This window comes from Sarcophilus harrisii, chromosome 5, assembly GCF_902635505.1.
Source record: "Sarcophilus harrisii chromosome 5, mSarHar1.11, whole genome shotgun sequence".
NCBI lineage: Eukaryota > Metazoa > Chordata > Mammalia > Dasyuromorphia > Dasyuridae > Sarcophilus > Sarcophilus harrisii.
In genome coordinates this window covers 96,475,223-96,547,311 of record NC_045430.1, presented here as the reverse complement: position 1 = coordinate 96,547,311, position 72,089 = coordinate 96,475,223, and the positions used below count along the sequence as shown (strand labels likewise).

The following is a 72,089-nucleotide window of genomic DNA, read 5'->3' as shown; positions in this document are numbered from 1 at the left end:
TTTTTTTCAGTTAGTAATTTGTCTAGACAGGGATTAATTTCAATATAAGGTATATGTTTAATGACTTTGGCATTGATTAATGGGTCTCATAAGAATACTATGCAAGTGTTTAGTCCATCACTCCAGGATCATGTCTTTATCACTAATCAATGTGGTTCCATCAGCACTGAGTAGTTGGGATGCACCATGGTTCTTTGGCCCATAAGTAACATTCACGGCATCATAAAAGTGCTTTGATTGTAACTGCCAGCATAAAACTGAATTTTATCTGCCTTCTTAACTGAGTCAAGAATCCTACATTTCTCTAAGCTTCACTTATGGTCATCACTTTTGTTGAATGTAAATGTTTGGCTTAGAGAGGATAATTGATTATCTCTGCATCACAGATTGCCTTCATCACTCTCATATCCTATGTCTTTTCCTTATAATTACACAGCCAATTAAATGACTACCATGTTTCCTGTGAGGGTGCATATATAGAGTTTTATCTCATTTAGGTAAATTGAAGACAGGGTTGGTGATGAGGAGATTAGATATGCATGTGTTCAGTAGTAAATAGCCATTGCTGTTGCTGTTTCTGACTTCATTCCTCTCGGGATTCACTACCATGTCTTAGACTCTGACATTAAAGTCTTCCAGAATTATAAACTTGTCCTCTTTTGGCATAATGATGATGAAGTTCTCCAGATACTCATAACATTTTTCTTTGATACCATCAGGGTTTATCAAGGTGGAAACATATGCACTAAGCATGGTGGTGTGGGACTTTCCTAAGGTAATAACATTGTCATGAGTCTGTCAATCACTCCTTTTGGAAAGCATATAAGCTTGTTGCCTAGATTTGTTTTGTTTGCAAAAAACTTTGCAAGTTTCATAATGCTTCTCATCACTGCAGCTATTCCAGAAAAAAACATCTATGCAACTCTGATTTTGATAAGCTAGCCTTCATTTGCCAGCCTTGTTTCATTTAGGGCTGTTATCTGGATGTGATACCTCCTGAGTGCTCTTGCAACGATAGCTGTTCTTCTTTCAGGTTTACTGGATTCTACGTTATGCCTATGTGTCCATATATTCCATCTATCAATGGTAAGTGAAATCATCTTTACCAAAGTTTTTGTAAAAAAAAAAAAATTGTGTTTTGACCATGTGGTAGGATTCCTGCCTGTCATAGCAAGCAGGCCAGGGTTAAATAAAACAATTTTTAGATGATGTTTTCTAGCCTCTTTCTCAGGTCAGAAGATGAGTAGTGTGGTCCCTAAAAAAGATTGCTCAAACACTCAGGGAGCTGTCAAATCCTACTGCCACTTCAGTTCAAAGTGAAGATGACCTTATGGTTGAAGCAGGATTGTGACTACAACTCCCACTATTTCCTCATCTGCTGTTTCATCACTTGCCTGTCACACTATAGGACCTTCAGGTATGTAAAAATGATAAAATAGTATAGATGATGCCTTTTGTCTCATGCAAACATTGTATTTAGTGAAGCAGAGTTGTGCAAAGTTATTGGTCTCTCTTTTCCAGAGTCACAACAGTCCAGTAACAAAACAAAAGTCAAGACAGTTGTTAGTAACTCAGACTGCAGTGGATAAAATTCCTCAAGATGAGACAATATTCAAAATAATTGTTATTTAAACTATGAGATAATTATTTGAAATAAGCATAGAATATATAAAATACCTGGGAATATGCCTTACAAGACAAACCCAAAATTATTTGAACATAATTATAAAATATTTTTAAACAAAAAATTCCAATTTAAATAGAGAAATATTAATTCTTCATAGTAGGGCAGAACCAATACAATAAAATAACAATTCTACCTAATCTACTTATTCAACACTATCCCAATTAAATTGTCAAAAAAAGAGAGTATTTTATTGAGCTAGAAAAATAATAATAAATTAATTTGGAAGGAAAAATCAAAACTATAAAAAGAATAAATAAAAAATGTAAAGGAAGGTGATTTAGTAATAGATCTTAAACTATATTTTAATTATCAAATTATCAAAACTATATGGTGCTGGTTAAAAAATAGAAAGAGCAATGATTCAACATATGGTAGTAAATGATTAAAGCAAACTTGTGTTTGATAACTGCAAAGATTTAAGCTTTTTGTTTTAAAAAAAATTGTTGGGAAAATTAAAAAGCAGATAGGCAGAAATTGGTTATAGAGCAATATCTTACATGATTACATAAAGTTGTAATGAATATATGACCTAGATATAATGAAAAATATCATAAGTAAATTAGAAGAACATGAAACATATTGCTTATCAGACTTGAGGATGGGAGAAGAATTTGTGAATAGATAAGAGAGAAAAACATTATGAGATGTAAAATGCATAATTTTTATTACAATAAATAATATAGCCAATGTAGTCAAGATTAGAAGGAAAATAGAAAATTGAGAAGGGAGTGAATTTTATAGATGGTTTCTCAGGCAAAGTTTCATATCTCAAATATATAGAGAACTTTGTCAAATTTATAAGAATACAAGTTAATTATTTGACCATGATAAATGGTCAAAGGATACAAATAGGCAATATGAAAAAATGCTCTAACAATAAAAATGATGTGGTATTTTCATGATTCTGTAAAATTAGGAATGAAGCAAAATTTTGACTTCTTGAGGCTAAAGAGAATAAAAATAAGGTACTTAAAAAAGAAAAAATTCTAAATCATTATTGATTATAGAAATGCAAATTAAAACAACTTGGAGATATCACTTCACACCTCTCAGGATGATAAAAGAGAAAAATGACAAATGTTGGAGGGAATGTGGGGGAAAAGGGACACTAATATACTGCTTTTTTAAAAATAACTTTTTATTGCCAGAACCCATGCCAGGGTAATTTTTTTACAACATTATCCCTTGCACTCACTTCTGTTACGATTTTTCCCCTCCCTCCTTTCACCCCCTCCCCCAGATGGCAAGCAGTCCTATACATTTTAAAGAGGTTACAGTATATCTTAAATACAATATATGTGTGCAGAACCGAACAGTTCTCTTGTTGCTCAGGGAGAATTGGATTCAGGAGGTATAAATAACCCGGGAGGAAAAACAAAAATGCAAGCAGTTTACATTCATTTCCTAGTGTTCTTTCTTTGGGTGTAGCTGCATCTCTCCATCCTTGATCAATTGAAACTGAGTTAGATCTTCTCTTTGTTGAAGAAATCCACTTCCCTCAGAATACATCCTCATACAGTATCGTTGTTTAAGTATGTAATGATCCCCTGGTTCTGCTCATTTCACTCAGCATCAGTTGATGTAAGTCTCACCAATCCTCTCTGTATTCATCCTGCTGGTCATTTCTTACAGAACAATAATATTCCATAACATTCATATACCACAGTTTACTCAACCATTCTCCAATTGATGGGCATCCATTCATTTTCCAGCTTCTAGACACTACAAACAGGGCTGCCACAAACATTTTGGCACATACCGGTCCCTTTCCCTTCTTTAGTATCTTTTTGGGGTATAAACCCAGTAGTAACACTGCTGGATCAAAGGGTATGCACAGTTTGATAACTTTTTGGGCATAGTTCCAAATTGTTCTCCAGAATGGCTGGATGTGTTCACAATTCCACCAACAATGTATCAGGCATTAATATACTGTTGATGGAACTGTCAACTGATCTAACTGTTTTAGAGACTAATCTGGAAATATGCTCTATAAAACTGTGCACAATTTTTGTTCCAGAAATGCCACTATTAGGTTGATTTCCCAAGGTGATCAGAGCAACAGGAAATGAACCTAAATGTTCTAAAATATTTATAGCAGCTCTATTTGTGGCAGCAAAGAACTGGAAATTGAAGAGATCCCTCATCAATTAGGAAATGGCTACACAAGTTATGCTACATGAGTCTGATGGAATACTACTGTACTATAAAAATGGTTAGCAGGTGGAAATTAGAAAAACATAAAAAGACTTGCATGAAATAATGGAGTGAAATGAGCAAAACCAAGAGAACATTTTATATAGCAATATTGTTCAAAGAATAACTGTTAATGACTATTATTCTGAGTGTTATAAATAGTCAAATCAACTACAAAGGACCTATGAAGGAAGATGCTATCCACCTCCAGAGGTGGGGGACTAATAAACAGAAGTATGCATAGTATGGTTTTACATATATGTGTGTGTATCTATGGCAATGGTGGCTTTCTCTAGTGCGGGCTGGGGAGAGAAGGAGGAAGACAGTTTGGAATTTTAAATTTGACTAATAAAATTAAATAGAATAGAAAGAACAACTACATGTCAAAAAATTCAAAGTAAATGTAACAAAATTGTAAAGATTAAGCAGGACTTAAATGAAAAGATATGACAGGACATTTCCAACTCATCATTTTGAGGAGGTAAGAGGTCCATAGATATCACACATTCCAGTGTCACTGGAGTTTTTCAATGTATCAATCAGTGCTGTTTTTATATGATATGGCTCTCTGAGAGGGAAAGGGGAAGAAATACTTGGGATATCTATGATGATGTAAACAGAAGATATTATTAAAACACTAAAAAAAAAAAGAAGAAAGAAAATTTACAGAAGCAAAAATTAATGGGAAAAGAACAGAGAATAAAGGCTCAGAATATCTTCACAAAAATAGATTTTGCCTGTTTTACAGTATTCCTTAGAAGGAAGAAGAAAAGTAGAATTAGGAAAAGAAAGATGTGACTAACAAAGAGAGATGAAAGAAAGAAGTAGAATAAAAGAGAGCAAAGAAAATAAAAATGGAAAAATTAGTGGCAGAAATATGAAAAGAAGCAAATTATTTTTAAAGGTATATTTAGTGGATTTGAATCCTGTAGGAATTCTGCTTTTGAACAAATTATTAAAGAAAGAAAGAAAATGACCTTTAGTTACTATGTTAATAGTAAAAGCCCTATAATTTACTAAAAATACGTGATACAGAGATTTCTTGAATATTTCCACTAGAATTTATATTTATTCCACTTAGCACTGTCTAATATTCTAGTGTTTCTGAAAACTAAAGGGAACTTTCAGTTTTCATTGGGCCTTCCATAGTCTCTAAAACTGAACTTGGCATAAAATCAGAGACAAAAGACCTAAAGTGAGTAATATAAGAAAAGTAAGTTCAGAAAGCATAAATATAGCAAGATTAATTAGAGGATACAGGTTTCCTCTTCAATTTCAGTTGAAGTCTGGTTCATGTAAAGATCTGAAATAGGCCACCAATATACTTTAAAAATGAGGGAACAGAAATTCTTTTTTATTTTTTACTCAGAGTACAAATCCCTTACACTCAACAGTATAAAGCATTGACTATAGAAAGTACTTCCAAGTTATCAATGACATATGTGGTGATGACACAGAAATATACATATTTCTTTTTTTCCCCAGCTATACAAGTTGTCAGTATACAACTGACAGTTGTATGGAGGAGGAGAAACTAAGATATCTGACACTTATTACATGAATTAGGTACTTTAAAATTTTCTGAAGATTAGATGAAAGGAAGGGAAAATGGATTCTTTCATATACCATAACTACCTTGTCTTTAGTTTGAAAGTATTACCCCCATTTTAAAATATTCTATCTCAATTTTCTTTTGCAGAAAAAAAACAAATCTATAAATAGCATGACATATAGCTTTATCCCCAACACTCCAAATAAACCTAATATATATTTCTCATAAAGAATCAAGAAATTCTGGAATAAGGTCAATTTTTGTTAGCTCCTAGCTTTGTTATTTTAATAGAATGTGTGCAAACGATCCATTTTTCAACAACAGCAACTACAGATAATTCTCCATTTGGAAGTGTTATTTCTCCATTGGAACATTTCCTGCATTTTTTGTCTGGCTGATGAAAACCTATAATTTAAAATGTGAAATCAAATCAAAGGGTTGTAAATGTGCTGCCTACTTCTGAAAAGCTTTCAGTTAAGTCATCAGAGTGTTGGATATCTATTCTGTTAAAACCATCACTGCAGATCTAATAAGATTCTCATCACATTTCCTCAGAAATGTAAACTTTCAGAAGGGTATGCCTTATTCCTGGCTCTAATTAATTCAACTTTGATTTAAAGACAATTTCTTCTTATTCTGTCCTTTGGGTTACTGGAGTAAAATAAAAAAGAGAACATCATATAAACCACCATCCACTGTGCTGTAGCTTTTTGTTTACTAGAAAATAGATTAAATGACTCCCTAGTCTACAAGTATAGGTGAGTAAGTATGTGTCTATTATTCAGACAATAAAGGTAACTCTTAAATTCCTTCAGTCTTTGATTTATGCACCAAGAGTATATTACCATTAAAAGGCAGATCAGATTAACATAAAGAATTATATTTGTTAAAATTTGGTCTTCCACTTTACTACCTAATAAATTTGGATACAGATACTCTAAGTCTCCATGTCCAATGCTTACCTCTAGTTGTACTAGACAGCTTTAAGTCCATTATACTACTAAATCTATGATCTTATGAAACCAAAGTAGAGATAATACAGACTATAACACTAGCAGGAAAGCATTTTAAGAGTTCCACTAGAGGAGAAAAATACCTTCTTTTATGAGGGATAGTCTAACATTTTCTGTTTTATATCATTTAATATGTCTTCAATGCAATTTCATAAGTTACTACCAGATTTTACTAAGATAAAAGGATGTTAACACATTTATTATTCTAAGAGGAAGAAGTGAAGAAAGTTGTTTTGCCACAAGGCAGTCAAATTTATATCATTGGTATAATTTTTCTCTTTTATGCCTTTTATCAAATCTTCAAAAGGATCAATAATAACTAGGGCTGGGGTTTTGTTTTGCTTTGCTTCACTGAGTATCATTTTCCACTTTTAAGTTTTATTTATTATCTTAAAATAATTTGAGATCATTTCCTTGTACATCACTCTAATGTATCATTAATTTCTTTCCTTTTCATAAGCATCTTCCTTCCAAAATTTCATAACTGTGCTTAAATTTAAGGGTTAGATATTAATAAACCTTAATAAACAGGAGAAAATCCTGTTGGGTGATTTAAAAACCTGATTTCCTACAGTTATGAGATGTCATGTAGGTAATCTCCCATTCACAGGATTTTTTTTTAACCACAGCTCTGATAAATAATCATGTAATTTGTCCCATTAGTAATGAAAGGCGTTATGTTTACAGGTGTGCTACAAACAACTCAGATAGACCATAAAAAGCTGGATTTTTGATGTGAGTATTTATACCTCAAAAATCAGCAAATGCTATAATTCAAGGTTTGATTTATTATTATGTTGATTGACTAGGATTTAAAGTGATGGAGAACTGCTAATAATGTTGATTATTACAGATTAAAGTTAATATTATTATGCAGATAAAGTTAATATTATTAAAGTTAATAATTATTATTTATAATATACAATATTTCTATTAATATTATATTGTATATTAATCAATTAATTACATAATCAATTAATAATATACGGTTAATATTATTATGCAGATAAAAGTTAACATTTTGTCATTGGTGCATTTTCTTTTGAGAGAGGCTTAGCATTATATTATTTGGACAAAGTCAAATAAACTCTTAAAATATCAGAGCCTTAAGATACATGAGAGATTATTTGGCATAACTTATTTTAAAGATGAGAAAACTATTACCACTATCTCTTTCATTGAATTGATTTAAATTGAATGTCATTAGGGAAAAAAGTATGCATAGGCAGGGTAGTTGATGTGTGGGGCAGAAATACTGTAACTGATGCCAATAACTCTTAATGAGGGTACCAGTCTTCCTTCCACTCTGTGGCTTCCTGTAGGCATTAGATAAAAGCAGGGAAAGCCCAGGTTTCTGGGCTAGTTTAAGCTGGTCCATTATGCTGTGGTGATTAAGTAGTTGTGTGTGTTTTGGAAGAAGAAACTGCTAAATAGCCAGGTAAGTCCTTTTTGTGGCATAGCAATACAGCTCTGGGGAGTCTGGTTGTCTAGGAGCCTTTTCCTGTGTGTCTCTGTTGGTGTTCTCCTATGTTACATATGTCCCTTGGGAAAGTCTGCCCTGGACTGTGCTATAAATTGCTTATAGTTTAAAATAGACTATACCAAAAAGCTAGAAGGCAAAGACTTGGAGTCTGCAGAAGAGTGACAGCTATACCCTTGAAAATGCCTTCTGAACCCTTCACTAGTCTCTTGGATGTGCCTAAATCAAGATTTGTTTATCCCTGGTAGTCAGTAGTTGTGGGACCCTGACACTGATGTTCAAAGGGGGAAATGACTTGTCCAAGTCACACAACTCTGGCAAAACCAAGATTCTTTTGATTTTCAGTATTCTCTTTCTACTACATTATATCTTCTTACCTATTAGCTAACTGATATATCAATATAGAACACATAACATGGAATTCTTTTTAATTATCACATTCCCTTTATTTCACTATCTGCATACATCTTTAATGCACTACTAAATTTCAAGTACCTTGAAAGCATTGAGAGTGCTAACTGGTTCCAAAATACTAGCATAGTGCCTTACACATAAAGTTGATGTTTGATATGCATTGTGTTGGATGGTTGGGTTGAAATGAATTGCATGTGGAGATTGTAAATATCTAGATGGGAGGGGAATCCTCAGGAAACTCAGAAAACAAAATTAAATGAAGAAAGACACAAAAGAAAAACTATCAGAATCATTCAGAATGAAAGGGTTACCTCAGAAGTAGATGACATTTTTCCTTGCAATATTTTCTAGAAGAGAAGTGTCAAACTTGCCACCAAAAATCATAAGCCTCCCAACTATAGCCTGACCTATATTAAGATATAATTGGGAAATGTTCAACAAAATAAACAAAAATATAAATAAAACAGATATATTTGTGGTCAATATGCTGCCAAAACTTCCATTTCTTTTGGTATTTGATATCACTTTTCCAGAACATAAAAGAAAAGTATTCAGCAACTGGTCCCAAGGTCATAAGATCATAGGATGATGTACTTAAAGCTGGAAGAGATCTCAAAGATCCTCTCATCCAATCCCTTCTTTTTACAGATGAGAAAACTGAGACTTAGAGTGGGTAAAGTGACTTATCCAAAGTCACACAGTTCACCTGGAAAACAGTAATCCTTTGTAATACTATGAACATTGTACTAACTAGAAGCAATATGGAGTAATACAGATGATTTCAAAGACAGGAAGATCTGGGTTCAATTCTTAATACCTCTAATTATCCTAGTTAATACAATTTCTCAGAGTCCCAGATAAGTTTCTAAAAGCTAAAATTTGAATTGGTAAAGGAAGGTTCCTCACTGGAAATTCCCGATTCTGATGAAATCATGGAGACAAATGACTCAAAATTTCCTTCTTGGTAGATTTTTAGTGGGAATATAAACTACCCATTTGCCCTGTCATCATTTATAATACTTAAAACAAGCACCTGGCTCAGAACCAGATGGAGAACAATGTTGGATAAGGAGATTAAGTTATGGAAAATAGCACCAACTGATTGGCTCTTTATAGTGGAAGTAGATATCCGTGGGAGCAAATTTTTTCCAGCTGTAACTTTCTTGTTACACAATTTCCCAAATAAGAGTACCCCAGTGCAGTGCTACAATTTTCAAAGGGGACTTCTGATTCACAGGAAACCTGATCCAGTATGTTGCCAATTTCATTTTTGGAGTAATATTTAAGGTTATTATGAGGTCACCTCTTGTTTTAACTTTCCTGAGTTTAGCAAAATTTTGCAGCCTTCACAATCACATAAAAATGTACTGTTTACTGATAAATTGTGTTCTGCCTAAAGATTTGTCTTGGGAAAAATTCTGCCCAGAGAGGCTAGCCATCTCTGAATATCATGTTCATTTTAGAAGAAGTGAGGAAAACCTGTAATTTTCCTAAAAGCCACTTATCTCTTGATTACACATGTTCCTAGGTGTGACTATGAAGAAGAACTAGGAAAAAAAAACATCGAGAAACAATTTGAAAAACTGTGAGGCTGTAATTTTTAGAGGTCCAAGAACTGGTAAATCAGAAAGGGATCAATTCTGCATGTTAAAATTAAATCTCAGGCTAAAAATTAGAGTTATTTTAGTGGATAGCACAAACTAGAATAATCCTAGACTATATCTCAGAAATATACCTTACAATTTCACTATTGCTATGCAAGGAGTCAAAAAGTAAACAACCCCATCCCATCCCTACTCCAATGGATACTCCTGGAATCAATATTGACAAATGTTGACAAAATCTCATTGTTTGTCCCTATCTTCTTTAGTCATGGTATACATTGAGGAATAATCTCTTAGGTTAAAAAGACAGCAGAGAAAACTCAAAATTCAGACATTTATCCCATAGTTTTCTTTTTATAATTAATTTTTTCCCAATTAATAAGCATCACACACAACCTTCTCTTTCCCCAAGGGAAAAAAAAGAAAAAAAATAATTTGTCACTTTTTTCTCTTTTAAAAATTTTTAAGAATGGGAAAAGAAAATATGCCAATTTACCTTACTTATCAGATCACACATTTTAGTGCTGGAAGAAACTTCAGATCATGTAGTCTAATTTTCTCATTTTTCTAAAAGAGGAAACTGAGATTCAGACAAATAAGATGGCTTACACAAGGTAGAATAATTAGGGGAAAGAGAGGGAATCATCAAAAGAACAAAGAGGAGGCTGTTGTGCTCCTTGGCAGAATAAATAATGTGAAGCAATTAAACAGATCTATTCTTATACATGTGCTTGTTTTATTATATAACATTTTATTTCTTCTTGTTTATTGACCATACTTTTTAAATTATGAAGCAAAAATATTAAATATATAAAGCTACCTGGCATCAGTTGAGCAAAGATTTAGAACAAAAACTCAGAACATTATACCATTTAGCCTAGACAATTTTTCAGCAGAGATCAAAATCTGAAACAACAAGAAAGGAAAATTTGCTCTCTTTGCAAAGTGCTTTATCAACTATACAATTTGATGTCTATTGTGCCACAGTTCTCTTCTAATTGTCCTGCCTCCATTTCCCTTAATTGTTCTGCCTCAATCCCCCTGATTGCAACACCATCCCTCCCTCCTAATCATTAGAACTGATATAATTTAGAGCTGGCTATGCTAAGATTATAAATTGTAAATGTTTAATCCAGATAAGAAGAAAGACCTTCTATCTTAGACATCATGACCCCAGACCTTCCCTACTTATTAGAATGTCCGGTGCCTCCCCCCACCCTATGAGAACTAGATTGATAGCCCGTTCCCGCTCTCAATGCTCTGACTCCACCCCTGCCTCGGTCTACCCCGGTAGCTTGGAGCCACAGTGTATACATACTTCATGGGAAACACACATTAGCTGTTGGATATTTTGAGACATCAGCCCTGGGGGCAACATGCCCCCAGCACAATCTCTTCCTCTCAAATAAAATATTAAAAACTCCCTCATCTCTATCTTGCCTCAGTTTCTCTGGCATTACATTCATGGGAGGATTTTTTTCCTAATTCTGACACTTTGATTCTATACTTAGACAAAATACACTTAGACAAAATATACATTATCTCCAGAAATGAGCTGAACACACCTCTAACATACAAGTAACATACAAGAGTAAAGCAAAAGAATGAGGATCAAAAAAGGTTCCTACAATAAGATGTTTTCTGGAGCCAGGGTTGTGCCAGACACACATCCAGAAGAAAAGAATAAGTCCACAAATCTACAAACATAGCCCCAAAGAAAAACATAGCATTTAGACAAAGTAAGCTAGATTCCTGGAAGAAATGAAGCAAAATTTGCAAATAATGTTATAAATAAAATTAAAGTTCTATAGAGAAGAACTGGAAAAAATTTAAAACTCTGGGAAATTGTCTTGGAAGAAGAATTAATAGATCGCTTTTCACAAGAATGAAAATAAGAATGTCTCTGAAAATTAGAATAAACCAAGTAGAAATCAATGATTCCCTGAGATGAGAGAAAAAAAATGTTTTAAGTCAAAACATGGAAAAAATAGAAGAAAATGTAAGATCCTTTATATCAAAAAGAACTATTCTAGAAAATAAGGAATGAAGGGGGAAAAAATCTAAGAAACACTGTAATTCCTAAAAGTTAAAAAATCTCAAGTTTCAAAAAAATCATAAATGAAAATTACCCAGACTTGTTAGAGCTAGAAAGCAAAGTGAAAATTGAAATAATATGCTGGTCATCTCATGAAAGGAAATCCAAAATAAAAACTGTCAGTAATCACAGGCAAAATCCAAAGCTTCCAGGTTAAAGGGGAAAAAATATTGTAGGCATTAAGAAAGGGAGCATTCAAGTAACAAAGAATTACAGTCAAAACCACAAGATTTGGCAGCTACTACTCCAAAGTAGCAGAGAGTTTATAATGTTATTCAAGAGTCAAAAGACATAGTAAACCCATATATTATGTGTTACAAAGATAGTTAAATTCTAATAGTATGGAAAGTACCCCATTCAAACCCAGAAAAACAGTGTGATTCTATAAAGAAGGAGGGGGAAAAAAACAGACTTTTAATAAAATAAAAGACTTCCACCCACTCTTGGTAAAAGGACCAGAGCTGAATAGACACTTTGAATTGCAACTCTATTTGGCAAGAGAAACATAAAAGGTAAATTGTGTAAGCAATTGGAATTTAGGACAGAGGGTCTGGGAATTGTTTAGTTAGATTTTGATGTTGATTTTTTTTTTTTTTTTTGCAATGGGGGTTAAAGGATTTGCCTATGGTCACACAACTGGTGTTGTCAAGAGACTGAGGTCAGATTTGAATTCCTCCTGACTCCAGGGTTGGTGCTATATCCACTGCATATCCAGGCACCTAGTTGCTCTGTTTTGATGACATTGAAAGAAAAAAGGAAAGGAGAGTGCAGGAACAGACATTGCTTTAACCTTATTTTGATCTTAGTCAAAGCTAAGTTAAACACTCATTTTGGTTTAGAAATACATTTAACTTAAGGAAACAGGTGAAAATGGGAAAATGCAATAACAGGAAGAATAGATTCAGGGAATGGTTAGTCTTAAGCAAAACAAACTCTAACCTTTGGGAGTTGATGAAAAGGAGTTTTGTTTTTTTTTTATTACAGCTTTTTAATTTTCAAAAGATATGCATGGATAATTCTTCAGCATTAACCCTTGAAAAACCTCGTGTTTCAGTTTTCTCCCTTTCCCCCACCTCCTCCTGTAGATAGCAAGTAATCCAATATATGTTAAACATGGTAAAAATATATGTTAAATCCAATATATGCATACATATTTATACAATTATCTTGCTGCACAAGAAAAATCAAATCAAAAAGAAAAAAATGAGAAAATAAAATGCAAGCAAACAACAACAAAAAGTTAAAATGTTATGTTGTGATCCACACTCACTTCCCACAGTCCTCTCTCTGGGTGTAGATGGCTCTCTTAATCACAAGATCATTGGAGCTGGTATGGATCATCTCATTATTGAAAAAAGCTATGTCCACCAGAATTGATGATCATATTATCTTGTTGTTGCTGTGTACAATAATATCCTGGTTTTGCTCATTCACCATCAGTTCATATAAGACTCTCTAGGCTTTTCTGAAATCATCCTACTGATTGTTTCTTATAGAACAATAATATTCCATAACATTCATATACACATAACTTATTCAGCCATTCTCCAATTTATAGGCATCCATTCAGCTTCCAGTTTCTTATCATTACAAAAAGGACTGCCACAAAAATTTTTGCACATGTGGGTCCTTTTCTCTTCTTTAAGATATCGTTGAGATATAACCCCAGTAGAAAAAAAGCTGCAGGATCAGAGTATTTGATAGCCCTTTGGACATAGTTCCAAATTGCTCTCCAGAATGGTTGGATCACATCACAACTCCACCAATAATGTATTAGTGTCCCAATTTTCCCACATCTCCTCTAATATTCATCATTATCTTCTCCCATTATCTTAGCCAATTTGTACCTCAGATTTGTCTTAATTTGCATTTCTCTGATCAATAGTGATTTAGAGCACCTTTCCACATGACTAGAAATGGTTTTAATTTCTTCATCTGAAAATTGTCTGTTCATATCCAGTCAAGGTTTTTCTGGAGGCAGCCTTAGTCTCAGTTAAAATAAATAATTACTCCAAAATTGCAGCCAGCTGGTAAAAATGCAAACGTTTATTTCTCCTTCCAAAGTAGCCCGGTTAGTTGAGGCCTAACTCTCTGCTTGGCTCCAAGAGATCTTGGAGCTTTGTCCTTGGCTTCTGCCTCTGCTTTCTTCAGCCTCCAGCTCAACTTCGACGCGTGGCTTCTCAATCTCCAACTGAGGCAAGTAGGCTTCTGTATCTCCCAGAGAGTTCTGTCTCCAACCCCAGTTGAAGTTCCCCAGAACTCCCTTGAGTCACTCACTGGAACTGTATTTATGCTACTTCTCTGAGAGTGGGATTGTGGGATATCTCCCAGCATGCTCTCTGAAATCTCCCAAACATGTGAACTCCATTGAGTTCTTAGATACTTATGAGCTCTCTAAAAGTGTGAACACAAGCATTGTTTCCATCAGTTGTACTTAGTATCTAGTTCAAGTTCTGGCCCAAAATAATTCTTTCTAAGATCAAATCAACTCCAATGGCTTAACACTTTGTAAAGATTCCAACAATATCCTTTGACCATTTATCAATTGGAGAATGGCTTAAATTCTCATAAATTTGAGTCAATCCTCTATATATTTTAGAAATGAAGCCTTTTCATGAAGAGGAGTTTAAAAGAAAAGGAGGTAGACAGAAAGAAACAATTCAAATATCGAGGAGTCACAATCAGGATTACCCAGGACGTAGCAGCTTCCACCTTAAAGGACTGAAGGACCTGGAATCTGATATTCCAAAGAGCAAAGGAATTTGGATTACAGCCAAGAATCAGCTATCTAGCTAAATTGAGCATTATTTTTCAGGGAAGAAGATGGACATTCAATGATACAGGTGAATTTCATTTATTTCTGATGAAAAGAACAATTGAACAAAAAAAAAAAATTGATCTCCAAATACAGAACTCAAGAGAAGCATTAAAAGGTAAAAAGGAAAGAACTTTTGAGAACTATATATCTGTTATGGGTATACTTGGAGAGTGTGGGCATAATATGATTTTATTGTGATAATATGAAAAAGAAACTAGAGCTAGAAAGGAGTTTGTACTGGAAAAAGAGGAAAATGGAAGGAAATTACATCTCACGAAGAGGCAAAGACCTATTATAATTGAGGAAAAGAAGGAAGGGAGATGGACATTGTATGAATTTTACTCTTATCAGATTCAGCTCAAAGAGAGAATATCAGACATATTTGGTTTCACAAAGAAACTTATGGAGGGGAAAGGAAAAAGGAAAAGGGGAGGCTAATAGAAGGGAAAACAGAAGTAGTAGGGGAAAGGTATAAGAAAGGGAAGGGCTGTAAAGGGGGAGGGCTGTTTGAGGGAAGTGGTGGTCAGAAGCAAAATAATGGGGAGGAGAAAAAGGGGGAAAAGAAAGAGAAAAGCATAACTTGGAGTAAATAAGATGACAGGAAATACATAATTAGTCATTTTTAACTGTGAATGTGAATGCTATGAACTCTCCCATAAAATGGAAGCAGATAGCAGACTGGATTAAAAGACAAAATCCTACAATTTGTTGTTTACAAGAAACTCATTTAAAGCAGATTGAGACATTAAAGGTAAAAGGCTGGAGCAGAATCTATTATGCTTCAGTTGAGGTAAAAAAAAAAAAAAAAAAAAGAAAAAAGAAAAAAGAAAAAAGAAAAAAAAACAGGGAGAGCAATCCTGATCTCAGATCAAGCAAAGTAAAAATAGATCTAATGAAAAGAGATAAGGAAGGAAACTACATCCTACTTAGATATGAATGAAATAATTATATATATAATGAAATAATATCAATACTAACCATATATGTACCAAATGGAATAGCATCCAAATTCCTAGAGGAGAAGACAGCTGCAAGAAGAAATAGACAGTAAAACTATGCTGGTGAGTACCTTGCTCTCTCAGAACTAGATAAATTGAATCACAAAATAAATAAGAAAAAAGTTAAGAAGGTAAATAGAATTTTAGAAAAATTTGGTATGATAGATCTTTGGAGAAAAATGAATGGAAACAGAAAGGAGTATATTTTTCCTCAGAGGTTAATGTAACTTATACAAAAATTGACCATGCATTAGGGCATAAAACTCTCAAAATCAAATATAGAAAGGTAGAAATAGTAAATGAATTTTTTCAGATCATGATGTAATAAAAATTACATGCAATAAAAAATCAGGGGAAAATAGATCAAAATTAATTGGAAACTAAATAATCTCATCCTAAAGAAAGAATGAGTGGAAACTAAATAATCTCATCCTAAAGAATAAATGAGTGAAACAACAAATCATAGACATAATCAATAATTTCATCCAAGAGAATGATAATAATGACATAATGTACCAAAATTTTTGAGATGTAACCAAAGCAGTTATTAGGGGAAATTTTATATCTCTAGATGCTAACTTGCATAAAAAAGAGAAAGAGAAGATCAATGAATTGGATATAGAACTAAAAAAGCTAGAAAAAGAACAAATTTTAAACTCCCAATTAATACCAAGTTTGAAATTCTGAAAATATAAAGGGAAGATTAATAAAATTGAAAGTAAGAAAACTAAGAATTGGTTTTATGAAAAAAACCGACAAAATAGATAAACTTTTAGTTAATTTGATTGGAAAAAGGAAAGAAGAAAATCAAATTATTTTCAAAAATGAAAAGGGAGAACTTTCTACCAATGAAGAGGAAATTAGAGCGATAATTAGGAGTTACTTTGCCCAACTTTATGTCAATAAATTTGATAATCTAAATAAAATGGAGTAATACCTACAAAAATATAGATTGCCCAGATTTACAGAAGAGGAAATAAGTTACTTAAATAGTCTCATTTTAGAAAAAGCAATAAAATAAACTATAATCAACTCCCTAAGAAAAAAAATCTCCAAGGCCAGATTGATTTACATGTGAATTCTATCAAACATTTAAAGAACAATTAATTTCAGTACTATGCAAACTATTTGAAAAAATAAGGAAAGAAGGAGATATGGGAGAAGGAAAAGAGGAAAAATGACAGAGGAACGGAAGCATATTATATCAAGCATAGACTACTGATCACAAGCCACTCTTCACTATAATCTTCTTTGGAAAGAAGGGACAAAGAACAAAGAAAGAAAGAAGTATAAGATAATAGAATAGAATGCATAATGCATAATTAAAGATGATAATTTTGAGTGAAATGGATTCACCCATAAAATGAAAGAAGATATTCGAATGATTAGAAAAAATTATCTCAAAATATAAATATTTGAATAGAATTAAAATCTATTACATGTCAGCTAATATCAACAGAATAGATAGAAATCATTTTATTAGAAGAAATAAAATAGGAAGACTATAATGCTGAAATGTATAATAGAAAATGAATTAATATCATTTGTTAACATGGATGCATTGAATGAAATACTGTCTAAATATTTCAGAGAAATAAACAGTAAAACTACAATAGTTAGAGATTAAGAATGTAACTTTTTCAGACCTAGACAAATCTAACACACATACACCCACACACATAATAAACATAATAGAATAAATTCAAATAAAATTAATAATAAACTTAATAAACATAAATAAATAAACTTAAAAGAAGTTAAAGAGCTGGGTAGAATTCTAGGATAGTTAGAAAGGATACATCTCACCCTCATCATCTCATTTGTAGCTAGACTATTGCAATGACTTGATGATTGATCTCTTTGCTTTAAATGTCTCTCCACTGTAGGCCACCACCCATTCATTTGTCAAATTGATATTCCTAAAGTTCAGATTATATCATCTCTCCCCTCCCCCATTCAGCAAAATACAATTGTTTCCTAACAATTCAAGGATAAAATATAAAATCCTCTGTTTGACTTTCAAAGCCTTCTACCTACTACGACCTTTCAGATATTCTTATACTTTACTGCCCTCCACTCCCCCGCTTCCTCTGCAATCCAATTGAAACTAGTCTCCTTGTTCCTCATGCACAACACTCCATCTCCCAACTTTGATTATTTTCCTTCACTGTTCCCCATGCCTGGAATGTTCTGCTTTCTCATCTATACTTCTTGAATTTCCTAGATTCCTTCAAGTGTCAGTTAAAGTTTCACCTTTCACAAGAAGTATTTCTTAGTCTTTCTGAATCTTAGTATTTTCTATTGATTATTGCCAATTAATACTGTGTATGTCTAATTTGCAAACAACTGTCTACATGTTTTCTCCCTTTTGGACTGTGGGCTTCTTGGAAGAAGCATCTCTCCCCTCTCCCTTTTTTATTGTATTCCAGAGCTTAGCACAGAATCTGGCATGTTATTACATGCTTAATAAATTTGTGTTGTCTCAACCACATGCCTCTCTTGATTGTTGAATAGGAATATAGAGAATATATATTTCTCACCACTGTATGACATCTTTATAAAAAAATTGACCATGCATAATAACATGAAATTCTTATAAAATAATGCAGTAAAGCAAAAGTATCAAACATCCTTTCCTGAACACAATACAATCAAAAAAATTCAATAAAGGACCACTAAGGAAAGGATTAAAAAATAAAATGGAACCTAAATAACAATTTTTAAAAATTGGTGAGTCAAGAAAAATCATAGAAATAATAATTTCCTCTAATAGTTGTAAGAATGAGGAAATATACCAAAATTTAGGTGATGTTGTCAAAGCAGTCTTTGTCAGGGGAGGAGGAAAAATTTCTCACTTAACAGTTTCATCAAAAAAAAAAAAAGTAAGAAATATTAGATCAATGAATTAGGCATGTATCTAAAAAATAAACATCTTACATAGCCAAAAAATTCTAAAATGTCAATTCAACAAGAAAATGTGCATTTTTAAAATCAAAGAAGAGATTAACAAAAAGGAAAGCAAATATATTACATATACATCTCTATATTAGTACCAAGAACAAAAAATTATTTTATGTGAATAGATGCAGAAGTAGATTTTGATAAAACATGATATACATTTGTGTAAGAAAAAATGAAAATAAACATACCTTTCCTCAGCATATCAAGAGTATCTATCTAAACCAAGAGACATTATATGTATTGGGAATAAAATAGAGGCCTTCATATAATATTAAAAGTAAAGCAAGAATGTCCATTATCACCACTGTTATTTGATATCATACTAGAACTGCTAACTATAACAATAGACAAGAAAAAATTGTTAGAATATGCATAGGAATGTGAGCCCAAAATTCTCACTTTTGTCCATGTTTATTAGTAAACCCTAGAACGCCAATTGAAATATTTATTTAAAATTTAATAACTGCAGAAAAGTTTCAGGATACAAAATAAATTCACAACTAGTCATTAGCATGTCTTCATAATACCAACAAACTCAAGCAGGAAAAGATAGGAATATAAATTTTATTCCAAATAATTACAGAATATTTAGCATATACATTCAATTAGGTGGCACAATGGATAGAGCAACAGGCCTGGAGTTAAGAAACCCGAGTTCAGATCCAGCCTCAGACACTTAACAGCTGTGTGACACTGGGCAAGTCACAGCCTCTATTTGTTTCAGTCTCAACTAAGCAATGGGGGCAATAACAGCATCTTCCTTGCAGAATTGATATAAAGATCAAATATGATAATAATTATGAAGCACTTAGCACAGTGTCTTGAACATAGTAAGTGCTATATAAATATGTGGTGGGGGTGGAGGTGGGGTGGTGGTAGTGGTGGTAGTGGTGGTGATGGTGGTGTTAGCAACAGTGGGAATAGAAGTAGGAGTAGGAGAGTAATAGGCTTGAGAGTTGACTTACCATGACACACAAAGAATCTATATGAATACTCCTACAATACACTTATTATAGAACAGAACTGAACTGAATAAAAATGTAGAAGGTGGAAAGGAAATAAGCATTTATTACAATACCTATTACAACCCAAGCATTAGGGTAAATGCTTTATAAATATTGTTCCAGTTTATCTTTGCATCCTTAGGATCTTCCTCACAGTTTTACAAACAGAGGTTAAATGACTTGCCCAAAATTATAGTTAATAAATATCTGAGTCCAAATTTGAATTCAGGTATTCCTAAATCCAGACCCAACAAGGAATAAATTACCTTTAAGATGTATGGATAGAGAAATAATCTATGACTGTTATGGGCCAGAACTCTGAACCTGAAACCTGAAATAAGGATGCTTACAAGGTATTAATTGGAATTGATGATACAATGGTTGTCTAGTTTAGCATGGTGTTTAATAGTTCTCTAAGTTCAGTATGATTGATTAAATCTTACAACAAATAATGGTTTCCTAGTGATAAAATGATTGGTTTATACTCAGTGTAGAGCATATAAGGTAGGAGCCTCAACCAGGTGGATGGAGATTCAGATGCAGAGAAGACAAAGGACTGGGAGCAGGAGCTCAAGCTCTCAGAACCAAGGAGAGAGATTCATTTGATCTTTGGTCAGGCTCCTGGTAGGAGGCTTTCCTTCTGCATTTCTCCACTGAGACCAAGGGCTCTCCAGAAAGCTGCCCAGCCTCAGGAAGGAGATAATAAAGGATTTGGACTTTAATACCTGGCACTGAAATGAAGGTTGCCTCCAGAGACCCCCAGGGAAACAAAGAACACTATACATAACCAAATTGTGTGTGTGTGTGTATATACATATATATATATATATATATATATATATATAGAGAGAGAGAGAGAGAGAGAGAGAGAGAGAGAGAGAGAGAGGATCACAAAAGCTAAAAGTTTTGATTATATAACATTAAGAAAAGTTTTATACAAACAAATCCAATGTAACTGACATTAGCAGGGAAAAGGTTAACTAGGAGAAATATCTTCTGTAAATCTCTCTGATGAAGGTCTAATTTCTAAGATATACAAGGAACTGATTTAAATATATAAGAATAAGAGCCATTCTCCAACTGATAACTATTCTTGGGCAGTTCTTTAGGCCAGAAATAGGAGCCAATTATACCTATATAAAAATGCTCTAATAATTAGAAAAATGCAAACTAATCAACTTTTGAATTCTACCTCTCACCCATCAGACTGGCAAAGTAAAAAGTGAAATGTTGGAGGGCCTACAGAAAAAACAAGCACATTAAAGAACTGTGGAGCTATAAATCAGTACTGCCATTCTGGTGGGCAGTTTGGGACTATGCCAAAAATAATTTACTAAACTACACATACCTTTTGATTGCAAGCTATCTTTCCAGATTTATTTCACATTACTCACTACATTCACAGAAAGACAGAGACAGAGACAAAGAGAAACACGGAGACACAGAGACAAAAACAGAGAGACAGACAGAGAGACAGAGGCAAAGACTTAGACACAGAGACAGAGAGAGGGGGAAAGAGAAAGAGACACAGAGAGGGAAAGAGACAGAAACAGAGAGAGAAAAAGAGACAGAAACAGAGAGAGTCCATATTCTAGTCAATCCAGACTATTTGCTATCCCTCACTGTTGATATTCCTTCTCCCACCATCATGCTTTTGCACAGATTTTCTTCTACTCTTTGAATGTTCTCCTTCCTCAGTTATTCCTCTTAGAATATTTAATTGACTTTGTATATACTTTGTGTGTGTGTGTGTGTGTGTGTGTGTGTGCTGTATCTTTCTATATAGAATGTATATTTCTTGAAAGCAGGGAATGACATCCCAAAGAGATTGAAGAAAAGGGGAAAGAACCTATTTGCACAAAATATTTATAGCTGTTCTTTTTGTGGTGGGGAAAATTGGAAATTGAGGGAATCATCCATTCATCAACTGATGAAGGGTTGAACAAGTTGTGGAAGATGATATGATGCAATATTACTGGGCAAGGAAAAAAATGACAAGTAGGATGGTTTCCCAAAAACCTGGGAAAATTTATATGAATTGAAGTAGAGTGAAATGAGCAGAACCAGGAGAACTTTGTACATAGAAATGATGATCATCTGTGAAAATTTTAGCTACTTTGATCCAGACAATGATCCAAGATAATTTCAAAGGACCCATAATGAAAACTGCTATACACCTACAGAAAGCAAACTGTTAAACTCTGAGTATAAATTGAAGCATACTTTTAAATTTTCTTCTTGTTTGTGTGTGTTTTTTCTTTTGCAACATGACTAATATGGAATTATGTTTTTATGACTTGATATGTAATTGATATATTCCTTGCCTTCTCAATAGGTAGGGGCAGAGAAGGAGGAAAAAGAGAATAAGGGACTAAACATTTTTTAAAATTACTTTAAAATTTTTACATGTAATTGGAAAATAATTAAATAAAAATATTTTTAAAACTCTTAAAAGAAAGCAGAAACTGTTTCACTTTTCTCTTTGTATCTTCATAACTCAGTAGAAAGTACTACCCACTTTTCATGTGGACAGTCTATTTCCCTAGTGCTTAGCACAGTTCTGGCACAGAGCAAGTGCTTAATAAGTGCTTGTTGAAAGTTCTGAGGACCTGAGAAAAAACAGCTTTTCAGATAAATGTACTTAAAGGACCTGTTTGAAAGCATTCAGGTAGGAAAAGCACTGGTTTTCCTTCAGCTAATGTGAACATTAATATTTTCAGGAATTTTGAATTTATTTCTGGGACACTCTCCATCAAAGAACTATTTAGGGACTATGGGACTATTGAATAACATGTTATATCTGATAGAAAGAAAGTTGGGCTTTCTCATCATAAGGTAGAAGTGAATCATTTCATACCAGGAGACAATGTTTTGAAGAATAGTCAGAAAAAAACAAACAAGAAGAGAACAGAGGCCATAGACAGAAAAAACACAGAAGTTAGGTTAAGTAGAGTCAGAGAAAGAGAAGGTGATATGAAATTAAAACTGGGGGGAAAAAAAAGCTTAGAGCCTTCTTACTTACACCCTGACACCAAGCTGAGAAAAGAGAAAACAAACTTTGTTGCTGGGAACCATTTGGAGGAAAGACAATTCATCCTCTGCTGTAGTTGAAGAGCTGGCTGAGATCATCTGCTTGTTCTTTAGCACCATCTACAGCTAAAGTGAGGAGAAACCTAATAGAGTCTTGATTTCATTGCTCCCTACTGTTCATTTGGTCTGGAGGGGAAGAAACCCCTACAATGCAGACCTGAATAATTCTAAAGAATTAATCTTCAAGAGATTAGGCTTATCACTGAACAAGTTGTTAAACACTGTTTAACTTTAGAAAGCTTAATGCTACCTTAAAGTTGCAGAGAAGTCGGTTGATTCATGGCAGTGGAGAGGATCAGAAGAATAGTTCTGTCCAGGAGGTGACATAATACAAATTGTTCCCTAAAAAGATCAAAGAAATCAAGTCTTGTATTCCAGAGCTATGAGATACCTACTCATATGCTTTACTAATAGGTTTCCATACGCTTGTGCTCACTTCCACCACTACAAACATTGGACACTATATATATTGGCAGGACAGTGTGACTCAGTTATGTGTGCAGACCTTTTTAATTCTGCTTTTGTCTTCTATTTTGTAAGTGCTACATTATTATAATTCGTGTTTCTGATTCTTGTTTAACAAATATTGCATGTTTAAAAATTAATGGTATCATTATGGCTGATTGGTTATAAATGAAAAGTACACTAGTGTGAACTCAGGAACTATTTTTGTGAGTTTAAATATTTAATTTCTCCACACAAAGTTTACTCCTAGAACTCTTAAGAGTGAGTTGTAGCTATGTGGCCACCAACTCTGACCTTCTAATATGAATGCATTTTGGGAATAATTGAGGTAATCTTAATGCAGGAACACAGAAAGTCAGTCTAAGAGAATAGAGAGTCAGTGCCACACCATTAAAACCCTCTATACCAATATAATGCTTTGCACATAACAGGTAGTTAATAAAATTTTATTAAATTAAAATGAATCAGCACACACAACCTTGTTGTACTCTTTTTTACCAATCTTAAACCAATCATATTTCATTTTGGTTCTAATTATTCTTCTTGGCCTGCATTCAGGAGCCTCAAGAGACAAGTAAGATGATCTAGTACTCCCATCTCTTTGAGAACTTGCCAATTTTGTTGTGATCCACACAGTCAAAGACTTTACTGTAGTCAATGAAACAAAAATAGATGTTTCTCTGGAATTTCCGTACTTGCTTCATAATTCAACAAATATTGGCAATTTGGTCTTTAGTTCCTTTGCCTCTTTGAAAAGTGAATCAGATGAATCAGAGATTTTCCTGGAAGAGATGATATTTTGTTTTAAAGCATGAGTGGATTTAACAAACAAAGAAGGAGGTAGGGCATGACAACATAGAGTATAGAGTTCCTCTACGTTTGGCTGAAAAGTATATAATTAATTTTATTTCTATATTGACTGTCTAAAGTCCAACTTTTTGGGTTGTTGAAAAAAAAAATGTTTGCTAAGACCAGAGAGAAAAACTGTTATTAGTTTCTGCCCTGTTTTATTTTGCATACAAGGTCAAACTTAACTCTTATTCCAATTATCTTTTGACTTCTTTCTTAAAGGCTAGGATGCTAGTTTTAAAAAATGAGGAATAGTAAGTTTTTTGCACTTAAGTGTTAGATTGCAACAGTCTCACAAACCCAAAGAACCTATTTTTTCCCTAAAAGTAGCAACCCAACCAGTTTACCAAATGTTAAGCTTCATTGTTTGATTTCATCATCAAGGGTGTCCCATTAATGGCATTTAAATTTTTTTATTTAAAAAATAAAAATTACAATTGACTATTTCAAATTCCATGTTTTGAGTTTCTTTTTGCTGTAATCTTTATAAGGAGTCGTTTTCATTACTAGATTCTTTACTATTCATCTGGGGAAAATGACAATATAATATAATAATGTAATATAAAATGAGTGTTTGTTTTCCTCCATTGTACATCATGTCACTCAAGATGTTATTTCTGATTTAAAATATCCAAAAGAACAAGTGCTTGGTTCAATACCTGGAACATAGAAATACCTTAATATATGCTTGTTCACTATTCCTGACAGGACCTCTTACTGTGGTGGGAAAAGAACTAACCACTCTTAGTCTGGGAATCAGGAAACTGAGATATGAGTTCTAACTTCATTACTAATTAGTTATATACCCTTGTCATTTAACTTGATTAATCAGCAAGTATTTAACAAGTGATTACTGTGCTTTAAAGGACAATACTAAGTGATAGAGGAACCAAGAAAAAATAAGCAGTTTTTTCCTCAAGCTCATATCAGGGCAGATAATACATCTACATACAAGTTTGTAAAGATAGATGATAGAAAGATAGATAGATAGACAGATAGACAGATAAGGTAATTTGAAGGGAAGGACTAACAACTGGAAGCATCAAAGAAGTCTTCATGTAGAAGGTAAAGCTGAGCTGAACTTTAAAGCAAAAAAAGATGAGAGAGTCTGTTCCAAGCATAAGAGACAATCTATACAAAGATTTTTTAAAAAAAAAAGAAAATGGAATATTGTGCATTAGGCAGAGCAAAAAGTTCAGTTTAACAGACTGTAGTAATTTTCTATGACAGAAAGGGACTGAGCAAGGTGAAATCCCCTTCCCCAATCTAAAAATCATTAAGTATATGCAAAACAAATTAATCTATTATTGGAAATTCAGGATTCAACACATGGAATTATGAAGTATAATTCTCTTCTTTACTTGACTTTTGGCCACCCCATTTTTCATAATTGTAAAGGTTAAAAAGCCTCTAGGAGCAAGGAATGCAGCTCAAGGCATGTGGGAGGACCTGAGGAATGAGGGGTACTGAGGTGCAGGTAAGTTCTACATGGAGGTAGGGGCATGACCCCATGAGGCAGTGTCTGACCCCAGGTGCCACATCTCCCTCCTTAGTGCTCTCAAAGCTTAGCATGTCTCCTTCCCTCTTCTTGGGCCAATACTGCTATGCCAGGTTCCGAGAGGACCTCCCCTTCTCCCAGATCCTCAGGAGGGTATAAATATATGCTACCTAAGAATAAAGTTCTCTTTCACTTCACCTCTATCTCCTGATCAGTTTGTCTCTGTGGGATCTGGGTTGGTGCCCACAGAAGGATAAGTGTAGCCTATCCATGCCATTGATGGATGGGCAGTTAAGAGTAGCTCTAAGGGGAGCTACAAAGTTAGAGTAGCATTGGGATGCTACAAGTGGCGCCCAACAGGGACAGTTTTGGCTAGGACCTCACCATGTAGCAGGCCTACAGGTGGAAAGAGAGACAGAAGGAAACGGGACAAATTATTGTGAGGATCTCAGACCAGTAGGTGCTGGGGAAAGAAACTTATAGAATAGTATTGGAAATTTATTTTTAAAAGTGGAAAGTAGTAGGTAGTCAGATGCTTTCCTATGATAAGGAAACTCTGGGAGGAATCCCAGAATGGCATCATCTCATTTATCAAGTGATTGGGGGAACTTAAAGAGGTGCAAGCCACAATCCATTAAAAGTAAATAATGAAGTGCAAACGGAGGGTCATAAAACAAATAAGGGTCATAAACCAGCAATCACTGGGACCAGCGTGCCCATAAAATGGAGCCAGCAGTAGTTAGCTGTGGGAAAGAATCAGGAAGTAAACAAGAAGATGAAGGAGGTGGATGTGATGTCACAGGAAGAGATGGTGAGGAACAAGCAGGAATGGATATGATGGAACAAGAAGAGACAGGAATAAGATGAGTAATGAGAAAGTAAACAGAGAGACATATGACCTTGAGGAAAAGAATGGTGATAAGATTAGGGAAGATAAAGTGAACAGAGAAAAGGTCGCCTCCATCTCCAAGGCATGGCCTTCTCCCTTATCCCCCCCACCCTTTCCCTGAGGAGATATCTCTCATATGCTCCCTCTGCACCCCCTTGTGGAGGCTTTGGAGATTCCCAGACAAATTTAGGACAAATAATACAAAAAGCTGGAAGGTATGAAAGAAATGAGGATCAAATGCAATATAGTGGAGCAGTATATGCAGCTGTGTCCCAATGTGCCCAAAGAGCATTTAGCAAAATTCAAGCTTCTGGAAAGCAGAGGCCCTCCATGACTAAAATTAAACAGGCCCCAGATGAACCTTTTCCTGATTTTGTGGCCCTCCTACAGGCGGCTGAGAGGTCAGTGGGCAGAGGAGAAGCCACCGGCCTCCTTATACAGAAATTGGCAGAGAAGAATGCTAATACTAACTGCCAGAAGGTCATGCTCACTTTAGATGGGGAGGCTGGCCTGGGAGAGATGATAAAGAGATGTGAGAATGTCAGCTCCAGTGCCTTTCAAATGGATGCCCTCGCAGCTGCTATATCTAAAGAGGTTACAGCAGAAACCTGCCCTGGCAGTTTGCAGACAAACAGGGGATATTCCGACCCCTGGTGGTCCCAGGTCTCAGGTACAATCTATGGGGCAGGGACATTTTGAAGGCTTGTGGGGCCTCAGTTCATATACCATCTCCACAGCATTTTTAATGGAGCCATTGGGTGTTGGGGCACCACCTTTCATCTCACAGCCACACCATTAACATGGAAATCTAACACCTCAGTTTGGGTGCTCCAATGGCCTTTCTCAGCTTATAAAGCCCAAGCCTTACGTGAAATTGTGCAACAACCGTTGAAGACCGGGCATATAGAACCAATGTCCAGCCCATGGAATAGCCCTATATTTATTATAAAGAAAAAAAATCTGGAAAATTCAGAATGTTAGTGGACCTTAGGGCTGTTAATGCTACTATTGAACTTATGGGAGCCCTACAGCCTCCATACCATCTCCTAACCTAGTACCCACCGGCTGGCCAGTTACAGTAACAGACATACAAGATTGTTTCTTCTCCATCCCTCTGTCCCCAGGGGATAAGAAAAGATTTGCTTTTACCATCCTCTCTATAAACAATACAGGGCCTGATCTGTGCTACCGATGCAAAGTTCTCCCCAAGGGATGTGTTGTAGCCCCACCTTGTGTCAGGCCTACTTAGCACAAGTGTGAGAGCCAATTAGGAAGGCGTGGCTTCATGCCAGGATACTGCATTAGATGGATGATATACTGTTATCAGTGAGCAGTGGAAGAGATCTCTCTGTCCTGCTTAAAGAGACCAAAAGTGTTCTCGCTCCAACATAACTATCTCATCATTTACCTGGGGCTCCGCATGGGGACTTCTACAGGGACTAATCAGATACCTAACTTACAGTTAGACAAGGTGAATACTCTGAACCGATTTCAGAAACTAGTTGGACAAATTCAATGGTTAAGAGCTCATGTCCCTATTCCTATTTCTTTAATGCAGCCTTTATATGATATCTTGAAAGGAGAGTCTGATTTAAACTCCCCTGGTAAATGGACCTCCTCGGTGAAGGACACAATTTATGAGATCATTTATCTTGCTTCTAAATCTGAAACAGCAAGGTGGGACTCCACATGTTCCATAGAGATCTCTTCAGTACACCAAAAAGTCCTTTTGTGGCACTACATCAAGGTAATAAAATTTTGGAATATGTATACATGACAAGGGCACAGAAGATATTACCAAACCATATTGAAATGCTGAGAGAACTTGCCCTTGAGGCAGTAAAAAGAGTTTTTTATCTAACAGGGAAAAGACTCTTATTGTATTTAACCTTTGAACCGGGAGCTAGAGAAGTCATGATGCAAACTTATTGGCCATGGGCATATTGTGCCCAATGACCTCACTGAGCCCCCATTCAAAATGCTTATTCCTTCCTTTGCTGTCCCATATTCTGGTATAGCCCCCTTGCAAGACAACTGTTGATGAGCCTGTGCAAGGCACAAATGTCTTTACTGACACCACTAAGAACCACAAGGCCTCAATTTATCATGAGTACTCAAAAGAGATTCTGGTATTAGAGACTCCTTATGAATCCACCCAGAAAAATGAGCTTTTCACTGTCCTCCAGGTCTGTAAAAGATACCCTAAGCTCATTAACATCTATCCTATCAGACAGCTTATATCAGGGGTCCTCAAACTTTTTAAATAGGGGGCCAGTTCACTGTCCCTCAGACTGTTGGAGGGCCGGGCTATAGTAAAAACAAAACTTTTGTTTTGTGGGCCTTTAAAAAAAGAAACTTCATAGCCCTGGGTGAGGGGGATAAACGTCCTCAGCTGCTGCATCTGGTTCTCGGGCTGTAGTTTGAGGACCCCTGAGATTGCTGTCCAAGTGCTCAGAGGCATTGAGGATGCTGTCCTACAGCCTCAGAACTCTTCAATTGCTAACCTTCTTGCTAAATTGCAGCTGATTTTACAGGCTAGGAAACATTTCATTTATGTACTGCATGTATATTCTCACCAATGTTGTGCAGGAGGCATATTTGTGGGCAATGAGGTAGCGGACTGTGCTTTATAATGCTCCCTTCTCACGGTCGCCACATCCCTTGAATGTGCCCATGATTTTCTCCACTTACCCGCTAATTCTCTACATTGCCTTTATGGCCTTACCTGGGAATAAGCCCAACAGATAGTGAGCAATGTGTTCTGTGTGTTCAGTTTCTCCCTCCTCCACCTAGTAAAGGAGTTAACCCCCAGGGTTTATTCCCCAGTGATTTGTGGCAAATAGATATGACACATGTGGGCCATGTGGCCATGCAGGTTTGTATTGACATTTTTCCTAAATTCCTTTGGGCCACAGTGACCTCCTGTGAGAACACTCTTTCAGTCATTAAACATTTGTATAGTTGCTTCTCCTCTCACAGAGTTCCTAATACCATAAAGACCAACAATGGTCCCACTTATACCTCCTAAGCAGAAGGCCACCTTCCTTGCCACATTCACCATTAAACATGTTACAGGGATTTCCCATAATCCACAGGGTCAGGCTCTAGTGGAATGGGCCCATCATACTCTGAAGGCCCTTCATTATTAAATAGAAAGGGGGAGGAAATAGACAGAACCCCTGAGGGTCCACACAGGTGGATGTGGGTAAGGCCTTATATACTTACAATTTTTTGTGCTTTGATAGGGATACTGGCCTCTCTCCAGCAATGATACGTTTGGCACAATCTTATAGACAGGACAGAAAAGTAGGCCCCATGAAAACAGTACTTCAAGTGCTGAAGAATATTCAAAAGGTTTTGGAAGGACAGGGAAGGACATTGGCAAGGTCCATATTTAGTACTTTGGAGAGCACCGGGATATTTATGTCTTGCAGGTCCTGATGGGGAAGGCCGCTGGAGTCCAGAAAGAACAAGGTGAGTTTCCCCTATTAAAACAGGGGTCAAAGAAGAAGAGGAAACAATCCAAGAAACTCCAGAAACAGTGCCATAGTAAAAAAGATGACTACCCTTGCTGGACCAGCTTAGTGATCGGATCCAACATACTTCCTTTCCCATCCTCTTCTATTATATCCCATGGGCTTTATGTAGCTATTTTTGTATTGTTGCTTCTTTTGCTTTTGCCTACTTTGCTAGGATGCTTTATATGTATTCTTTTTTTTAAATATGTATTCTTAAAAATTCTTTAGAGGTGCTTAAGGAAGAGCTTCTCATTCATCAACATGAGAACTCTCGGTCTTATTAATAAAAGAGGGGGGAGATGTGATAATGAATCACTACTCTCTCTTTGAGATGTGTCATGAAGCCTATATCCAAGTTAGCTTGTAGGGTGGGCCCAGGAAGTAAAAAAGGGCTTGGCCTCTGAGGCAGGAGGTTGTGTCTAGCAGGAGTTAAAAGAACTGCTGTAGGTTTCTTGAGATGGCAAGAGGCATGTCCTCTTGCTAGATCTCCTCCTGGAATGCAGCACTAACTCCAGAAGCCTCCCTTCTGAGGGCTCTGCCTACACATTTCTGAGTGGACTGGGCATGGGCAATCCTGGAAAGGAGGCAAGGCAGCATAGACAGCCCTGAGCAGAACTCACTCTTTTTCTTGCTACTCCGCTGCCCCCACTGAGAGGATGACTGAATAAAGACAGAATGTTTGCACCTACTTGGTGGTCTGTCTGTGTGTAATCGGGGTGGAGCCCGAAAACTGGTAAGTTGGCCTAGCCATGCTGCTAATGGTGAGCAGCTAGAGTAGCCTTAAAGGATGCTACAAAAGCCCACTGAAGAAACTAATTCCTTAAAAATTAGAAATGAGCAAATATAAACTAATGACTTCATGAGACATCAAGCAACAATAAAATAAATCAAAAATGGAAAAATAGAAGAAAATATGAACTGTCTCACTGAAAAAAATTACCGACCTGGACAATAAATGCAAAAGAGATCATTTGAGAATTACTGGACTAAGTAAAAAAAGAGCCTAGACATCATTTTTTCTAGAAATTATCAAGGAAAACTACACTGATATTCCAAATGAAGAAAAAATTAAAACAATTATTAAGAGCTATTTTACCCAATTATATGCCAATAAATTTGACAATATAGTTGGATGAATATTCACAAAAATATAAATTGCACAAATTAAGAAAAGAATACATACAATACTTAAGCAACCCAATCTTAGAGAATGAAATTGAACAAGTCCTCAATGTACTTCCCCAAAAAATACCCAGGGCAAGATGGTTTCACAAATGAATTCTACCAAATGTTAGAACAATTAACCCCAATATTATATCAATTATTTGGGAAAATTGGCAAAGAAGAAATCCTACCAAATTATTTTATGACACAAATATGGAGCTGATACCTATATCAGGAAGAGCCAAAACACAGAAAGAAAATTATAGACCAATTTCCCTAATGATTATTGAAGCAAAAAATTTTGGATGAAATACTAGCAAGAAGATTACAGCAATATATCATGAGAATCATACATTGTGACCAGGTGGAATTTATATTCAGGTTTAGTCCAGTATTAGGAAAAATATCAATATAATTGACTAAAGCAATAACCAAGCATATCCTTTGATCCAGTGGTGTCTCTACTGGGCCTGTTATCCCCAAAAAATCATTAAAAAAGGGAAAAGGACCTACGTGTGCAAAAATGATTGTAGCGTCCCTTTTTGTAATGGCAAAAAACTAGAAGCTGAGTGGATGCCTATCAAGTGGAGAATGGCTAAATAAGTTATGGTATATGAATGCTATGGAATGTTATTGTTCTAAAAGAAATGAAAGCAGGATGATTTCACAGAAGTCTGGAGAGACGTACATGAACTAATGCTAAGTAAAGTGTGTAGAAGCATTGTACACAGCAGCAGAAAGATTATATATAATAATCAATTCTGATAGACATAGTTCCTTTCAACAGCAAGGTTCAACAGGTCAATTCCAAGGGTTTTGTAATGAAGAGAACCTTCTGTACCCAAAGAGAAAACTGTAGGGACTGAGTGGGAGGAAGAAAGGGGAAAAATTTCAAAATTATTGTTCTTTCCAGATTTTTTGATATTATACTCAAGAGATCCCTAGAAAACAAAATTTTAAAATAGTGGAAATAACTAACAACTTTAGTAAAGTTTTAAGATACAAAATAAATTCACATAAATTATCAGTACTTCTACATATTAATCACAAAGCCCAGCAGCAAGAGATAGAAAGAGAAATTCCATTTAAAAAATCCATAAACAATAAAAATTACCTGGGAGTTTGCCTGCCAAGACAAACCCAGGAACTATTTGGAAACAATTACAAAATACTATTCACACAAATAAAGTCAGATCAAAACAATTGGGAAAATACTAATTCCCCATGGGCAGATTAAGCCAATGCAATAAAAACAATAATTCTACCAATTAATCAATTTGTGCAATGCCATACCAATCAAACTACCAAAGAAGTATTTTATAGAGCTAGAAAAATTAATAATAAAATTCATCTGGAAGAACAAAAGGTGAAGTATATCAAGGGAACTGTCTGGGGGAAGAAGGGAAGAAATATGAAGGAAGGTCATCTAGTCATGTCAGATCTCAAACTATGTTGTAAAGTTTACTATCTGAGGTTAGATTTGAACTCAGGAAGAAGAGTCTTCCTGACTTTTTTAACCCTCTATCCACTCACCACCTAGATACTTCTTTTTAAACCTAGCCAAATCTACTAGGAACCAGAAGAAGTTATGGAATTGAATAGAATTTGGGGAGAAATAGATATATCAGGCTTTTGATAATTAATGAATGAAAATTTTTAAAAATAACATGTATTTTGTAGTTTTCATGGTACCTTATAAAAGCTGATCATATCAAAGGATATGAAGACAATTTTCAGATGAAGAAACTGAAACCATTTCTAGTCATATGAAAAGGTGCTCTAAATAATTATTGATCAGAGAAATACAAATTAAGAAACTATGAGATACCACTACACACCCCTTAGATTGGCTAAAATGACAGGAAAAAATAATGATGAATGTTGGAGGAGATGGGGGAAAACTGGGACACTAATACATTATTGGTGGAATTGTGAACAGATCCAGCCATTCTGGAAAGCAATTTGGAACTATGCCCAAAGGATTATCAAACTGCGCATATCCTTTGATCCAGCAGTATTTCTACTGGGCTTGTACCCCAAAGACATTTTAAAGGAGAAAAAGAGACCTATATGTGCAAAAATGTTTGTGGCAGCCTTTTTGTAGTGGCAAGAAACTGGAAACTGAGTGGATGCCATTAGTTAGAGAATGACTGAATAAATTATGATATATCAATGTTACAGAATATTACTGTTCTATAAGAAACAATCAGCAGGACGATTTCAGAGAGGCCTGGAGAGACTTACATGAACTGATGATAAGTGAAGTGAGCAGAATCAGGAAATCATTTTACATGGCAACAAGATTATGTGTTGATCAATTCTGATGGACATGGCTCTTTTCAACAGTGAGATAATTCAGGCCAGTTTTAATGATCTTGTGATAATGAGAACCAGCTACACCCAGAGAGAGGACTAGGGGAACTAAGGGTAGATCACAACATAACATTTTCACTCTTTTTGTTGTGGTTTGCTTAAATTCAATTTCTTATTTTTTTAACTCTTTGATCTGATTTGACTGCCAAGATGAAATTGGATTTATCTTTCTAGATTGTCAGGACCCATTTCAAACAAAGTCCTCTCTTAGATGAAATTCATAAACAGAGCTTAATTACTTCAAAACTAATTCCCAAAGCAATATACTACATAGCTACTACCAACAAAACAGAAAACAAAACTTTTAAAAATGTATACAAATACAAAATATCAAAATTAATAGAAAAAATAAGAGATTTAAATAGTTCAAACCAAAAAAACCTAAATAGTGATAACTGAACTCCCAAAAGAAAAAAACAAACCTGGGAACAAATGAAAGAAAATGTTATCAAACATCCAAGGAAAAAGTAACTAATATTCTATATGAATAGCTTGCAAAAAACAGGGTTATAAAAGTATCTTATCAAATCTTTAATTAGAGAAAAGTAGTTTAGATAACCAAACTAAGGACAGACTAAGTAGAAAGAAAACTATAAATCAACATCATTAATGAATACCAATACAAAAATAGCAGGGAAAAATCATACCAAAGTTCCTCTTCCTAGCTTCTCTCTTTTAGCAACATCTCCCCCTTGTTCATTCAAAATTTGTCCCCTAATCTGGTTCCCACTTATAGTTATTTGCCAATCTTCCAGTCATTACTTTCCTTTCCCAAGTTCAGAATTTATATTAGTCTTCATTTTTAATTCATAAGCTATCATGAAGCCATCATCAGCTTCAATTGTACATCTTGATGTTCCCTCAAATATCCTGGGTTCTCATTTGATCAATTTCTTGAACAGTCATGACTTTCACTCTACTTCAGCCTTACAAAGAAGTGGACAGTATGTTCTACTTTCATGATCAAGAAGATTTTTGAGATTTCTCTATCTATAACATCCTATCAATCCATTTCTCCCAAATCTCTTTCTCTTTCCTTCTAACCTTATCTTCTTAATGACCTCCAGTCCTTCTATTCATCAGTGTTCTCTGGCTTTGCTTTCTTTCTTTTCTGAAGTGATCCTATAGTTAACAAGATCAACTTTGCACTATCTTCTGTTCTCAAAACCCTTGCTCTCCAGAGTCATCATTCATTCCTTGCCAAACTTCAACTTTGCATTAGGAAAATGAATAAGCATTTATATGGCACCTACTATGTACAAAATACTGTACCTTAGTACAGTAATTAGTACAGTAATTTAGTATTAGTACTTTACAAATATTATCTTACTTAATGATGAGGAATTTTCTCACCATCTATCTTCACTGTTCCTGCTCACATGATACTGACTGATATTGGCAGAAGATATACAACTCTGCTCCCCATAATGTAGAGTACAGGCTAGCTCCCTGGAGGACCTTGAGGTCAGCCAGAGTCAGAATAAATTAAAGTCCTTGGTCTTTAGGAGGAGAAGTGAAAGAGGCAGGCAAGCAGAACCCTGGATTTGGGAGTCTGGAGTCCCAAACTTCTCTCCTCCTCATCCTGTGTCCAAGTGACTCTGCCTATCCCCCTCCTCCTCCAATCCTTGCCTCTGATTATCTTAACACCAAACATTCAGTAAGCATCAACAGTGAGAAGAGCCATTTATCCAAATATATGCTAATAGAGCCATTGTCTCACATCGAATAGGTAATTAGTCTTAAGTGCTCTGTTGTCTGATTCAAGCATATCTTTTTGGAGTTTCAGCCCACTACACTATAAATTTATCTAAACTTAACAGTACCGTCACTGATACAAGGCAATCCTTTTGCTCATCTCTGATTTACGATCCAAGATTCAGGAACCTACTGAATCCTCTATTGAGGGAGAACAATCTTCTAACATTTGAAGGAGCTATGGGATAGGGTTTACCTGTCTGATTGAAAGGTTAGTACTCCAAATATGCCTCAACAACTACCCATGCCCTGATCACTAGGAAAAAACAAAGCTGCTACAGAATGAGTACTACCTCCTCTCCATGTCTTTTTCAGGGCCTGACAATCAAATCAACATTGCTACAATGAAGAGTAAAACAATTTATTGCCTACTGGCTCTAAGTACATAGGATTGTAAGTCTTAGGCTGTCTGACTCAAGTTCCCCAATCTGACCATCACTCATACTCATCCATGTGTAAATTTATGCTCTGAAACTACTATTTCATATGTACCATTATCTTTGCCTCCTAACTCATTCCTTCCTAACTTCTCTATTTTTGTTAAGGGTACCACCATCCTTCAAGACATTCAAGTTTGCAGCCTCAGAGTCATCCTTAACTTTCCCCTCTCCTTTGTATCCCCTTCATTTTTTTATAGATTTGTCACAATGAATTCAAGTTTTCCTGTTCTGTTAATATTTGTGTATGTGCACAAATTCTGCCTTCTAACTTCTCTTGAGATTCTAATTTATTTCCTGAACCATTCAGGAGCAATCTACTATTCCATGCATGCAATCTCTTGAAAATCCATAGGATTCTGTGTTTCATCAAGTGTTTGTTCAATTTCCTTTGCCTTGCAATATTTATTTTGAAACATTTGCAATCATTTTGATGTTTTGGTATTCATATTCCCATATAATTTTAGTATTTTCCCTGTTGATTTAATATGTATGTGCTCTAAGTTTTTTAATGAACTTTCTTGCTCTGCAGATCTTCAATGGTATTTTTTTTTCCTTCTATTCCTCTGCCATTTACTCTGGGGTTCCATGTTATCCTAGTCTCTAACCACATGTGGGAATTTTCTTTTAACCAGCTTTAATTCCTGCTCTAAGTGGTTTCCAGGAGAAGTTTAGTTTTAACTAGATTACAATTCCTTTTCCTTTTTATCTGGTGAAGCCTCACATGTTGGCCTTCTTCTTCATTTCCCTCTGTCCTTTAATCTCTAGCGATTAATCAGTGTTTGCTGTTTTGGATTTTTTAACAGGTTTGAAAGAAGGAATGAGTGTTCAAAGTTGGAGTTCCCTAATGTAAGGGAAGTGTGGTCACTCCTTTTCATTTCTTCTCTCCTATGCATTGTTTAGGCAGAATTGATGTCTGCTGCTTGTTGCAACTAGATGCTGGGAGGAAGAGGGGTAAAACTGGAGTAGTATGTGCCAGCAGAGCCTGAAGCAGGAGGAAAATCCATGGGATTCATTTTATGTATCCTGCCAGAGCAAGGGAGGGGTACTTAGTGAACAAGTTAAGTTTTAGCATATCCCAATTTTGTGCATAAGGCTGTTACCTTGTTGGGATTCTTCCTCTCTTATCCTGTGGAAACATCTGTAATTATTCTACTTCTGGCACATAATTCCTCTTTGATAGGGTGGAGATTGAAAATGGAAAATGGAGAAAATTTCCTAGACCTCCATCTTGTTGGTTAAATCTCTCCCTCATATACACGCAGATTCCAAGCCTTTTCAAGTGACCTTCACGTAGACTTTTTATATTTGTCTTCTTCCCATCAAAAAGCCACCACCCTAGCCCAGGCTTTTATCATCTCTAGCCTGGAATATTATAGTAGCTTTCTAGTTGATCATGTTGCTTTCGGGCTCTCATCTCTCTATTTCATTTTCTATACAGGTGCCAAAATGATTTTCCTAAATTACAAGTCTAACCCTGTCATTCCTTTGCTCAAGACTCTCCCTATAGCCTCTAGGATAAAATGCAAACTTACCTGCTTTGTTTTCAAAGCTCTTTACAATCTTGCTGTAACCTTCCTTTCTGGGCTTATTTAAGAACATAAGAGTTATGGGGCAGCTCAAATCTGAACTCAGACATTTTTAACATTTCCTAGGTGTGTGATTCTGGGTAATTCCTCAGAAAAAAAAAAAAAAAAAAAAAAAGAATATAGAGTTAAGGCCTTCTGCTTCAACATAGAACATTTAAGCATGTTCATAGAACATCTTTATAGAAAAATATTCTTCTTTTAAGGGGATGCTCTAGACATGTCATGCCTAAGTTTATTTGAAGTTTTCCTTGGAATTCCTGAAGTATATTAAGCACAAGATTAAGAGAAAAGCCAAATACTTCTTGATTTAAGGTCAGACTTCCTCAGGACACAAATCCAAATTACATAATCTCAGAATTGAAGCATTTTAGTAGAAGAGAGTGCCCCTGAGCCATGGGATTGTTACAGTTACTCTATTACTGGTATACTTGATCATAATTTTCAGAGAATCTTTATTCAATCAGAGAAAAGCAAAAAAGTAAATTTTCCACAAGTATTCCACACTATTTTACCTAATAGACCAGAAATCTCTAGGCCATTTTTCCATTATCAAGCTATACTTGTTCTTCCATTATTTAAAAATTTTTGCCCAATCTTTAATCAGAAACACAGTCAAATCCTATGTAAATTTAAATTTCAGGCCTAGCATTTCAACTGAGATACCCAAAAGATATTAGTCCAATACTGTATTTTCTCCTATACCAAGGTAAGTTCCAAACAATTCCACAAAATATATAGCAAATTCCCACTCTATTAATTTGGTGATTTGAATATTTTGAAACTGACAAGAGATAGTATCCATGTTTCTACAGTTGGCAAATTGATCAATATTTTAATTACATATTTATTAAGTGCTGTACCAGACATTGGACTATAAGTTTGGAGTACAAATACAAAAGCAAAGACAGTCCCTGCTCTTAGGAGCTTATACAAGAAAAATAACATATATGAGGGAATTGTAACCAAAGAAGGATGTCACAACTAGAGCCATAGGAAAATAGGGATTGGTATTTTCCCAAAGCTAAAGGTAGAAAGTGGGAGGGGGGAGGAATGAAAGCAGACGCTGGTGATAGCTTGGCATGAAGATGGCAGAAGAGCAGCAAAGAAGGGTAACAAAATTGTTGATACCTGTTGTGTAACCCTAATGCCATCACCCTCAATGTTCATGTTTAATGTGGCAATGAAATGAGACACTCATAGGTCACTGAGCATTTAACCCAAGGAGGATTATTTTAGCATGACACAATAAGAGTATAAAAACATGATACAATGCTATTTAGCTTCCCTGGACCTGGCCTTCCTCGTGCCCATAGAGAGATATATTTGATTAGCAAATCTGGGTAAGATGACTTAAGTGGGTTTAGAGATACACCAAGTCTAAGAAGCATTCTTCCTCAAGTCTAGGTTTAGGTTTTTTAGGGTCACTAAGTGGAATAGTGAATAGAATAAAGAGCCTGGAATCCAGAAAATAATTCTTCCTGACTGCAAATCTTGCCATAGAACTTAATTGGCCAACTCAATAAAACTATGTTTGCCTCAGTTTCTTCATCTGTAAAATGAATTGGAGAAAGAAATGGAAAAAAATCACTCCATTATTTTTGCCATGAAAATCCAAAATGGGATCACAAAGAGTTGAACTTAACTGAACAACAATGGGACTTTTATGCCCTTAAGTCTTAGATGACTCAAACTGACTCAAAGAAGCTAAGGTCAATCAAGTTCCAGGGACAGCTTTGTCCTAAGCTTATGACATGTTAACTAGAGGGTGGGGGAGAGAGGAAGTTGTATCAGAGAAGTTAGAGCCAATCAAGTTGGCCAATCAGGTGCTAGAGACAGCTTTGTCTTCTTTTAGGTAAAGCTTCCCCATTTTGAGGGTGAGAAGAAAGAAGCTGTGAAATAGTGGTCCTATAAGAGAATGTCATTTCTCCTTGCTATTTTTTATTTAACATTTTAGAATAGAAATCATGCCTTCTCTTTTGACTAACCATACAATAAGTTTGTCCAGAAACTTAACAGATTCAGGTCAGCTCCCAAAGTAAATCAGATAACAGTCCTAGGGGAATTAGATTAGCTCAAAAGAAATAAACTTCTCTCATTTTGCTTCTATTTCATTTTTAAGTTTTCATTTACATCAATATTTGAACATCATATTTGGAGTCATTCCAAACTTTCTCCTTCTTCTTCAAGCCAGCTTCTAACTTTCCCTCTTAGCAGATGCTTCCACTTTATGAAGAAAATTAAGTTTATATGCCAGAAATTTTGCTATCTTCTTTATTCCTCACCTCACAATCTTTTACACCCATCCTGTTCTCTCCTATAATCTGTGAGGAAAAAGTTCTGAACAAGGTCAGAACAAAGTTCCCTCTTTCTATTTCCTCAATCCTATCCCTTTGTCTAGGACTTAAAGCTTTCATGATATGTCTACCCCTCTTCATGAATTCTACATTTGAGGCACACTTCACCACCATATGGTCCTCTTACTTACCTGAGCTTTTTCTGAGGTAACAGGCACAGTCTGTTGCTAAGTCCATATTTGAAGTCTTTCCAAGTTGGTAATGCCCGCCAGAGATAGAATCTATTGACCTAGCCTTCAAGAATTCACATTCATCTCCATACAAAGACATTCTGTGGATGGGCAAGAATTAATTTGTATAAAGCATTTTATGGTTGATAACAATATTCTCCTTATTATAAATAAGGAAGGGAGGGAAGGAGAGAGGGATATAGAAAGGAAAGGAAGGAAGGAAGGAAAGAAGAAAAGAAGGAAGGAAAGAAGGAAGGAAGAAAGGAAAAAAGGAAGGAAGGAAAGGAGAGAGGGAGGGAGAAGGGGAGAAGAGAAAGGGGAGATATTTAGGACTGTTTCCATAACTCTACCCTTTTCCCCATCCCACTCCAGGAGGAGAGATATATGGGTCCTATCTATCTCTTCTTTTCTCAAAGCATTTTATTTTCATGAGATTTAATTTCACAAGAGATACATAGATCAACCATGTTTCAAGTACAAAACAAAGGATATTTTACTTTCAATTTCTTTATATTCCACATCTAGAACTTTTATTCTTCAAGTCTTCTCTCCTTTTCTCCTGTGGTAAAAGGGCTTTTAAATTCTCAGGTCTGGCAAAGGAGACTTAGATTCAGGCACATTCCCAAAGCTGTCAACACGGCCCCCCATAATAGCCAGGGAAGCCACATTGTCTCTCCACACACCCCTTCGATTTGTTGCCAAAAGTACTATCTCCACAGTCTTCCCACATCAAGGGGTAGAGCTTGGATCTTGCCTATTTTTTGTTACTTTTGAACTGTCAGAAAAAATTATATTTTTCCTGTTAGAGAAGGAGAGAAAATAAAGAGAGAGACAAGAGAGAGAAGGAGGAGAGGAGGGAAGAGAAAAGAAAAGAAAGGAAGAAGAGAAGAAGGTAGAAAGGAAGGAAGAAAGGAAAGAAGAAAGGAAGAGAGAGAGAAAAGAGTGAGGGATGGAGGGAGGAGAAAGGAAAAAGTGGTAACCATTAAAACAATCTGGGACTGAGTAAAAAAATAGAATGGTGGATCGATGAAATAGATTAGGTACATAATACACTGTAGTAAATGACCATAGGAATTGAGTGTTTGATAAACTCAAAAATCAAAGCTTTGGGTTTTACAAAAATTGCTAGGAGAACTCGAAAACAGTTGAAAGAAAGGAAGAAAGGGAGAAAAGAAAGGAAAGAAGGAAAAAAGAAACAGAGAGGGAGAAAGGGAGCAATGGAAAAAGGGAGAGAGAAAGTGATGGAGGAAGAAGGAAGAAGAAAAGAAGGAAGGAAGGAAAGGAAGGGAGAAAGAAAGGAATGAAGAAAGGAAGATAATTTTATTTAAAAGTTGGCAGTAAAGTATAAGATACTCTGAGGTTTATCAATTAGAAAATGTCTGATTCATCCTTTAGCCACTGGGATAAAACGATTCAGTCTTGCTTGATAGTTTCTATATTCTGATGTCTGAATTGTTTAGAGATTTCCTCTCATTCTAATACTGGTAACCTCAAAGTGGTTTCTAAATTTGCCAAATAAATAGCTTTCTAAGAGTAATACACCATATTTGTTCATGTTTTCAGTTTAGGGAAAGCAGACTTCAATAGTCCATACAGCTCTATAATCTTCTTATCCTATGAAAATTTTGAAGTTGGTTCTAATAGAGGCTAGTAACAGAACTAATTCTGAGTTTACTTTCCAACTTAAAATGGGAAAAAAATTAACTAAGTAAAATATTCCCAAAATATTAAAACATTCAAAGGAGGTATATATGTATGTGTATACTTATTGACTTTTAAATGGGCTTTATTTCATTTACCATTCAGTCATGGTTTTGTGTTTGTTTTATTTTTATTTATGAACTTTTATTGAAGCATAAGAGTCAAAATGAACTGGACACCAGCTATGCATCCAACTGATTTTAAAAAGGAGAATGCATACTTAATTTTAGATCCTAATCAAATGCAATTTACACAAAGTTGAATGATTTCTTTTTTTTTTTTTTTTTTAATGAGAGGATAATCACCTGAAGAAAATCTGGATGTCTGACAAAATTGTGTTGGGTATGACCTTGGATGTTGAACCTTAAGTGATATTTCCACCCATTACTCACTATTATCAGTTTCACTCAACACTTCATATACTCAACAATCCTACACAAAAGGGCTGTGTGTCTTGAGGACATTACTAACTCTGAAAATGCTGAAAGACAACAAATTGTATCTGGTCAGACATGGCAGTTTCCCATGCGCATCTTGCTTCACTGTGAAAAAATGCCAGAAATAGCATTCCTACAGGATTTCCAATTCAGAAACCACAAGAATGCTCTTTCTCATGGTATGGCAACTGTACAACAAGATGGTGTCATCTGGAAAATTACTGTTTTGGAGACAAATATTTTTTCTCTTCTCCAATGATTTAAAATAGAAAGGGTGTTGCCCAAAAATTATGCTTTCCACCCTCCAAGGTAGAAGACTCTTCTTAGAAAATCTCCCTTGAAAGCAACAATTTTCATTATTGGAGCCATTTTTAAAAATCTTTGCATCTTTATTCAAAGATTTGGAAAATGTTCAAAGAATTTAAATGTTCAAAAGCATTTCAGAATTTGCTACAACAGTTTCCCCTCTAGTATTAAGATGACACTAAGTTTGAACTTTAAATTAATTTTTCAAAAACATTTTAATTTAACATTACAATTATATGATAATAGCTTTATTATTATGAATAGTATTCTTGATAGCTTTTATTAAATTCCCATTGAGTTGTTCCAAACAACTTCTTAAATTTTGCCAACATTTCAATCACTTGTCTCATTTTGTATAGGTACCTTATCATCTGAACTCCCTCAGTTGACAGTAATTCTCTTCAAAGTATTGATGAAGATAGAATATTGATTCTCAACTAGATAGCATTGTGCACTAGAATGATTGTTGGATTTATAGTCAGAGAACCTGGATTTGAATCTTAGCTCTGCCACTTACTGACCAAGTAAGTAAGTAACTTCTATAGGCCTCCAAATTCTCATGTGTAACTGAAGGAATTGGATTACTTGATCTTAAAGGGCCCTTATTTCCAAATCTATGATGGTATGACCTATTACTCACAATACACAAAGTTCCCAGTATCAGTGACTGAGACATACTTTTAATTCATGATTCTTTCCTGACAGTCAAATCTCTTCTCTGGGAGGAAGTATGCTTTATCTCTTCCTGAAGCTCTTCATTGGTTTTCAACTACTTACAATTCAAATTATTTATTTATTTATATTGCTATATATTATATATAGCTATTGCTAAAAATTATTACCATTATTATCTCAATAGGTCAGCTGAAACTAAAATTTTAGCTTCCCCAGCATCTGTAGATTTAGTCAGAGGTCAAATTGGATGAAATATATTTATAACACATGGGAGTCTCAATCACAATATTTGGAATAGACAGGCAACTATCCCATAAGTGAATATAATCCTACTTACTCAAATAGATTTACATGTGAGAATCTTTATATTCAATTGTACCTTAGTAAATATGTAGCAAGTAAATATCCAAAAAGAAAAAAAAAGTTTAATCTGCATTATTAACATATTCTCCTTTAAACAATCAACAAAACAATTATTCAAGCTTTGATGTAGAACTTGCTGATTTGTCACACTAAATTTTAACAATTACCTCTCAGTAATCAGTTTAAACTGGTTCCAATATACATCTCTTCACAAGACTAAATAAGCACATGAGAATCAAAGGAAATTATAGCTGCATTTGCATAGGAGACTTTTTTATGACTGATTTTATGACTGCTTTAACAAAATTCCCAGTTAAAGTTTCAATTTTGCCTTCATTGATTTTATTTCTGCAAAAGCTTTTGACTATATCATCAAAATTGTCTATTTACATCCTTTATGATAATTTTTTCAGCTGAGAATTCTCCCTCTAACCATAGCTGTTAAATGTATCTGAGCTCACTTTCTCCTAATTTTTAAATATGCTGGTTGCATAGTTATTTTGAACTTCTTTGAGAGTGTAAGAGAGTCAAAACCTAATTTCTGACAAACTTCTTTATGATTTTCTAGTAGTGTTTGTCAAAAAAAATTCTTTCCCCAATTTTCCTAATATGTTCTTGGTGAAACAAACCTATTTCTATGTGATTAAGAACTTTTAAAAAGAATCAATAAGCAGGGCCTTGCTTTAGCATAATAACATCTAGACACTATTGCAAATTTTTCTCAAAACCCTTGAACCTCTCACCTACTCTACTTGAAATCTCATTGAAAGCCAGTAAGTAGAAGTTATAAAAATCAAGCAGATCATTACCTATCATAAAGGGCCTAAAATTTACTCATAGTTGGTGACAAATGACCTGATATTCAAATGGCCTCTTTAAGATAATTCATTAGACATAATTTTCTTTTGGAAATAGTTCATTAGCCAAATAAAATTTAGTTCCAGTCATAAAAAATATCCCAAAGAGACTCTCTTTCTTCAAAGAAGATCTTAAATGCCACAAAAATAGTCTCCTAATTGCAATTGGTTTCCTACAGCACCACTACCACCTTTAATGCTAAGTCAAACCTTCTGAATATTTCTTTGGAAAATAGTTTTTCTTCACTAAGGAATATCTCCCAAATGATACCATTTTAGGCATTAACCTTAACTAGTGCAGAAGGAAATGTTCCGATTAATGAAAACAAAAATATTAAACAATCTCAAGCTTTTTTGTTGCTAAATTTGCTTTTTACAAATGATAATATGGCTCAAAGAACTAGAATCAGCAGTTAAGTGGATGTCCATGTGTCACTTCATCTTGTTAAGCACCCATCATTACATAGCATTAGAGCCCAGTGTCTGGCCAATTTGGCACTTAATCTTTCCACATAACACCATCTGGCAAGATGCTATCCCTAGACCAATGGCCTCTGGCCATACCACTCTGGGCTGTGAATCCATCGCATCTTATAAACTGTAAAGGGTCAGGACAGTTTTTGGATTGGAGTAGGTTTCAATTATGACTGTTTGAGCCCAAAACCATCAAAGCTTTGCACAGATTGTTCCTCCTATTCCTTTCTTGAATTAATCCTTTTCCCACTGCTCTTCTCATTTTAAGCAACCTTTCTTTCAAATGTTGATAATCTACTGTTTTCCTAAATCATCCTAACAACTGACCACACTCCAATATCTTCCTTCCTCTGACTTTTAAATGTTTCCCTTTCTTGCTACATTTACATTTCTCTAAAACCAAGGTGAACTGGCTGCATACAGAGTAAACAGATGAGACTAAGAGAGTCATAAATCACAAAGTTGGATAGTTAGATCTTCTTAACTCAGTAAATTTAGTTCTTTGCTTTCAAAAGAAGAGATAGAGGACTTTAGCTATTGTTTAAAGTAAATGTGTTAAATATGGCAATAAAAAAATCTATTCTGGGAACAAATAAAAGGCTGTTTAAAATTATAATACAAACTGATTACATGCAGGGAAAATAGAAAGTTCACATATAGAATTAGGGGAAGGTATTACCAGACAGAAAAAAGGATTTCTTACATGTACTAAAGTTACAGCAAAAGAGAACGCAAAAAAAAAAAAAAAATCTTCAAAGACTACTATTTGTCTCTTGGATTAATTATAAAATTATAGGATTCTAAATTTAAAGCTGGAAGAGACATAGGATATCATTAAGTCCTAACCTTCTACTTTGCAGATGAGGAAGGGAAGGTCTAGAGATTTTAATTGACTTGTCCCAGATTACATAAGAAGCAAGCAGCAGTACCAGGATTTTAACTCTTGGCCCAGGACTAAAATTCATCAGTCTTCCTATTTTACTAAGATCAGCCTAATGTTGAAAGCCCATGACTATATTGTTCCTACATATATTTCCAGTCCCCTCTTTTCTCTGTTACAGTCAAAATTACCTACTAGCTTCTTCCTATCTGCAACATTCCATCACCTAGTTTTATGCATTTGTACAAAATTTCCTTTTTCTAGTGAATTCACTTGTCTAGAATTGTCTACTCTAGAATTTATTTTTTCCTTAGAATCCCTAGTTTTCTTTAAAGCATAGCTCTGGTGCCACCACCTAAAGAAGGACTCTCGTAATGTCTTGCCCTCTTGAAATTCCTTTGTATCATTTGTATATGTGATTAAGGACATCTAAATGACAAAATGGAGAGAGTATCATCTCTGGAGTCAGGAATATCTGAGTTTAATTCCAACCTCAGATACTTACTAGTTTTGTGGCTCTGAGCAAGTCACATTATCCTGTTTGCCTCAGTATCCTCATCTGTAAAATAAGATAGAGAACAAAATAGCAAATCATTCCATTATCTTTGCCAAGAAAACCCTAAACAGGGTCATAGTCAGACAAGACTGAAACAAGTAAACAACAATAACAAAATTTTAGAACATTATGAAATGCAAAATGAACAACTTTGACTACATTAAATTAAAAAACTTTTGCACAAACAAGATTAAAATGGAAGTATAAAACTGGAAAAAAAATTTTAGGGCCAGGATTTCTGATAAAGATCTCATTTTTAAAATATATAAAGAACTATGTCAATAGTGGCATCCTTTCAGTTTTATTATTACATTTCCCAAATGTAGGTGTCAGGGTCCCCAGGTCCTATTGATAGGGTTGTGAAACCTGTGTTTCCTTTTGAAATTAACATTCTGAAATTCTGTCCACTTTGATTCCTATCCTCCCAGGCTCCGTGGAGTCTGTGAGAGAGCCTGTTTCTTAGACTAGGCCATTTCTAAGGCAAATGCCCCTCATTGATAACCAGATGCCCATTCAAATTCAGGCTGAAAAAGCCTTCAAAGCAATTTCATTTGGGAGATCCTGATCTGACCAGCTCAAACTTCCCCACCTCCCCACAAGATCTGCTCATATAATAGGTCTCTGTTTACTCATTTCTTTGCAGAAGGTCAAAAGTAGCATTCTCTGCCTTTGTGGCATAGTTACCAGGACCCTGCCCGCTGAAAAGGCATTCTCTTATCAGTGCCAGCCTCCATTTCCCTAATAGGACTTTGCCACTGAGGAAGTCAGTTTTTCTAACAAAACTGACTTCTCGTCCAACAATAAACTTCCATTTTTGCCACCTAAAACTCTTCAAGTTCATGAATTCTTTTATGAAGGACCAGTATTGACCAAAAGGGGATTTCCACAATTCTCTGACTGCCACTAGAATCCCATCACTATTAAACAAGATACTTACTGCATGTTTTATAGAGCAATCTTTATTTAATCCCACATAAAATGTATAAGATGTAGCAGATTCAGAGGAATCTATAAATATCTAAAACAGAAAATACATAAAGCATTCAAATTACTCCACCTCCTTTCCAGTAGAGAAATGAGTTTGAGATTGCTCTCAAGACACCACTTGATATTCCAGGGTAATCCTTCCTCTATGAGAAAGAGCTGCAGCACAAAGGAATTTCCTTCCTTCTTTCCTTCTTTCCTTCCTTCCTTCCTTCTTTCCTTCCTTCCTTCCTTCCTTCCTTCCTTCCTTTATTTTTTTTTTCTTCCTTCCTTAGGGTTCTTCAATATCTTGGAGTTCATGGACTAGAATTCTTTTTTAAGGATATATCTTAAACTCAAATCACTCTGGCTCTTACAGATTAACTAAAGAAAGGTCCCAGGCAAGTCTTCTTGGTCTTTGTTTTGGTCCTGATTGCCTCAGGGTGAATATAAATAATTGTTTTTGTTTTGGGCAAGAATCCTAGAACTGAAGGGTCTTTGATTGGATAAAAAGGGCCTCATTTTTTTTGCCTGATTTCTTCCTTATTTAGCCTTAATCAATGAATGTGCAGTTGCCTCAGTAAAAATTGAGAACTGTTAAAGACCTTAGTTTAAAATGGACAAAATCCTACACTACCTTTAGGGCCATCCCAGTTATCTTCATCTATATCTAGTCAATGAACCCAGATGCTCCCGAGGAGAAAGTGAAGTTGTTCTTGCAAAACCCTCCCTCATTTCACTCAAATCCAATTCACTTGCATGGCCTTCTTTGAGAACAAAGGATAAACAACAATACCTTCTTTAAGGTCTTATGAAGATATTTCAAATTCATACTTTCATATAACAGTTTAGATTCTCTCCAAAAATTAAACATATTTTGAAGAATGCTGAATAAGTGTTTCCTTTCTGTAAGGTTTATACTGTTTAAGTAACTTACTGTTCATAAAACATTTCTAAAAGCTGGGACTTCATTGCAGATTAAATAAGAACATACATGCTTTTGCTATGTTCTTTTGCAGGAGACTTCTGAAGGCCCATTTATCACCATCCATTAAACTGGGAAAGCCCATTTTTAATATATCTCCTTTCTTTTTTATATATATTTATTATTTTTTTATTGACAGAACATATGCCTGGGTAATTTTTTACAACATTATCCCTTGCATTCACTTCTGTTCCGACTTTTCCCCTCCCTCCCTCCCTCCACCCCTTCCTCCAGATGGCAAGCAGTCCTATTCATGTTAAATATGTCACAATATATCCTAGATAAAATATATGTGTGCAGAACTGTACAGTTCTCTTGTTGCACAGGAAGCACTGGATTCAGAAGGTAAAAACAACCTGGGAAGAAAAACAAAAATGCAAACAATTTATATTTATTTCCCAGTGTTCTTTCTTTGAATGTAGCTGCTTCTGTCCATCATTGCTCAATTGGAGTTGAGTTAGATCTTCTCTTTGTTGAAGATATCTGCTTCCATCAGAATACATGTAGTATCATTGTTGAAGTATATAATGATCTCCTGGTTCTGCTCATTTCACTTAGCATAAGTTTGATGCGGGGAAAGATTCCAATCTTTGATTCCCAAACACCCCCTAGTTAATGTAAATTACCCTTTGACTCACAAATCCTGGTCCCTTTGAATTCCAATAGAAGATCCAGACCTGTCCCAGCCCCACCTGGATCTGAGCCAACTTTGGGGCTATACCCAAAAGTCCCTCGAGCTAAGTCACCTATTACAAAAGGGCCCCCGCTGGGAACTTCTCTTTGCAGAGATTCCAAACATGGTAGCCATGTGAGGACCCTCTGTCCACTGAACCCTCTGTCCAGTGCCCTCCTTATCTGTACCTTCACCTATCTCCTACTTCTAAACTCAATAATAAACCTCTTTTATCAATCTAGCTCTCGGGCTAATAAATGCTTTTATTGGGGACTTGCGTGCTACTAGACCTCATTTACTGCCGTATTCTTGCACCAAATCCAAGGGGTTGCAGGGGAACTCTGTTTGACTCCCTGTACCCCAAACCTGCCACTAGACCTCAACTAAATCCTAATTTCATTTAGGTACCCCAAATCTAGACCTCAACATTTGGTCTAGACCTCAACAAGTTCATGTAAGTCTCTCCAAGCCTCTCTGTATTCATCCTGCTGGTCATTTCTTACAGAACAATAATATTCTATAACATTCATATACCACAACTTACCCAGCCATTCTCCAATTGATGGGCATCCATTCATTTTCCAGGTTCTAGCCACTACAAATAGGGCTGCCACAAACATTTTGGCACATACAAGTCCCTTTCCCTTCTTTAGTATCTCTTTGGGATATAAGCCCAGTAGTAGCACTGCTGGATCAAAGGGTATGCCCAGTTTGATAATCCTTTGGGCATAGTTCCAAATTGTTTTCCAAAATGGCTGGATCTGTTCACAATCCCACCAATGATGTATTAGTGTCCCAGTTTTCCCCCATCCCCTCCAACATTCATCATTATTTTTTCCTGTCATCTTAGCCAATTGGACAGGTGTGTAGTGGTATCTCAGAGTTGTCTTAATTTGCATTTCTCTGATCAATAGTGATTTGGAAAACTCTTTCATATGAGTGGAAATAGTTTCAATTTCATCATCTGAAAATTGTCTGTTCATATCCTTTGACCATTTATCTTTTTTTTTTTTTTTAAATTTAATAGCCTTTTATTTACAGGTTATATGCATGGGTAACTTTACAGCATTAACAATTGCCAAACCTCTTGTTCCAATTTTTCACCTCTTACCCCCCACCTCCTCCCCCAGATGGCAGGATGACCAGTAGATGTTAAATATATTAAAATATAAATTAGATACACAATAAGTATACATGACCAAACCATTATTTTGCTGTACAAAAAGAATCAGACTCTGAAATATTGTACAATTAGCTTGTGAAGGAAATCAAAAATGCAGGTGGGCATAAATATAGAGATTGGGAGTTCAATGTAATAGTTTTTAGTCATCACCCAGAGTTCTTTCTCTGGGCATAGCTGATTCAGTTCATTACTGCTCCATTGGAAATGATTTGGTTGATCTCATTGCTGAGGATGGCCAGGTCCATCAGAACTGGTTTGACCATTTATCAATTGGAGAATGGCTTGATTTCTTATAGATTAGAGTCAATTCTCTCTATATTTTGGAAATGAGGCCTTTATCAGAACCTTTAACTGTGAAAATGTTTTCCCAGTTTGTTGCTTCCCTTCTAATCTTGTTTGCATTAGTTTTGTTTGTATAGAGGCTTTTTAATTTGATATAGTCAAACTTTTCTATTTTGTGATCAATAATGGTCTCTAGTTCATCTTTGGTCACAAATTCCTTCCTCCTCCACAAGTCTGAGAGGTAAACTATCCTATGTTCCTCTAATTTATTTATAATCTCATTCTTTATGTCTAAATCATGGACCCATTTTGATCTTATCTTGGTGTATGGTGTTAAGTGTGGATCCATTCCTAACTTCTGCCATACTAATTTCCAATTTTCCCAGCAGTTTTTGTCAAATAATGAATTCTTATCCCCAAAGTTGGGATCTTTGGGTTTGTCAAACACTAGACTGCTAGAGTTATTGACTATTTTGTCTTGTGAACCTAACCTATTCCACTGATCAACTAATCTATTTCTTAGCCAATACCAAATGGTTTTGGTGACTGCTACTTTATAATATAGTTTTAGATCAGGTACAACTAGGTCACTTTCATTGGATTTTTTTTTTCATTAATTCCCTTGAAATTCTCAATCTTTTGTTCTTCTATATGAATTTTGTTGTTATTTTTTCTAGATCATTAAAGTAGTTTCTTGGGAGTCTGATTGGTATAGCACTAAATAAATAGATTAGTTTAGGAGTACTGTCATCTTTATTATATTCGCTCAGTCTATCCAAGAGCATTTAATATTTTTACAGTTATTTAGATCTGACTTTATTTGTGTGGAAAGTGTTTTGCAATTTTGCTCATATAATTCCTGACTTTCCTTTGGTAAATAGATTCCCAAATATTTTTGTTATCAATGGTTATTTTGAATGGAATTTCTCTTTGTATCTCTTGCTGTTGGATTTTGTTGGTGATGCATAAAAATGCTGAGGATTTATGTGGATCTATTTTGTGTCCTGCAACTTTGCTAAGTTATAAATTATTTCTAATAGCTTTTCAGTAGAATCTCTGGGGTTCTCTAAGTATACCATCATATCATCTGCAAAGAGTGATAGTTTGGTTTCCTCATTACCTACTCTAATTCCTTTAATCTCTTTCTCAACTCTTATTGCTGAGGTTAGCATGTCTAATAAAACATTGAATAATAATGGTGATAGTGGGAAACCTTATTTCACTCCTGATCTTACTGGAAAAGGTTCCAGTTTTTCCCCATTGCATATGGTGCTTGCTGATGGTTTTAAATATATGCTTCTGACTATTTTAAGGAAAAGTCCATTTATTCCTATCCTCTCAAGTGTTTTTATTAGGAATGGATGTTGGATTTTATCAAATGCTTTTTCTGCATCTATTGAGATGATCATATGGTTTTTGTTAATTTGGTTATTCATATAGTCAATTATGCTAATAGTTTTCCTGATATTGAACCAGCCCTGCATTCCTGATATAAAACCTACTTGGTCATAGTGTATTATCCTGGGGATGATTTTCTGTAATCTTTTTGCTAATATTTTATTTAAGATTTTAGCATCAATATTCATTGGAGAGATTGGTCTATAAATTTCTTTCTCTGTTTTCAACCGACCTGGTTTAGATATCAGTACCATGTCTGTGCCATAAAAGGAATTTGGTAGAACTCCTTCAATCCCTATTTTTTCAAATAGTTTATATAGCATTGGAATTAATTGTTCTTTAAATGTTTGGTAGAATTCACATGTAAATCCATCTGGTCCTGGGGATTTTTTCTTAGGGAGTTGGTTAATCGTCTGTTCTCTTTCTTTTTCTAAAAATGAGACTGTTTAGTCTATTTACTTCTTCCTCTGTTAATCTGGGCAAGTTATATTTTTGAAGGTATTCTTCCATTTCATTTAAGTTATCAAATTTATTGGCATAAAGTTGGGCAAAGTAACTCCTAATTATTGCTCTAATTTCCTCTTCATTATTAGCAAGTTCTCCCTTTTCATTTTTAAGACTAATAATTTGATTTTCCTCTTTCCTTTTTTTAATTAGATTTACTAAGGGTTTGTCTATTTTGTTGGTTTTTTCATAGAACCAACTCTTAATTTTATTAATTAATTCAATAGTTTTTTTTTAGTTGCAAACCCAATTCATTGACCTTCTCTTTCTCTATTTTATGCAAGTAGGCCTCTAGAGATATGAAATTTCCCCTTATTATGGCATTGGCTGCATCCCACACATTTTGGTATGACATCTCATTATTGTCATTTTCTTGGGTGAAGTTATTAATTATGTCTGTGATTTGCTGTTTCATTCTTTAGTATGAGATTATTTAGTTTCCAATTATTTTTTTATCTATTTTCCCCTGGCTTTTTATTGAACGTAATTTTCATTGCATTGTGGTCTGAAAAGGAGGCATTTACTATTTCTGCATTACTGCATTTGAGTTTGAGGTTTTTATGTCCTAATATATGGTCAATTTTTGTATAAGTTCCATGAACTGCTGAGAAGAAAGTGTACTCCTTTCTGTTTTCATTTAGTTTTCTCCAAAGATCTATTATATCTAACTTTTCTAGTATTCTATTTACCTCTTTGACTTTCTTATTTATTGTGGTTTGATTTATCTAGTTCTGAGAGTGCAAGGTTGAGATCTTCCACTATTATAGTTTTGCTGTCTATTTCTTCTTGCAGCTCTCTTAATTTCTCTTTTAAGAATTTAAGTGCTACACCACTTGGTGCATATATGTTTAATATTGATATTGCTTCATTATCTATGCTACCCTTTAGTAAAATATAGTGCCCTTCCTTATTTCTTTTAATTAGATCTATTTTTGGCTTTTGCTTGATCTGAGATCAGGATGGCTACCCCTGCTTTTTTTACTTCACCTGAAGCATAGTAGATTCTGCTCCAACCTTTTACATCTACTCTGTATGTATCACCTTGCTTCAGATGTGTTTCCTGTAAACAACATACTGTAGGATTCTGGCTTTTAATCCATTCTGCTAACCACTTCCTCTTTATGGGGGAGTTTACCCCATTCATATTTATGGTTAAAACTACCAATTCTGTATTACTTGCCATCTTGTTAACCCCTGTTTATGCTTTTCTCCCTTTCTTCCTCTTTACCTCCTCCCCAGTATTAAACTTGTGAGCACCACTTACTTCTCACAGACCTCCCTTTTTAGTATCCCTCCCTCTACTTTAGAGTTCCTCCCCCTATTTTACTCTTTTTCCTCACAATTTCTGTATTCCCTTCAGCTTAGCTTATTCCTTCCCTTTTCACTTTTCCCTTCCCACTTTTCAATGAGATAGGAGAAGTTTCACCATAAATTGAATATGTCTGATATTTTTCTCTTAAAGCCAATTCTGATGGCAGTAAGATACACACTATGTTCATCCCCCCTCCATTCTTTCTCTCAGATATAATAGGTTTCCTTTGCCTCTTTGATGTAGTATCCCCACTTTACCCTTTTCTGGGTACAATTTCCTTTCCACCTTTAGTTTCTAGAACAAGGTATACATGTATTCTTTATATATCTTTATAGCAGAAATATAGTTCCCAAGATTTCTTTTTACTTTTTAGGTTTCTCTTGAGTTCTATATTTGTAGATCAAACTTTTTGTTTAGTTCTGGGTTTTTCATCAAAAATAGGTGAAATTCACTTATTTCATTGAATGTCCATCTTCTTCCCTGGAAAAAGATGCTCATTTTGGCTGGGTAAGTTAGTTTTGGTTGCATACCAAGTTCCTTAGCCTTTCGGAATATCATAGTCCAGGCCCTTTGATCCTTTAATGTGGGATGCTGCTAGGTCTTGAGTAATCCTTATTGTGGCTCCTCTATATTTGAATTGATTTTTTCTAGCAGCTTGCAATATTTTTTCTTTGTCTGATAGTTCTGGACTTTGGCCACTATATTTCTTAGTGTTTTGATTTTAGGGTCCCTTTCAGTAGGTGATTGATGAATTCTTTCAATTTCTATTTTACCCTCTGTTTCTATGACTTCTGGGCAGTTCTCTTTGATAATTTCCTGGAAAATAGTGTCCAAGCTCTTTTTTTCATCATATTTTTCAGGGAGTCCAATAATTCTCAGATTGTCTCTCCTAGATCTATTTTCCAGGTCTGTTGTTTTCCCAAGAAGGTATTTGACATTTTTTTCATTGTTTCATTTTTTTGGTTTGACTTGACTGATTCTTGGTGTCTCCAATACATCTCCTTTCAAGCTATATACAAACACATATTTGTCACAGCCAGTCTAGTAATAGAGTGGATTCAAATCCAGATTTAGACACTTAATAGTTGTGTGACTCCAACTGGGCTTAACTCCAATTGCTTTGGATCAATATTAATATCAATATCAATAATCAATATTACACAGATATTACACAGATCACAATCAGCCAATAATCAGGAAGCAGTTTCAGTCTCGGGAACCCACTCAATATGGTGATTATAGAAAGACATATTCATGGACATATGCTATTTAGATGTCTCCAAAAAAAAAAAAAAAAAGGATTATGGCATAAAATCTCAACATACTGATTAAGAAACTCATCAAATTGATCAGAGACTGTCTTGTTCTATGACCCCTATAAGAAAGACATGGTAGATAATGATAATAATAATAGCTAACATTTATATAGCACTTACTATGAGCCAGGAACTATGCTAAGTACTTTATCATTATTATCCAATTTGAGTCTCCCCAAATCCTAGAAATTGGGTGTTTTTATTATCTTCATTTTGCATATATGAAACTGAGGCAAAGGTTTAAGTGATTTACCCAGGATCACATAACTAACAAGTATCTAAGGCAGGATTTGAATTTAAGTCTTCCCAATTTCAGGTTGGCACATTAACCACTGTTTTATCAAGCTAAAATATTCCTTGTGATAGCCTGCCTGCTAGTATTTAATACTCTCATGAAAAGTAGCCTTAATGAATGCTTAGATTATTCTCATCATAATTTTATTTAGTTTAGAAAGTAAGATACTTTCTCAGTAGCCTTTCTTAGTTTTGTAGTACACCTAGGGAGATCAGGAGGCTGACCATGCCTATAGATTTAGGCAGAAATCATTCCCCTAAAGAGCCTAACTCCAAGGAATGATAGAGAAGTGACAAATTATTCAGACACCTTCTGGAGCTCTCTCATAATTATGACGAGGGGAGCCCCAAAACAGTCTCTCTCTCTCTCTTTCTCTCTCTCTCTCTCTCTCTCTCTCTGACTTGGGAAGGGGGCCATGAGGTAGAAACTCCTTGAACCCTGCCTCTGCAAAAGACCCGCGACAAGGAATCATGATAAGTAGTTTCATTCTGTTATACTGAGGGATACTGGCCCACCACACCCTGCATTGATAACACTCCCTACTGATTATGCCCTCTATTGAATTGAAGATTAATCTAGGCTCATTCAATTTGAAGATTCTCTATTCTGATTTCAACTCAAAACTGCCCCCAGCCTCTAGCCAAAGTTTCAATTATAAAAAGAGACAACTGGGCTCAATTCTTTGCAGAGAGGCCAAAAGCAGGAATCATGCCAGGCCAAGGGACCTCCCATGGCATAGCTGTCTGTGAGGGACTCTCTGCCTGCTGAAAAGACATTCTCTTTTCAGTGTTAACCTCTCTTTGTCTCTCTCATGCATTTCCCTAACAAGACTATACCCCTTGTTACTTCTCTGCCAGGACTTCCCTGCTAGACCTTTACTTCTCTGTTGGGACCTTACTGCTAAGGAAGTCAGCCTGTAAAAGCTGACTTTCCAGTGCCAATAAACGTCTTTTGCCAGTCTAACTTTTTAGGTTCATAAATTCATTTACAAAGGACTGCACCGACCAGAAGGAGGTTCCCACAACTCTCTGCCCTGCACCGAATCTCATCATTTTTGGTTCTCGGACCAGGAATCAAGGGGAGCTGAACCTCATCATTTTTGGTTCCTTCATTGGGAATCAAGGGGACCCAATCTCATCAATTAGTAGCTAATAAATTCTTGACTTGTTATAGTTTCATCTTTCAAAAAGTGGAAGAACCAAAAATGGGAAATTCTACTCTGGAAATCATTATCATTAACAGGGAGGAAATAATTGGTAAGGCAAAAAATAATGAGAATCTTGAACACTAGATCTTTGAGTTTGCGATAAAAGACAAGAAATCTGGGCATCATCTGACATTCATCTTAGATTTGGGGAAAACAAATTGTGAATAGTTCAGAAGAAATATTGGTAAAATCCTAAGAATTAAAATCCTTCAAGGGAAATCAATCCAGAAGGGATGGGAGATGTTTAAGAATGAAATTTTGAAGACAAAAAAAGAAACTACTTCAATGAGAAAGAAAAAATAAAATTTGCCTGAAGTTATGGATATTAGAAAGCGACAGGGAGAGAAAGAGAGAGAAAGAGTGGGAGAGGAAAGGAAGGAGAGAGAGAAGGAGGGAGGAAAAGGAAGGGAGGGAGAGAAAGTGAGACAGAGAGAGACAGACAGACAGACAGACAGACAGAAAAATAGAGACAGAAAGAAACAGAGACACAAAGAGAAAAAGATAGACTGTCTCTTTAGTATTCTTAAAAACATTTTACTTTAAAAATCTTTTTCCTTGTCTTTTCATAACATTAAATGGGGTGTGTGGGATATTCAGAAGCGACTAGCACTCTAGTGTGAGAGCTACCAATCCCTTTCCAGGGCTGTTCATCCACTTTTGGTGTTTACCCACCACTCAGCTCTCACTTGTGGCTCCAAGAAGCTATAGCATGCACCCTCTGGTCATATACTGGGAAAACTGACTCTGATGCATTAAGTGTAAGTTCCCTGGTAAATTAGGAGGGTTGTCTATCCCAAACACATGAGGACTTCACTGATAGAACAAGCAGATGAGAATTTTGTTTCAATAGGCTGATAATTTTGAGCAACTCTGCCTCACTTAAATCCAATTTATCAGCGAGTAAAAAGGTATTACTCAGACTTCGACATCATGATGTTATTTTGGATGTTTTCAAGCATGAAACACCATCACCATTCCATCTTGCCGACAAAGAGATTCAAGTCCTCCAACCACAGATCAACTGTAACAATGGCAATATCTTATATTCTTTGATAATACCGATCTGTCCTCCTTTACACAGAAGCACCTTTTTTTTTTTTGCCTTTTTCATCATTAAATGTATCTTGTGAAAAATGCCTCAAAGTAACACTGTACCTTAGATATGCAATTGTGGCTTTTGACCTAATAAAAGGAGATAGAAAGAAAGTCCCTTATTGATTTTGATGAATTAAAGTCACTAGGTCCCAGATGGATTTGATGGTAAGTAGATGGTACAGTGTGCTAGGCCTAGAATCAGAAAAACTTGAATTCAAATCTAACTGCTGATACTTATTATCTGTGTGATCATAGGCAAATCTCTTGCTTGATTTTGTTAGCCTCAATACTTTTATCCCTCAGATTGAAAAAATAACAGCACCTGCCTCCCAAGTTGTTATGAAGACTATTTCAGACAATAGTTGTAAAGCACTTAGCATAGTGTCTAACACATAGAAAACACTATATCTATATATACTATAGCTATCACCATCATCATCATTATTAAAGAACTGACAAATATGACATCTGAGTCACTTTCAGAAATATTTAAAAGATCATGGGAAATGGGAAAGGTACCAAATTTTAAAATTTTAAATTTAAAAAAAAAGAAAGAAAGAACAATCTAAACTAAAGTGAGTTTGCCAGTGAGCTTGATTTCAATTCCTGGGAAATTTCTAGAATGATTCACTAATGAGATAGTTGGTGAACATCTAGAAAAAGTAGTTATTAAGAGCCAGCATGGATTCATCAAGAATAAATCATGCCAAACGAAATAAATTTCCCTTTTTTGACAGGATTATTAAATTAAAAGTTCAGAGAAATGCTAGAGATATGATTTACCTAGATTTTGGCAAAGTTTTTGATATTTGGTATTACTTTAATTTGCATTTCTCTATTAGTGATTTAGATCATTTTTATGTGACTACTAATAATTTTGATTTCCTCTTCTTCATATCCTTTGGCCCTTTAATAATTGGGGAATGACTTTTTTAAAATAAATTTGGCTCAATTCCCTATATATTTGAGAAATGAGATCTTTAATGGAATAAGGTTTTTTTTTCCTCCATTTTCCTGCTTTCTTTCTAATTTTGTCTGTCTTGTTTTTGTTCAGAAAATTTCAATTTAATGTAATCAAAACTATCCATTTTACCTCTTATTATCTTATCTCTTGCTTGAGCATGAATTCTTCCTTATCTAGATATGACAGGAAATTTTTTCCATGCTCTCGTAATTTGCTTATGACAGAACCCTTTATGTTTAAATCTTGCATTCATTTTGAATTTATCTTGACAAATGGTGTGAAATGACATTCTATAGTTTCTGCCAGACTACTTTTCAATTTCCCCAGAAGCTTTTGTTGAATAGTGATTTCTTGTCCCAGTACTTTGGATCTTTGGGTTTACCAAATTCTGTTCTTTATTATTATCCCTGTTCAGTTGTTTTTAATCATGTCTGACTTTTCATGATCCCATTTGGGATTTTCTTCGCAAAGATACTGAAATGGTTTGACCAAATAATAGTCTATAGAATAATATTTTTTCTTGTCCCTAAGTCTACAATAAGATCTCTTCTGCCAATTCCTTCTTTGTTTCTCCAAGCAGTACCTGTGGGTTATCCTTCCATTTAGCTGTGACTATTTGGTCATTGTATATATCAATACTGACAAGGATTTGCAAAAAAAAAAAAATAAAAAAAAAAAAAAAAAAAAAAAGATGAAAAAGGGTGCAACTGATACACCAACATCAGTCTTTATGTTGCTGAGAACATGGTAAAGAAATTCTACAAAGAATATAATAATGCGCTTCAAACTGATTCGACAAATTCTCTAATTTTTAATCACTTCAACACACATACAAAAAGATAAGAATGGGGAAATATGTGAGGGCAGAAGGTATGAGAGAAGCCAAAGACTAATTAATTACACAAAAGTCTAATGCCAAATGAGATACATTACCATCTAAGATACCACGGATAAATAAGTAACACAATGGATGGAATACTGGCCCTAGTATCAAGAAAAATCATCTTTCCGAGTTCAATTCACTTATTGGCTATGTGATCCTGGATATGTTGCTCACCTATTTGCCTCAATACCTCACTTGTAAAATGAAGAAGAGAAGGAAATGACAAACCACTCCAGTATCTTTGCCAAGAAAGCTTCAAATGAGGTCACCAAGAGCTGACCATGACTGAAATAACTGAACCACAACATGGGGTACCACTGTACTCTAGGGGGGGATAGAACTTTTCAATATGATTTGTAGCTGAAACCTACTAAATATGTTGTCTTCCCCCATTTGAGTGTGGGCTCATTAAGAGTAAACATGATCTTATTTTTTTGTTTGTATTCCCAGTGCTCCCTACATGAAGTATGTAAAAGAATGCTTTGTAGATAGTAAATATTTAATGTCTTTTCATTTATTTGTCATAAACTCTCTGAGAAAGAAATTGTTTGGTTGGATTGGATAATAAAAGAGAGCAGAGGAGAAGGGTCAGCATACCTGAACTTTCCAGTCTTCTCACATTTATTATCCTTCATGAACTCTATTATCCAGAGACATTGGCCTCCTTTATGTTCCTCCTACTTAATATACTATCTCTCTACTCTGGCCATTTACATTGGCTGTCTTCCATGCATGGAATTCTCTTGCTCCTCATCTTTGTTTTCTGGCTTCCTGCCAGCCTCAGCTAAATCTCTATCTTATGCAGGGAATTTCCCCAATCTCCATAATACTAGTGTCTTTCCTCTGGATTATTCCTAATTTTTCCTGTAAATATTTCTTGTTAATATAATTTGCCTAATTTTTCCCTCACTAGACTGTGAACAGCTGGAAAACAGGAACTATTTTTTGCCTTTCTATATATGCCTTTCTATAAGGTAAGCACAGTGTATTTAGTATCAAATACAAAATCCTGTTTGGCATTCAAAACCCTTCAAAATATAGTTCCTACCTTCTTTTCTAGTCTTCTTACATCCTACTAGCTACCATTAACTCTTCAATCCAATAACTCTGGCTTCCTTGCTATTCTGTCACTAAGACTCCATCTCTAAACTGTAAACACTTTTTCTGACTGTCTGCCATGCCTGCCATGCCTGGAATACTCCTTCCTCAGCTCTGCCCATTGACTTTCTTAGTTTCCTTTAATTCTTAACTAAAATCTCACCTTCCATAAGAAGCTTTTCCCAACCCTAATGCCTTCCCTCTTTTAATTATTTCCTTTTTTGTATACATTTGTTTGCTGGTTGCCTCTCCCATTAGATTGTGAATTCCTAAAAGGCAGGTAATGTTTCCCTCTTTTTGTATCCCCAGTATTTAGCAGAGTGCCTGGTATAATGTAGCACTTAATAAACATTCTTATTGCCTGAAGCACTGGATTAAAATAATTTAAGGAAAGGCAGCTGAAGGAGGATAAGAGATGCTCAGTAATTCTGAAGATACAAAAAGAAGTAATTACATTGAGGAGGGGAAATGGGGTTTATCTGAAGAAATAAATGTAGATGGAAAGAGAACTCACCATTCAATTTAAAAGAATGAAGAATTTAGAAGGAAAACCAGGTAATAGAGAATATGAGTGTGACAGAATCCTGTAAAATTAGTGTTGAAAATTCTTAAAGCTGGTCTTGGCAGGTAGCCCAGCTAAAACAGTGTGGGCCATCAAATCAAAGCCAGCCCCAGCATGTGTATCATTGCACAGCAACCATGAAAGTCAACATCATGAGGACCCATAGCAAAAGCTACAATACAGCAGAGGGTATCCAAATAAAAAATGAGAAAAATAGATTATCTTTGGAAACTATGAAAAATGATAACAAATCAAAAAAGTCTAAATATAAACCATTCTGGAAAACAACTTAATTATCATCTTATCTTAATTTTATCTTGATTGTCACCCAAAGTGATTTCTGAAAAACTGGAAAAGGACTTCAAGGAACTAAGAGGGAGAGCTGAAGAATTTCTCAGCAAAGATACAAGTTATTTTATTTCAAATAAAAAGGAAGCAAAATATACTCAGATTTTATAGTGTGAAACTCCGATCCTAAGTCCAGAATCAACATATATAGGAGGAGATAGTTTTACCTCTACCTGTGATGGAAGTTCATTCAAGACTCCAGATCCAATATTGTATGAACAGAGTTAAAATTATTAGTTAAAAGAGTTACTAAGGGATAGAAATTCATCTCTTCAAATAGCAAAAGAAAAAAATTGTGTCTGATCAAGAAATCAAGAACATCATTAAGAGAGGTAGGGAAATGAATTGGTATTCAGAAAAGAAAAAAAAAAAGAAGGCTCAAAAAATCATTTGTAAAAGTGGAAGATAAAAACCACCATTACAAACTATTTTACCTTGAGTTGTCCAATATACTTCTAAACTATTCTCTTCCTGAATCCTGCAGTCCTTTTTATTTGGTTAAAATATCTAGTCTTCAGAAGCTAAACAAAGAAAGAATAGTTTATGAACTAGATGAAGGGCACTACCCTCCCATGAAGTCCCATCCCAAAGAGAACAAAAAGAAGGGCTACCTTGAGTATTGCTCTCAGAAATATGAGGTGCTCCAGACCTACCTGGAACAAAGTAAATTTGCACAGAATGTTTGTTGCCCATGTATTCTAGAGACATTTTATGCAAGTTTCTGATTTTGATGAAAAAGATAAAAATACATCTCAACTAAACAAAAGGTAGTATACCTTTTCCAGAAACCTGTCAGAAGATAAAAGACATTAGTTTCCCACATAGTTATGGTTCAGTCTTAGTCATTAGCAATTCACTACAACAACCTGCAGGTCAAGTCAAAATGGTATCCTGTAAACATCCTGGTGAAGAACCTAAAGTAAGTGAAGGTCAAAAGTACAGATAGTTTACCCTCAAGGAGGCTGAATCAAAAAAATTAAAATAGTATTAAGAAGAAACAAAAAAATCAGAAGAATGTTGAATTACACACAAAAAAAACCAAAACAGATTTTCCTATTACAAAAGAAGAAAACAGTATTTGTATTTCACCAGTACAGTCTTTAATAGTATTATTTCAAACCAATGAAGAAAATTCTGGATTTTGGAGTTTTACCCAGTTCTAAAAACTATAGTTTATGTGATGTTTTAGAGATTTGGGAAGGAGAAAATGAAAATAGCTTATTGTCCATGTTTCTGTCTTCCCCTTCTTTAACCTCCACATCAAATGGGAGGTTTTATGGTTGTACTTTTAATTTGTATTTTTCACAAACAGTGAAGATTGTATTCTTGAAAATATTATGTATGTGTGTGTAATTCTTGTTTTATTATGTGTGTCAACTGGACTTTTTTTCTTTGCCTCAATAATATTTTATTTTTCCAAACAAATACAAAGATAGTTTTCAACATTCGCCTTTGCAAAACCTTGTTTTCCAAATTTTCCCCCCTCCCCCAATTCAGCAAGCAATTCAATGTAGATTAGACATGTACAGTTCTTCTAAATATATTTCCATATTCTTTATGCTGTATAAGAAAAATCAGATCAAAAGGGAAAAAATCCTTGAGAAAGAAAAAAAAATCAAGCAAACAACCAACAAGAAGAAGGTGAAAGTACTATGCTTTGATCTACATGCAATCTCCATAGTTTTTTCTCTAGATGCAGATGGCACTTGCCATCCCATCTATTAGAATTGTCTTGAATTACCTCATTAGTCAAGTGTACATTTTAATGACAAATGTAAATATTAAAAATAAAGGTAATCGTTATTTTCTTGAGAACTAAATATTTTATATAAATTAATATAACCAAAATTAAACTATCTGCTCCCTTTTGCATATTGGATACACGATTTCTAAATAAAATTGATTCTGACTTTTTGTGTGTGTGAGACAATTGGGATTAAGTGACTTGACCAGGATCACACAACTAGAAAGTATTAAGTGTCTGAGTCTGGATTTGAAATCAGATTCTCCTCACTTTAGGGCCATTGCTCTATTTATTGAGTCATTTAACAGGCCCCAATAAAACTGTTTCTGAAAGAATAATTAAATATGAACCCATACTGCAAGGAAGATGACTTTTCATTGAAAAGATAAGTAACATTTCAGAATTCATATAAAAATTATTTCAAATGTGGGTGTTGTAATTAAAACTAAATATTAGATTTATGACAACATATGTACCATTAAAAACTACATATCATGATAAAAGGAATGGTTTACAAATTATAATGTTCAAATGAGTGTTGCCTTAGGAGATATACTTGATTTCCTGTTCAGCAATGTTCTAAGGCATGTCATATTTATTTACCCTTTGATTTTCTTGAAGAATGATGGATATATCAATATAATTTTTTAAAAGGCAAAAGAAAAAAATTTAAGCTCCAAATGAGATGAGGATAGTGAGGTAAGCGAAAGACAAAAATGGGGAAACTTTTAGTTCTGTCTGGAGGTAGATCAATGCAGGTATAGTACCAATGATAACAAATAACTGCCTTCTTTCTGGGAGAAAAATGAAGCTGTTGAATACTGAATTTGTTTCTGTTTTCTACACAATAGAGACTGACTTTGCCATGGGAAATGGCAGAACATAAATAAATACAGGAAACTCATATTCAAAATAAGTGGATATCATTTACTCAGGAACTATTTTTGCCACCATCATGGGAAAAATCTAGTACAGAATCCAAGTCAAAAAGAGGTTTCCTATGATGAGATCCTCCAGATGTTCTTGCTATGGATGACATTTGACTTGTTCAAGGCCCAGAAAAACTACACAGTGTCCTGGTAGAGATCTGTCCTATCTCAAAAGAATTTGGCCTATCCATCCACACCAAAAAGACTATATAGATAAAAAATATCTATAATCCAGATTTGAACATGCATTTGGATAGACACCTTTCAGAGGTTTTCCAAAACTTTATCCATAGGGGACAGAGAATGAAGATTAAAATGAACTGGGCCCAGAGGGGAACAGGAAGAAGAAAGTAGTTTAAATTACTTTTGGGAAGTAGCAAAATTCTTTTCCTGACCCCATATTTCCTAGGAGAGAAAAGGATAATTTTTAAATGTTTTTTTATTTATTTTATTAAATATTTTCCAATTTCACATAAACAATTATTTTAGCAATCTTTTTTTATTTAAAGTTTCAAGTTCTTTCCCTCCCTCTGAGCTTTTTTCACTCCTTATGAAGGCAAAAAAAAATTATTTTAATTATACATTCAAGGTCATGCCACACTATTTTCACAATTGTCATGCTGCAAAAACACACACACACACACACACACACATACACACAACAAAATAAAAAAATAAAGTTTTTCTAAAAGTATGCTTCAATCTGCATTCAGTTCTGTCTCTGGATATGGATAGTATTTGTCATCATAAGTCTTTTGGAATTGCCTTGGTTCATTGTCTTGACTATAATAGTTAAATCTTTCACAGTTCATCATCTTTGCAATATTACTTGTTAATGTGTATGATGTCTCAAGTTCTATTAATTTCACCTTGCATCAATTCAATATAACTCATCAGATTTTTCTCAAACTATATTTTTCTCCCACTTTGTTCTAGCACAATAAATAATGTTCTATCACAATCAAACTACAACTTGTTCAGCCATATCGCAATTATGGACATTCCTTCAATGTCCAATTATTTGCCACTACATTTGTACAAATAAATTCTATTCCCTTTTCTTTTATTCCTTTGGGATACAGACCTGGTACGGGTATTGATGAGTCAAAAAGTTGGCATAGTTTTATAGATTTGGGGGAATAATTCCAAATTGTTCTCCAGATTGTTTGGACTAGTCCACATCAGTATTCAAATTTTTTCACAACTCCTCCAGCATTTGTCATTTTCCTTTTCTATCATGTTAGATAATCTAATTTGGTAAGTTGGTATCTCAGAGTTGTTTTAACTTGAATTTCTCTAATATGGGGTGACAGAGCATTTTTTCATGTGACTAGAAATAATTTTGATTTTTTTTTCTGAAAATTACCTACTCTCATCTTTTGATCACTTAAAACTTGGATAATGACTTTTATTTTTATGTTTCCCATATATTTAGTAAATTAAAATTTAGCCTGAGAATCTTATTGCAATTTTTTCTCAATTTCCTGTTTTTCTTCTAATTTTGCTACATTTATTTTGTTTCTGCAAAAGTTTTTTAACTTCATGTAATAAAATTATCAATTTTATTTCCCATAATTGCTTCTGTCTTTTGTCTAGTCATGCTTTCTTCCATTAGTCATAAATCTGACAAGTACATTTTAACAAACTCCCCTCATTTATTTATGATATCTATCATCCTTTATATCTAAGTCACATATATTTTGAACTTATCTTGGTATACAGTGTGAGATGTTAGTCTATGCCCAGTTTCTACCAAACTGCTTTCTAGTTTCCCAGAAATTTTTGTCAGATTTTGAGTTCTTATCCCAAAATCTTAGATCTTTGGGTTTATCCAACACTAGATTACAATGGTCATTTACTACTGTGAAATATGTACCTAATTTATTCTATTGGTCAAACACTCTGTTTTTTAACCAGATCATATTGTTTTGAACATGACCACTTAGTAATATAGTTTAAAGCCTGGTCTGCTTTCCTTGACATTATTTTTCACTGATTTTCTTGATATTTTTACCTTTTTATCTCCCAGAAGAATTTTGTTACTATTTTTTTCTAGTTCTATAAAATAATTCTTTGGTAGTTTGATTGGTATGACACTGAATAAGTAAATTAATTTAGATAGAATTGTCATTTCTATTATATTGATTCATCCTACCATGAAAAGCATTTTCTAATTTATGTTCATTTAATCCCTGGGTTTATCTTGACAAGTGGATTCTTCAGTATTTTATGCTATCTGACATTTTAAATGGAATTTCTTTCTTTCTGCTGGATTTTTTTTGATAGTCCATAGAAACACTGATAATTTATGTGAGTTTATTGTAAATCCTGCAATTTTGTTGAAGTTGTTAATTGTTCCAACTAGTTTTTTAATTGATTCTCTAAAGTTCTCTAAGTGTATTATCATATTATCTGCAAAGAATGATAGCTTGTTTCCTTATTGCCCCATTTTAAAATTTCTTTTCCTTGTTTTGTTTCTATAGTTAGCTTTTCTAGTACAATATTGAATAAAAGTGATAAAGCATACCCTTGCTTCAATCTTGATATTATTAGGAAAGCTTCAAGTTTATTTCCATTACAGATAACACTTGTTCTTGGTTTTAGATAGATACTATCAATCGTCTTAAGAAAAGCTTTCTTTGTTTTTTATAGAAATGAGTACTATTTTTTGCCATAGGTTTTCCTGCAACTATTATATACTTATATGATGTTTCTTATTCTTATTGATATAGTAAACTATGCTGATAATTTTCCTAATATTAAAACAGGCCTTCATTCCTAGTATAAATCTTACCTGATCATAGAGTATGATCTCTGTGAAGTACCACTGTAATCTCCTTGCTAGTATTTCATTTAAAATTTTTGCATAGATATTCATTAGGGATATTGGTCTATAGTTTTATTTATTTTTTTGCTTTTGCTCTCTCAAGTTTAGATATTAAAAATTTCTGTCATAAAAAAGAATTTAATAACACTTCTTTCCCTATTTTTTCCAATAGTTTATATAGTAATAGGATTAATTTTTCCTCAACTGTTTGGCAGAATACATTTGTTAATCCATCTGGTCTGGGGATTTTTTCTTTGGAAACCCACTGATGTTTTATTCTATTTCTTTTTTATTAATCTGGGGAGCTTTTATTTTTGTAAATATTCATCCCTTTCATCCTTCATTAGCATTATAATTGGGCAAAATAACTCCTAATAATTGCTTCAATTTCAACTTTATGGTACATTCACTCTTCATTTTTGATACAAGTAATTTGGTTTTCTTTGTTCTTTTTAATCAATTAATTGATAATTTGTCTATTTTATCATTTTTTTTCACAAAATGTGCTCCAAGTTTTCTTTTTTTAGGTTGATGGTTTTTACTTTCAATTTTATTCATCTGTCCTTTAATTTTTAGATTTTCATTTTGTTGTTTAATTTAGGGTATTTAATTTGTTCTTTTTCTAATTTTCTTTGTTACATGTCTAATTCTTTGATCTTTTATTGATGCTTTAGATCATTGTTGACCTTTTTAATGAAATTTTTTCTTATTTCTATAATTTATTCTTTGACCCACTTGTTTTTTAAGGCTACTTTCTAATTAACTTTTAATTTATACTTCCATTAAGTATTATTAAGTATAACTTTGATTGCATTATGGTCTAAAAATGGTGCATTTAATATTTCTGCTTTTCCACATTTGGTTATGAGTTTTTAATGCTACAAAACATGGTCAGTTTTTATGATAGTGCCATGTACAGCTGAGAGAAAGGTATGCTCCTTTCTATTTTCATTCAGTATATTTTATTAATTTTCTTGATTTCTTCCTTATTTATTTTATGGTTAGATTTATCTGACTTTGAGAGATGAATGTTGAGATATTCCACCAAGTAATTTTACTCTTTCCCCCTGTAATTTACTTAATTTTTCCTTTAAGTATTTGGATGCTTTGCCAATTGATCCATATACATTTAGCATTGATATTATTTCATTATTAATAGTTCGTTTTAGCAAGATGTAATTTTCCAGTTTATCCACTTTAATTAGGTCTGTGTTTTCTGCCTTTTCTTTCTCTGAAATCAAGATTGCTGCCCCTACCTTTTTACTTCAGCTAAAGCATAAGAGATTCTGCTCCAGCTTCTTGTTTTAACTACATGTGTGTCTTTCCATGTCATATGTGTTTCTTATAAACAACATATTGTTGGAGTCTGCTTTTTAATTCATTTTGCTATTTGCTTCTTTTTTATAGATGAGTCCATCATAATCACATTCAGAATTATGATTACTAATTGTATATTTCTTTCCGTTTTATCTTCTTCTGTTTTTCCTTCTCTCTGTCTCCATCTCTTTTTATCCTCTTGCTTTTAACGACTGCCTTCTTTTATCACACAAATTCCTTCAGTTATTCCATTACCTCCCTACTTCCCTATTAGGTAAGATAGATTTCTTTTACCAATTGAGCATATGTGTGTGTATGTGTGTGTGTATATACATACATACATATACATATGTATATATGTGTATGTAGATAGATATTCCCTTTTTAAACTAATTTAGATGTGAATGAGATTCAGGCATTGACCACCTCATCCCCAATCATATTCTTTTCTACTATAAAAACTCTTCTCTACATGCCTGTTTTGTATAAGAAAAATTTCCCCATACTCTACCTCTCCCTTCTTCCAGAGTTTTCCTCTTTCTCACCTATTCATTTTTTTACATCATCCCAGTATACTCACTCCCACTTCCTATAAATCTTTGTAACTGCCCTAATAATGATAAAGTTTTTAGAAGATATATGTATCATCTTCTCATATCAAAAAGGACCTTTTAAAGTCTCATGGTTTTTCTTTCATGTTTACCTTTCTGTGATTCTCTTGATTCTTATATTCAAAAATCAGATTTTCTATTTGGCTTTCAAATTCTTGAAAGTCTTCTATTTAACTAAATATCCATTTGTTCCCTAAAAAGATACTGTTTTACTAGGTAGGTTATTCTTGGTATTATTTTGTCTTCCAAAATATCATATTCCAACCTCTCCACAACTTTGATATTGTAGCTGTTATATCTTGAATAATCCTGAGTGTGGCTCCACAGTATTTGAATGGTTTTTCTATTCCTGTTTAAAGTATTTTCTCCTTGATGTTGGAGTTCTGCTATTTGGCTATAATATTTCTGGGAATTTTTATTTTGGAATTTCTTTCAGGCAGGAATTAGTGGATTCTTTCAAATTCTCTTTTACCTTCTGGTCTACAATAACAGGCAGTTTTTCCTGATAATTTCTTGAAATATGATGTCTAACCTCTTTCTTTCACCAAGGCTTTCAAGAAATCCAAGAATTGTTAAATTAGCTCTCCTCAACCTATTTTCCAGGTCAGTTGTTTTTCCAATAATATAGTACACATTTTCTTCTATTTTTTAAAAATTCTTTAGACTTTTTTATTGTTCTTGATATTACATTGGGTCATTTGCTTTTATTAGCCCAATTCTAATTTTTAAAAAACTATTTTGTTCAGTAAGATTTTGTACATCTTTTTACCATTTGGTCAATTATGTTTTTAAAGAGTCAGTTTCTCTATTATTTTTATGCCTCTTTTTACTAAACTGCTTAATTGTTTTTTCAGAGTTGTATTCCTTTGCTTTTATTCCTTTACATAACTTTTCTTACACCACTCTTAAATGACTTTGAAAATCATTATTGGCTCTTCCAGATTCTTTTTGGGGTTGTGTACAATTCACATTTTTCATTGAGGCTTTCCTTTTAGATGTTTTGAATTCATTTTCTTCTTCTGAGTTTGGGTCTTGATCTTCCCTGTAATTATAGTAGTTTTTTATGATCAAGTTCTTTTTTGTTTGCTCTTTTTCCATCCTATTTTTTGGTTTAGAACTTTATATTATAATTGGACTCTGTCCTTCAGGAGAAAAGATAGGAAGCTCCAGATTTTGTTGCTACTATTTCAGAGCTAGTTCTCAGAGTATGGAATTTTTCAGTGCTTCCAAGGTAAGTAAGAACTGAGAAGTGGTATGTTCATTGTTTTCTTGCTCTGCACTCTAGTCCTTACCCAGGAAGGGTCCCTGATCCCTTGGAACTATATTGCTCCTCAGAGTTGTTGATCCTTTGGGATCAGAAGTGATACTTCCCCTCATAGCTTTCACTACCCCTTGACTAAAAGTGGTCCCCTCTGCCCTTGAATTATGACCCAGATGAAGATATAGGCAACTGAGTTGCCAAACAGCATCTAGTCCGGTATCCACTGCTAACACTAGGGTAACACTGTAGCTAATTGGCAGATTCCTTTACCATCTCTGACTTGAGTTGCTGCTTCTGTTACCACCACCTAGTCCCTCCACTGCTATTTATTTCCTCCATGTGGGTTCATGGAAGCTTACCTTCCCATGTCACTGATCTCTTTTTCTGACTTCCTATGTTGTCTTGGACTGGAAAAATCTCTCACTCTAATCTTTTGTTGCCTTTGCCATTCTAGAATTAATTTGAGGCATTATTTTAAAGTTATTTGGAGGGAAATATTGAGAAAGCTTAGCTAAATACTTCTCAATTCTGCCAGCTTAGCTCTATTCTACTCTACTTAATGTGTTACTGCTATCTCCAAGAAGAGAGGAGGAAGAGTAGGAAGAAAAAAAAAGTAGGAGGGAGAAATTTTGTTATATATTTGAAAAGAATAGCAAGTTGTACATATTATATGGAAATTCTTATTTTATTTATTTATTTTAATTTAAATTAAAAAATAAAATAAAAATTTAAAACAATTTGCTATATGATAATGAGATGTGGAATGCTACTGTCTTCAAAAACTTAAGGATAAGTATCATTCAGAGGGTAAAAGAGATACATATAGCATATAGTATGACATTACAAGTTGCAACATATGAGGAAGTCTGTAGAAGAACAAGAGTAAAGAATGTCATTAAGTATTTATATGATAAGAAGAGAAGATTAGCTGCCATGGGAAAAGAAGGAAGAATGACAGATGCCTAATCAACTTATTCCTTTAAGGAGAAAGTAAGACACCTTCAGTATCTGAAGGGGATCTCCTATGGCATACTGCTGGGAGATCTGTAAGAGCTACACAAATAGTCATCTAACACTTGATGTCAAAATGCTTCACTAAAGAGAACTCATAAATCAATTAAATCTATTTGATTGTCCTGATTCTTCAAAATTCTTTATTGCTCAGACAAGCTGTCCCAAAAGTCCTAGTGCAATTTAAGTTTTAACAACTTTTGGATCATCATGTATGTCATACTCCTCTCACACCCCTCATGGAAAAAAAAGCATTCTTTTCTCGTCTTCTTTTTGGATGAAATATTGTGTCTTGGATTCAACTCTATGGTACTTTGGATGGCAAAATAGACAAAAATAGACAGAGAGACAGAGGAAACTGAATGCTCGAATATTAAATCTACAATCTTGTAAAAGTATCAGTTCAAGAACCAGCTACACCCAGTGAAAGAACACAGGGAAATGTGTGTGAACTACAATATAGCATTTACACTCTTTCTATTATTGTTTGCTTGCATTTTTGTTTTTCTTCCCAGGTTATTTTTACCTTCTTTCTAAATCTGATTTTTCTTGTGTAGCAAGACAACTGCATAAATATGCATACATACATTGTATTTAACATATACTTTAACATATTTAACATGTATGGGACTACCTACCATCTAGGGAAGGGGGTGGAGGGAAGGAGGGGAAATACTGGAACAGAAGTTTTTGCAAGAGTCATTGCTGAAAAATTACCCATGCAAATGTTTTGTCAATAAAAAGCTATAATAAAAAAAAAAAGAGTATCAATTCAAAATTGAGGCTTTCCACCTGATCCGAGGACAGCTGTTGTAGACTAACTTTATGCCATCCTTTTGAAACAAAAAACAAAGCAGAAGTAATGAAAATAAAATACGTTCTGAGAAAAAAAAAGTCAATCCCTTCCCACTCATCTTTATGCATAAACCAAACACCTGCAAAATAAACTATCACCTAAACCAGCATTTTAGATATGAGCTGAAGCATCAATCAAACAAGCTATGGGACACACAAAGACATCTCTTATTTTTATGGGACTGAAAAGTAGGAGGATCTGGGAGATCTATTGTTTGCCCAATAAGTACCAAGAATTGTACAAGTC

General features: G+C 34.5%; 1 pseudogene; it reads left to right on the top strand.

The window, feature by feature from the left end:
* Positions 1–26,694: 26,694 nt before the first annotated feature.
* On the top strand, positions 26,695–62,640 carry LOC105750658 (annotated as a pseudogene).
* The last annotated feature ends 9,449 nt before the right edge of the window (positions 62,641–72,089 follow it).